General features: G+C 42.6%; 1 protein-coding gene and 2 long non-coding RNA genes across 4 annotated transcripts; 2 read left to right on the top strand and 1 right to left on the bottom strand.

Moving 5' to 3' along the window:
- Nucleotides 1–1,198: 1,198 nt before the first annotated feature.
- On the bottom strand, nucleotides 1,199–2,897 carry LOC108502289. 2 transcript variants are annotated; one of them, XR_001876429.1, is made up of 3 exons: nucleotides 2,635–2,897; nucleotides 2,444–2,519; nucleotides 1,199–1,604 (listed from the first exon to the last, which is right to left on the bottom strand). It is a non-coding gene; the product is annotated as an uncharacterized LOC108502289 (long non-coding RNA). The 2 variants fall into 2 exon arrangements; XR_001876428.1 differs by having other exon boundaries at nucleotides 1,199–1,467.
- A 9,154-nt stretch (nucleotides 2,898–12,051) lies between these two features.
- Nucleotides 12,052–44,364, top strand: ARSJ (arylsulfatase family member J). The gene is made up of 2 exons (XM_017825071.1): nucleotides 12,052–12,410; nucleotides 41,818–44,364. Exons 1-2 carry the CDS (start codon nucleotides 12,052–12,054, stop codon nucleotides 43,217–43,219), a joined length of 1,761 nt encoding a protein of 586 aa, XP_017680560.1. The 3' UTR covers nucleotides 43,220–44,364.
- A 3,597-nt stretch (nucleotides 44,365–47,961) lies between these two features.
- Nucleotides 47,962–53,296, top strand: LOC108502288. The gene is made up of 6 exons (XR_001876427.1): nucleotides 47,962–48,075; nucleotides 48,869–49,046; nucleotides 50,171–50,296; nucleotides 50,919–51,080; nucleotides 51,285–51,378; nucleotides 52,873–53,296. It is a non-coding gene; the product is annotated as an uncharacterized LOC108502288 (long non-coding RNA).
- The last annotated feature ends 18,431 nt before the right edge of the window (nucleotides 53,297–71,727 follow it).

Below are 71,727 nucleotides of genomic sequence, written 5' to 3'. Positions count from 1 at the left end.
CAAAACGAAAAATCATTTAAATGCCAAGGCTTAAAAGGCAAAAAGTGGAAAGAAGATCATAAATATAAAACCAAAATATTGGTTTTCTTAAATCCGTGGTAATGACCTCACTGGGTTCTCCAAAATGCAAAATAATCTGAATCTCTGAGGCTCCCCTGGGTGTTATGAAAGTCAATGGAATAACCTCAGTCTCTGTAAAATCCCACTGGGAAAATCATCCTTGTACCTGATCCTGTTCTAGAGCCAACACTAAACTGGGCTGGAGGGAGGTCCCTCCAAACCAGGCATCCTCACTGCTTTTCCTGTGCATCAGGACAGAACTATTCCCAAGGTGGAATTGGCTGCCACCCAGATAAACAATGGGGGATAAAACATTTGGGGATCTCAGTTTTACGCTGTTGCCAGAGAAAACTGCCAAAGGTCCCTTCCAACCCACTGCCAGGCACTCCATGTCCCTGCTATGCTGCTTTCTGGACTAGAGCCTTTTTGGATTGAATCTTGGTTGTATGAGGCAAATTCCACAGTGCCAGGAGCCTAATTGGTGACTAATGTCTCTTTGCAAGGTATAAAAGTGACTCAAAGAGAACTCGTGGCAAGCAATGCAATATTTGGGGTCCTGTCACTTGCAATTAAAAAGTGACCTCACGGGGAGTTGAATCCATTTTAATGTTTGGAGCTGCCTCAGAATGCATTTCTTTGTGCATCCCTAAGCAGACAGCTCTCTGTGTGAGATATATTGGAATTCTGTCTGGTCTGTGGCAACCAACAGGTGAAGAGAAAGTGCTGTAGTTTGGAAATCATTGGAGTAACACATGCAAACCCTCAGCAACTGTATTTAAAGTGATATAGGAGTCTCCACCGACCGTATATTACTTGTTTCTGTGAGTTAGATCCAACCTCGCACACTTAAATCTTTCTACCCCTGAAATTTTGCCCAGGGGACCCTTTTCCTCACTATTATGCTGTACCTTGGAAAGAGTAGACCAGGATCAAGGCCACAGATCAAAGTCTGATCAGCACAATACCTTCCATTTGAGAGTTAATGCATCCACAGTATTAGTCATAAAGCATGGAAAGGAACCAAGTTTTCTGTTCCATGCCTCCGAGCAGATCCAAGTTACTGGATCTCTGGAATGAGGACCATGGGATATTTGTTTGGTGTACTTGAAATGAGCCATCTAGGAACAGAACCGAGGATTTGATATTTATTGTTAATAGTTGTGAGTGAGAGCTGTGCTCTAACCGAAGGTTAGCCTGGTTTGCTGTGCACCAAAAAACGGAAGTTCATGTCTTCTTCAGTCCAGCTGAACCCAGACGAGAGAGAAACAGGAGCTGGTTGCAAGCAAGGCAGCTCTGGAAGAGACCTCCTAGGTTTTTGGCTCCGGGTTTCTGCCACAGCAGGGAATTGCCTCCTCAAGTCCCATTGCTCCAGTTGCCAAGCCCATCTTTAATCAGCGACAGCCTGTGCTTTAAGCAAACATAGGCCCCTTTGATTTTCAGAGAGCAACTTGTGTGGTTTGCCTCTACACAGACCGGGATTTTTACAGATCAGCTCAAGCATCCAAATGATGACTTTGAGAACTGCTTGTAATCCATGCTTTCTGCTAGTAAAATCAAAATACATTAATTCTGTTCAATTAATCCAGGTTTATAGTTTACCTTGTTTAGCTCAGTCACATGTCACTTGAACTACAGCATTTCTACTTCTTTCATGATTGTTCTAAACCTGATATTTTCCTTTTCTGTAAAACAGGTGTGTCCATTTTTATCATTAATGTTGACTGTCCTAGTTGGATTTTGCCTCTGAATATTTCTATTAGAAAACTCCACAGAGAGAAATACAAACAGAGAGTGAAATACAGCTAAATACATGTAATGCAGCAGCTGGGCTGCTGGCTTTAAAAATTTTATCACCATCTGAAAATTTACTTATGGGCTCAAACCTGACTGTGAGAGACAAATGAAATATGACTTGAGATTATTTGTGGCAAATATGTGGTTGTGTTCTTACTTTCTTTTCTTACAGAATTGAAAATGCAATGCATTAAAGCCTCAGAATTCAGAAGAGATATAGAACCCAAATGTATTAAACAAAAATATTCTCTAAAAATCCCATGAAAATCAGGTGCTTGACCCATGATCTCAAGGCATGGAGCTTTGGCAATGTTATAAATGTCCATAAATACATTTATAATTGTTTACTTTAGAGACAATATTAGAAGGAATTTTCCATGATGGTAGAGAGAGCTTGTATTTTAATATCTCTTTTCCAAAAACCGAAAGATGGATGCAGCTTTACTGGAATCATAGTCATTGCTACATGTCAGAAAAAAGGGCAACCTATTCCTTCTCAGTTCTTGTTCCTTCACACAGTTCTGTTGCACAAAATACAATCTATGTTTTTAATTTATGACAACTGCAGTAGGGGAAGTTTAGACCTTACATGCTGTTACTATGTCCAAAATCTGGAGGGTTTATGGTAGCAGGAGTTCCTACCCATATAGTGTGAGTGAAAGAACCTGTGGGATAAAGAGCATCAAAAATTAACAGAAACAGCTATTGTTTTATCCATCTTATGTATATATGTATAAAAAGTGTGTGTGTATATATATATATATACAAATATTGACCTACCAGCAGCTGCAAATTATTTCAGCTTTAAGAGGAGATTTTGCCAAATACATGCAGTTAAAGTCCATTCCCAGGGGAGAAACATAACTTGGAGATCGACTAACTCAAGCCTGATACTGAAACTTCTGACACCCAGTTGAGGAAATGAGTTTCTCAGGGCTTTTTCCTCTTTTTTTTTTTCCCACTGCTGCATGTGGTGATAGTTTCTGTTTCCACAGCATTTATAAGGCCTATCACTGGGGAACAGAGAGAACTTAAGTAGTAAAATTCCCCTTAAGTCAGGGCAGTTATTTTAATAACTGCAGAATCGTGATGCAACAGTGGCTTGTGTCATTCCAAGGGCTTTATCCGGAGCTCACCGGAGCTCCATGGCTACACATCCGTGATGTTCCATGGATGTCAATGGATCTCACTTCAAGCTTTTTCTGGGCTAATCAGCCATTCCTTGGTCAAAATGTGCCCCTCCTGTTTGTAGGCACTGTGTACTGTTGTGTCTGTAGTTGCACACTGCCAAGCAAGGTGTTTTTTCCTGGATTGGGTCTGGGAAGGTCGCTGGAGTTGTTGGCACACCTACACCTGCTTGCTCAGGGTGTTCTCACGGCATTTCAACTCTCCTGCGCCGACTCGGGTATTTATTTACTGTGAACTCTGAGTTCACAGCGGCCTGTTCTCTCTTGAGCACTTGTAGAAGAAAAGGAAACGTTGGCTCTCTAGGAGCACACCCAGACCTCTAACAACGCGTCCTTTGAATGCTCTGCCCCGGGGTAGGTATTCGCTTCCCTACGTAACGTAACGTGCAACGCCGCAAAACTCATTAGGCAGCATAAAAGTATTACTGTTCAGTGTCTAAAGAGATTTGTCCCTGGTGGGGCTCAGCTTAATGATACTGTCAGTAGTGCAGAGCTGGCAGCGAAGGACCCGCGCGGGTAATTCATCCCGAACGGGAAGGCGAGGAGACAGGAGGTTTTCATTTCGTCGTGGGGAGGGAAATGCGAACCCACCTGGGAGAGCAGCTCGGTTTTATTGCGGGGCTGTGTCTGTCTAAAGTCCTCCTGCAGGAGCTGAGTCTTGTCCGGTGCTGCCTGCTCGGGAAGGGGATGGAGGAGTGAGGAATGATGAGAAACGGCGGGTGCTGAGGTGAGAGAGCAGGATAAAGGAAGAGTGTTGAGGAACCTCAACTTTGTTGTTATGGTAAAGCAAAGCTTTACTTTGCTGATCTGCCCGGGAAAGGATTTGAGTTTCCTTTTTCCCCCCACAGTGTTTGGCTACTGGTGGAGATGTTTCACAAGGTTTGTGTGTAATTGAAAAGACAGCCCGATGCGAGCCGTTGAACATGCCTGACAGGAATTCGGAAGGGGGGAATCGGAGCGGCTTCATCCGCAAGCCCGGGACGGTGCTGGGGCTCTTGATCCGAGCAGCGATGTGTGTGTGATATCACCAGAGCAGAACGCTGCACTGGGCTCTCACAAAATTCTTCAGTCCTTACGTTTTCAGTTTGGGCAAGCAGGGGATGGTGTGTTTTCCCACATCCTGGCAGTCCTCCAGGCCCAGCTGAAATCCTGTCTGATGTGCGGAGCTGCCGACTTTGAGAATGCTCTCAAATCCCCAGGGGAACTGAGAGAAACCCTCTACCTGCAGAATTTCGGCTCGTTGTTTTTGCTTACACTGTAACAGTGCCCTCGGGCTCTAATTTGCATGGCATTCCTCCTGCGGAGTATTTGGGCTGGGACTTACTGCCGTCTGCAGAACCTGGGAGGTTACGGTTTATGCTTTTTAATTACTAATTGAACTTAATCAGCAGTTTTTGATTGTCTTAGTATTCAGAACGTGCTGCTGCCTGCAGCTTTTACAATTCTGTGTGGTTCAGTGTTCCACTGAATTCCATTCTGGCCAGCCTTTGCAGTATAATTTGATAAATGCATTTTTTTTTTTCTTCCTTACCTTTTTGTTCCTTAGCAACACTTATTTTTTGCCAAATTAGTTATCCCTTTCCCCGCTGCTCTGTGACACAAAATATGCACTGAACACTGTGTGTTTGAACACTCTAAGTGATTTTAGTGTATTAAGGGGTTTTTTTAAAGAATGTAGAAGTGGTTAAAATGTCATTGATCTGTGTAGCTGCTCTATTAATTTTGGAAAAATTGATGTTTTCATCCTAGATCCTAGAAAAATGTGCCCGCAGCAAAAAAAGGCACTTCACCCACGTGAAGCAATAGACTTGGCAGGGCAAGAGAAAAGCTTTATAAGGCAGTAACTCTTGTCCATCAAGGAATACCTTTCCAGTGGGCTGTAAATTGGGGGATCACAAGTCTATGTCTGCACAGCAGCTTTAATGAAGTTTATCTGTAGATGAAGAGGTCATTTCTACTGAAGACCTTTCTAAGGGGCAATAGAGCCTAATTCATAAAAATGGGAATAATAAGGTGAGGACACTCATGTTCCTCAAAAACATACATTTGCATGTTCATAATAAATAGCATTTCTTTTGAAATGTACTGTGTTCACACGTGCTCAGATGGTTTACCAAGCTTTCATGAAGTACTGCTTGATTTGAAAATCAAAAAGAGATTGATAGCACATGTCTCCTTTAAAGCCTTGTGGGTTGTTTTTGTTAGGTTGTTTCTTTTCCTCTTGTACCATATTCTATCTCTTAATGTGTGTTTTGGTCACATGTATCAGCAGAGAGTTTAGAAACGGGTGAGGAATACCAGTAGTTGCTTCATGGACTAGACAGGATCAAATCCAGACTAGAAATAAAATACAGAACTTTCAGTGATAGTGGTTAACAACTGGAACAGTGAATCAAGCTCTGTAATCATAACTTTTAAATGAAATCTGTGTTCATTTCTAAAACATTTGCTCAGATGTTCACAAGAGCATTAATTCAGGGAATTTCTGTACTCCCTATGACATGAGCTGCTACGTAGATGATTGTGGTGGGCTCTTCCAGCTTTAAAATCTGTAACTAAATCTAATTCTTACTGTCTTCCCTAAGTGCTGCTGTCACTGCTGCAAAACTCTCACTATGAAACTCACAGTAAAAAAAGCAAATGAAGGTTCTTGCAGCATGGAGTTGGAAAATTAAAATGTAATGCTTCTCTTGTGCTATCAAATAAATAGCATTAATAATATCTGTGCATATGAGCAATCTAGCAAGGGGAAATGTGTCCTGAAAAGAAATGTTTTTAATTTTTCTTTTAATACACTTTTTGACAATTTAATTAGGATATGAAACAATTTCTGGATGAGGAGACACTGAATATACTTTAACTTTTCAGTGTGCTTTTCTTCAGTGTTCTTTCCTTTAAGACTGGGAGAGCATCATGGTTATTCATAAATTCCCAGCTCTTGGGAGGAAGATGTGTGCTGAACTGTCATGCCAAACCAATAAAAAAAAGGGATGCAGAGCAATCCAGCAGGTAGTGGGCTCAAAACAAACTGGAGGTGCTGTTTCTCGCAGTGCATCAGCCAAATTGGCGTAAGATGAAAAACAGGTACAGGCTTAAGAGAAAACCATGTAATTTCCCTTTCAGTTATTGATTGTGACACAATAAACTCAGGAAATCCCCAACCTGCTGGTTGCTGGAAGGGACCCATTTCTCAGACAAGAGGCATTTGTTCCGGCTCCAGGCAGATAAGGAATACTCCGGATCAGGCTTTATTGCTTTTTCCAGGGCGTGCAGGAGGAATGTGGTCGGCGTTGGGCTGATTTGACCGGTTAGTTCTGCTTTTGAGCTTAGGCCTCCTGTTTGGTTTGTGCACAGCTCCGATTCCTGAGCACGGAGATGACATTTATGATCCATTACCTAACGCTTTGCTGCAGCAATGACATTCTAGCAGTTCATAATTCTGAGCTAGAAATGAGCTCAACGAAATGGCCCAGGCAAAGGTGAAGGAGTGAGGTGTCGGGGTAGGTTTGGGTTGATTTGTTTTTTTGTGGAGGGAGAGACTCAGTGTTTGGGGTTTGTTAATGTTGGGGGTTTCTCTTTTTTTTTTTTTTGTTTTTTTTTAATCAATCATGATAAAGTAGAATTAAAACTTATTATCAAAGTAATCTCTGACATTACAATCTGTAAAGTTCTATTGGCATGACCTGAAGCTTGTATTTGGTGTAGCAGTGAGTCATCTAAATGCCATTTCTAGTATTTAACAACTATTTAAAACATCTTGAGCCTTACAAGCACTTCATTAGCATTCTTCCTTCTGCAGTCCATGCACCATTCCCAGTTAAAAGCATTCCTCCCCTTCAAACTCCTTTGGAAAGGGACAGCCTTGTGTCAGCTGTGCACCCGTAACCTTGACATCAAATACTTCACCAGGCCAAAAGAAATACTTAGAGTTATATTTTGCTACACTTACACCCTTTTGACCAATCAGTATTTTCAGCTTTACCCTTGTAAAGTTCCACACTGTTGTATGGAAAAAGGCATGTCCTGTTGTGTGAAAGCCAGACAGTTGGTAAAACGCTTGCAGCAGGCCATGTTACATCCCTCATAACCCAGGAAAGTTTTGTTCTGGACAAAGAGAAAGATTTCTCTTCCATTGTAAAACTTTAGTGATTCTGAAAAGGTAACAAATTTTCTACCTTGTTTTAAACTTTCTGGATTTATGTTGCATTATAAGCTCATGCTCTGCCCCAGTTCTCTTGCTCTCGCCTTAACTGCACTAATATAAAGACAAGTTTTAAACAAGGTGACCTTGTTTGTAAAAACTTTTCACTTAGGAACAAATGAAACTGTTCCTTCTGTACAATTTGTGGCAACGCTGGAGATTGCAGCCGAGAAAGAGATTTAAACAATAGCATGCCTAAACTTCAAAGCTGATGGCTGTGGCAGCCTCAAAATGTGTGCTGTAAACTCTTCAGGTTATTTGGCTCTTCAGAAAGTCAGGAAAGCCAGAAAAACGTGCACATCCCTCACTCATGGACAGCCAGGGAGCGGTGACATATGCTCAGAGACCTGCTCTGGTGGGAGGTGTCCCTGCCCATGGCAGGGAGTTGGAATTGGGTGATCTTTAAGGGCTCTTCCAACCCAAAGCGGTCTGTGACTTTATGACTTCCCCCAGCATCTGCTGCTAAAATGTCCCCTTTCCTTACGGAAGCACAGCCGGTTGCTGTTTCCAGAAGCAGTCGTTGCAGCAGGGCTACTACACACATTTAAAGGCTGGCTTCTGTTTCGTTTGGGACCATAAACCTCGTGTAGCTGGGAAATGGGAGACTCCTCCAGGAAGGCAACCACCAAGCCCTAAAGCTGTGCTGTTTCAGTCATCACAGGGACTGACAGGAGAGGGATATGTAAGGTCACGTCCCAGATTTCCAGAGTGACTTTATCGGCATCAGTTGAGTGACTGCACATTTACATCACTGCGGGAGCTGAGATCAGGATCTGGCCCTTTGCCGATGAAATTCGGGAGGGAGTTGAGGAAAGTCTGTGTTAAATATAGACTAAGCGAACTGCAAAGCTCTGTTTATGTCATCAGAAAGCAGGGAGTAAGCCACGGGTGGAATCTGAGCATTCCCAAGCAGTACATCTGTAAATTAATTACCAGGGTCCACCAAAGGAGGCAAAGGGAATGATGTAAGTCCCATGACTCACCAGGCTTTTATTCGTGTTGTAGGATGCTGTTTCCAGTGATGAGTGGCCTGGCAAGAGTGCAGCATCCACCTGGGAAGCAGAATGCAGGGATGTTCTGCCTTTTCCTTTCCCTGAGGGGAAGGTGTGTTGAGGACAGGGGCATTCAGAAATGAACTGAGGGGGAAAGGAAATGCGGTTACAGTTCTTGGAAATACATGGAATATTGACTCTGTGTGTAGGCCAAAGCCTGCTTTGTTCCTACTTGTCCTTGCAGCTATTAAGCTAAAAATAGGAGCTCCCAAAGCCCTTCTTTAGACAGGCAAGGTTTTCTGGCCTCGGGCATAACTAGGAAGAACACTGAATTGGACATCCCAAACTGCAACCTTCCTGGTTACTGGGAGCTCTGAGTCAAGGATAAGCAGAAATGTAGCCTCTAACTAGGAAGAAATACTTTTGTCCAGCTAGGAAGAATTACCCTTTTAACACTTAGCTGACCTAAGAGTTAGAAGAACAGTTATAATGTGTTAGCACTTTGATCTACTTTTTCCTGCTTACTCTTCCCAAGATCTCATTTACCATTATTATTTGTGGTTCTCTGGAACTGGGAGCGAGATTGCCTCTCAGGATGAGTAGTGGCACAAGGAATGAGAGTTGGCATCTTACACCTTGGCACACTGGAGCCGTGCCCTGTCTCCTCCTACACCACAAGGCTGTCACCTTTGCCAGGCAGCTGCACAAAGGGCCACTCAGGGCAGGGAAAGGAAGAAGAACACATGTTAACATTTGGGGAAAACATTTTTATCTGCACTTGCAAAGTTGCTATCTTGCTGGGGTGTATTTCAAACATGGATGGCTTGGAAAGAGCGAGGTTAGACCCAAAACAACCCAAAAAGGGCACCTTTAACAGTCCCACCTGGACAGCAGGTAACTGCAGAGGAGCCTCCAACTGCAGCCATGCTCTCTGCACACATTTAATTAAATTAATTTGATGGCCTCAATACACGCAGAGGCTGCATAACAAGTACTAAAAATACCTCCTTTCCTAATGGTGTGCTAAATTCAATTTCAACCAGTGTATATTTGAATTAATGTATTCAGTGCACTCGAGTTTAAATACCTGTGGATGTTCTGGGTTTTTTTTTTTTCCCTGAGGGGAAAAAATACTTCCTCCAGCTTTCACAACTCTTCTGTTCCTTTCACTGAGCATCCTGAAGGGGCTGATAAACCTTGGCTGCAGTTCCTCAGCATCCACAAATATTTTCTTAAGTGGATTATTAATAGCACGTTATCTTCCAAGGCCTCTCTCCATGAAGGTCAGCAGAGTATTTTGCTGACATAAGCCTACTTTTGTTTTTTGTTTTTTTTTTTTTCAAAAGTGGAGGGGGGGGTAAAAAGGGAAGCTTTGTCAAACCCCTAAAGGGAGAAGGTCAAGTTTATAGATGTCTGGCAGAGATTGCCCTGGGGTGTTTTCATTTGGAGCTGGGTGGTGACTGACAGGGCTCTGTGTGGCTAACGGGGCACTGGGAAGCTGCAGGCTCTCTTTTCCTCCTGTACCCCAATAGCTGTGCTCTCTTGCATCTGCTTAATAATATATATTTTTTTTCTTACTTTTCAAACTATCTGAATTCCAAACTTCTGTTTTAAATGATTCTGTTGTTCTGCTCACTGACCTTGGTCACCTCCTGGGGAATGATCCCCTCTAGCCAGCCTCCTGCCAAGCTGAATACTTGGGATGTGTTGGAAATATTTTGATTCTCTAAGCAAAATCATATATGACTAGTTAAAGATAACTATATATAGATACCATAATGCATGGACTATATAATAACTATACCACGATAGCTGATATTTTAAAAGCAAATGGAAGAATTAATGAAAAATACACTTAATTACTAGAAAATATATATATATACATGTGATCAGATATTTAGTAAAATGCTCTGATGTTTGACTGGATTCATGGTGCTACTACAGCTTATGTTAAAAGAGCATCATAATTTGTTCTGCTAAAAGCAAAATAGCATCACTAATCTGATTTGCACTTTACCTTTTATAGGTTTAGGTTTCTACATATATTCTTTTGGTCTTGTAAACGTGAGGAAAAGGCAGGAGAAAAAAACTTAACAGAGAATTCTTTAAAAGGGGATGTAATTTCAAGAAATGATAGAATGATTTGGGTTGGAAGAGACTTCTAATTCCAGTGCCCCTGACATCCATAGGTATTTAAACTCAAGTGCACTGAATACATTAATTCAAAGTATATGAAAATTTCAGGGTTTTTTCAGTTTAAGACTTTGGATTTTTTTTTTCTTTTTTTTAAAGAGCTTGAATTTACGTGCTGTGCAGTTCCTCTGATTTCAGGAGATGTTCTTCCTCAGGGATTAAACTCTGTAGGTTTTTCAGTGCAGATGTAATCTTTTTGTGTTACTTTTCAGGGTGGACAAGCCCTTACATTGCACACTAAAATCCACCTTTACTTGCACATTTCCCTGCTGTATCACTGCAAAATTCAGCACAAGGCTTAGTTATTTCTGAATAGCTCTTTTTCAATGGAAATATCGGAGTGGGGACGCTTTTGTGCACCTTGATGTGAGCAGAACCAGTTAGGTTCAACCCAAATTCAAGTTTCCTCTAGGCAGCACGACTTGATTTTAATGCAGGAGGGATCCCAGAGGGATGCAGGCAGTCCCTTGGCAGGGACCAGCTGGAGTTTAGCACAGAGGTGCAGGAACTGGAGGATTCGGTCCAAGCGGCTGTTTAAGAGTTAATGCTTTGTAAAACCCAGTTTGAGTGTAAGTTGTTCCTGTCATGCTGACTCACGCTAGACAAGTCAGACCTGCAGATTTACTTTAGTTCAACCTAATCGTTCGTGAATGTAAGTTTGTGCTTGACTCAGTGTCTTCCAGGACGGGGTGAAGTTGCATTTTGCAACTGCAGCACATTCGTACTTTAACCCAAATTCTTAAAAATTGTTGTATTCTGCAAAGGCGCATTCCTGGCGTTTGCCACAGCCCCGCCAGAATTGGAGAGTTTGGGATTTGGGGCCGTTTTGTGGCTGCAAACAAATCCGGTACGTTCATACCTTCCAGATGTTTGTGGCCATGTCAGAGACACTTAAACCAATCAATATTTGGGGGGGGGGAGAGGGTGTAGGACCACCTCGCTCTGGGGGGCGGCTGGCGGGGCGGGGTAGGGGGGCTCTCCTCTGGGATGCGGGGGGGCGGGCGAGGGAAGAGGAGGAGGTGCGGGGAGAGGGGAGGAGAGGGAAGGGGAGAAAGAAGTTGCGGAGGGGGCGGGCAGGGGCAGGAGCCGGGATTGCGGAGGGGGCGGGCAGGGGTTGTGGGCGCTCCGAGGCCGGGGTGCCCGCGTCCTCCGGCGGGCCCGGGGTGTCCCTGTCCTCCGGCGGGGCCGGGAGCCCCCGGGGGCGGGGGCGAGGGGAGGGAGGAGGAGGAGGAGGAGGGCGGAGGGAGCGGCTCGGGCCGGCGGGGGCGGGCGGGGGGCGGCACGTCCCGACCCGTCCCATCCCATCCCGGTGCCGTCCCGTCCCGGGGCGCCCCGGCTCGCCCCGCCATGGGCACCGGCCCCGGGACGGGCTGGCAGCGGCGCCCCGGCGCGGGGCCGGGGGCGGGCCGAGGGTGCTGTGACCCCCGGCGGGGCCCTGCCCACCCGCCCGGCTCCGGCACCGGCTCCAGCGGCTGAAGTTGCCCAAGTTGGGGTGACTGCGATGTCCCCCGGGCGGCGGGACCCCTGACGGGCGCTGCCCGCCCCCGAGGCCGCCCGGCTTTGTTGGGATTTTGTTGGTTTGTTTCCTTCTCGCTGCTGTTTTCCTCCCGTCCCGCCGCGGTGGATGGCCCGCGGTGGGCGCCGCTGGCCACGCCGCCCCTGCCCGGGCAGGATGGTGGCGGCGGTGCTGGCCGGGCTGTCCCTGCTCAGCCTCCTCACCTGCGGCTACCTGGCCTGGGGCAGCCGCCGCGCCGGCCCCGGCGGGACCCCGCTGGCAGAGGAGCCCGGGGCCGGCGCCCCCCGCTCGCAGCCGCACATCATCTTCATCCTGGCGGACGATCAGGGGTTCAGGGACGTGGGGTACCACGGGTCCGAGATCAGGACGCCCACGCTGGACAAACTGGCTGCCGAAGGGGTCAAACTGGAGAACTACTATGTCCAGCCCATGTGCACGCCATCCAGAAGCCAATTGATCACTGGAAAGTAAGTTTGCTACTACTTCATCATTCACCTCTCCAGCCTAAACGCTCTCCCTGTCGGAAGGAGAATGGGTGACCCTGGGCGGTTCACCTTTGGGATATCCTGTGGGCAGAGAGGAGCCCCTCTGGTTCGCTTAAAAACCTTCAATGAAACGGACTTCTAATACGTTTGAAATAGCCAAATAAAGCTGTCTCAGCGAGGCAGGAGGGTTCAGCACTGCGAGCTGCCCCGCAGAGCGCTGGAGCACGTTCATGGTTACAGCATCACTAACATACGTGCTACTTGTCAAGTTAACGTTGCTATGGCTGGGGAGCGATCAGCTTCGCTTGGCTGGGTGATTTCCGAGGCACTTAGAGGAGGAGTCGTCCCAGGGATCTGCCAGCCTTGCCTTTTCTCCTCTGTGTTCGCTCCAGTTACATCACAGGTCTCCCTCTCTCCAAGGGTTATCCTGAATTTATGAGGTGGTTCCCCAGTGTGTCACGTGTGGAGGAGCGCAGGGAACCCTGACTCCCTCTCAGCATCCTCATAGCTGCAGCATCCCTCTTGTCGCTTTGCAAACCGTTAGAAACTTTTCTCTTAAGCCACTGAAATAGGTGCCCGACCCAAATGGTGAAAGCCCTGGATTGGTATCCGTCAAATGGTGTTTATTGTGGTCTGTTAGCAAAATAATCAACTACCCAACCTCAAGGCCTTCTTACATTAGAAGGTTAATGAGGATTAAGGGGGGGGGTGTATGCATTTGAACTGCAGGAGCAATTTCCAAATAGCTCCAAGTGTGGACCCATTTACTCTGGAACAAAACTGCCTTGTTTCTGTTTAGCTTAACTCCTTTTGACAGGAACAGGGAACTCTTAAAAGAGCAAAACATAATGAGAGGAAAAAAAAGTTTATTTTCTCCTTTCCTAGAGCATAAACAGGAACAAGGCAATGTCAATATTACTGGTAAAAGAAACACATGTTAAATAAAACAAGCAACTGGCCTGCTCTCTTGCATCTCCATATGGTAGAGCTGGAGATAATTCCCAGTCTCGGTCTAGTTCCCAGACTCGCTGGACCAGGGAGATTTGCATGAAGAGCTGACAATGTTATCTAGAGCAAGAATGCAAGAATTCCACACAGGTTTTTGTTTGGGCTGCTTTTTTTTCTTTGCGCAGACCGTGTCTCAGAAGTTATTTCGAGACACCTCCTCAGTCATTCACAGGAGCACAGTTGCCCTGCGGCAACTTAAAGCAGCAGCTTACAAGGGAAACGTGTAAGAGGACAGCGTTTAGCTGTTGTCTTTAAAGGCGTGCAGCCGCTGGGAGCCAGGAGCTCCGCCAGCAGCACGTAGCCAGCCAGCTTTCTGAGGACCGTGGTTTGGGAACCAGCGCTTTACAAAGGGAATGTCATGCTGCACTGGAATGACTCACGCAGCAGCTGGAGCGATGGGATGACCGGGTTCCAGGGGAACCAGGGTGCTGTTCTGGCTCTTGGAGGCTGCAGAGGTTGTCTAAACACGAAAAAGAATGAAAGTCAAGAGTAGCAGTCAGTCAGTTTAACTATTTTGATCCTTCTCTAAATATGGTAAAAGGTAAGCGAGTTCTGAGGAACCCCGTTCTTTCCATCGGCTCGCCAGGCGGAAATGGTTCTGCAAATCTGCCTACTTTGGGTTTGGAACCTTTTATAGGAAAGAAGAAATTTGCTTATGCTTGGCTTTTATTTTCTTAGTCTGCTGTTCTAAAACCCTTAGAGCGTTTTGGGTTTTTTTATGTTGTTCTACTCCAGGGAAAAAGGAGCGGCAGAGAGAAAGAGCTGCCTCGCATGACTGAGAAATCAGGGAGGGATTGGCGAGGGGTTAATAGGCTGGGGAGAGTATTCACAAGGCAGACTCAGAGAATACTGTTTCCATTCTGACTGAAGATAAATGCTTGTGATAACTGCTTTTAGTGCTTTCTCAGTAGAGGTACCTTATTTAAAATGCTAGGACTTGGAAACTCCTAATCCAGGACAAGTGCTGTTAGGTCTCCAGGCAGTTCCTCTGAGGCTTGTGTAGGTAAAGAGACTCTTCCTTTGGTGGTTGTCCTGTGTGTGAATGAGCACAGGGAAGGAGGCTGGGAGTGACATGTTAAAAGGAAGAGGCAGAATTAGCTCCTTTTCCTGTCTGTGCTGGACCACAGTGGGTGAACTTGTCATCCTGATCACTTCTTCTTTCCTCTGTTCGCCTTCTCATCCCTTGTGCTGGTTTGAGCAAGGCAGTGGCCTGTGTGTACTCAGGAGGTTACTGACCTCTGATTCATTGTAGAAAAGGCTCTAGGCATGTTTGGCTTTTTTTCTTTTTTTATTTCTCCCAGAGGGTATGATTGAACATAAATTGTCCTCCAGAGGAATTGTTTTGTGTGATACAGTATTTTTTGTGGTTGTTTTCCCCTTGTAAGTAACAGGTGTGCCTCAAAAACTAAATTTAAGCAGAACACAGCTTAACTCTAAGACTACCTTTGAGCTCATCCATGAAAGAAGTGAAAAAATAAACACATTTCCATTGTTTATGTTACTGTCATTTACATAGAAGAACATAAAAACAATGCCTGAGACTTCAAATCTTCAAGTTCTCCCTGCTAGGAAAAGGGAGGGGATAGATAGCCAAGGATACCCACACAGAGAGCCATCTCCTTTTTAAGTGAAGAATTATTGAAGCATAGTGAGGCAGTTTTAAGAAATTCTGTAGGTTTATGACCAACAGGACAAGTATTCCTGTGAAACAAAGACTATGATGAACATCTGTTGGGGTAGGTACCCCAATTCCAGAGGGCATTATGCAGTGCAGTGGTATTTGCTGGAGCAATACTTAATTTAGCAAAGGAATTTGAGAATTAACCCTGACTGATAAGAAGGAATCCAGATATAATATGCCATAAATGTTTTGGGCATTTTGTAGGCAGCAGACACCTCCTTTCTCCTCTGAGCTCCCGGTTTTCTGCTGACCATCAGACATGTAACCTTAGGACAATTACAGGCACTGGAATCCCTGTGGGCCACAGGAAGGTTCCTCAGGAATAGGGATCACTCTTTGTAGGGACCAATGGACAGCTGGAGTTCCAGGGCACTGAGGAATCTGAACTCCCTTTTATGAGTCATGGAAGCCCTACACGAATCTCAGGAACGAGCTTTGCACAATAGATGGAATGTGGAGATGGAAGGTGTTGAGGACATGTTGAAAGTCTGGGGAAATAAATCCTTTTTTCCCCCAGAATGAAGTGAGATATTTGCTCATCCAAAGCAGACAGATTGTATAATCGGTAAGCATAATCTGAGTTTTAATTTAGTATAAATAATTCCGTGTGTTACTCTGGAGGATCAGAGTTCTTGGTAAGCCTCCTCTTCCCTTGCCTCCTGGGTGCACAGTGGTCCAACCTGCTGTTGCTCTGGGAAGGATCCAGCACAGTGGTGCGTGACTGGGAAGTTACCTGCTGTGCTCCGAGCTGGAATGAAGGGTCTCGGAGCCTTGACGGGATGCTGGGAAATGTATGTAACACTCCATTATACGTATTCCCTCTTCTGCAGTTAGGGAAATATGAGGGCTGCACAATATCAGCCCCAAGTACCTGGAGGTGATCTGATACTTTATCTGCTCTGGAGTAAAGAGTCCTGGCAGTCACTGGTCCCGAGTTTAACTCTGATCAGTGTTTCCATTAAGAACCGGGATGATGAAATAAAACATTCGGATTAAATACACCAGAAATGTGGGAGGGCCTGCCAGCATGAAGGGACCATGGTGATATCAAACATCATCATGGCAAATTAGAGAAACAGCCTGGAAAAAAAAAAAGCAGAATTAAAGCCAGCGGTGATAAACAGAAGATCATCTGCTGAACCTTTACAAGCTGAGGATGGTGAGCACCTCCTTACACAGCGTTTCTTTAGAAAAGTAGCTGGAATTGTAGTGAATCATGCACGGAATATGAGGTCAACATGTCACACAGCTACAAAAAAGGCAAACATCAGATGAGTTTGTGAGAACGGGGGAGCCTGGTAGGTTTGTGAGGCAGCCCTTCTGCTCCACAGCTGGAGCACTTATGCCCAAACTTGGGCATCATTATCCAAGAGCAGCGTTGGAGAGTGTCCAGAGAAGGGTGATCTGATATCTCGGGGAGATAACTGTGGGGTAAAGATCAGAAGAAATGGAGTTGTTTAGTCTAAAGAAGAGAATAATGAGAAGGCACGGGGTAAATCTCCAGTATTTTAAAAGCTGTGTGTGCAGTGTTGTGATGGGTGGCACCAGAAATGAGGGGCTTTCTGGAGTAGGGAAAACTCCACGTTAGATAACAGGGAAAACTTGCAAGCCTAAAGGTTGTGAAACACTGGAAAAGGCGGATTTGGGAAATTGCTGAGTTTCCTCATCAGCAGTCATTAAGAACAGGCAAGACAAATATGTCAGGAATGACATAATGTAGTTGGATCTGTCTTGGGGAAAAGGGTTGGACTGGATGGTGTCTCTTCCAGCTCGGATCCATCTGTGGCTTATTTGAAGTACAGATTAACTACAGAAGGCATTCTGAGGGACGGTGTGCATGAACGAGTATTAAATGCTAGGAGTGATTTCAGCATTCACTCTGAGAAAGCACAGTGTGAAAGTTGTGCTTTAGTTTTCTTCTAGAAATTCCCGTTTTCCATATCCTCTTTTCTCTGGAATTTTTCAAGATTTCCTCCCCCAGGCCTCATAACTCTTGCAGTATGTCACTGTTTATTTCTGCTGACTTCTTTCAGGACTGTGGGTGGGACTGCTGCCAAAGATGTTGAGGTATCTTTTTCCATCTTCATCTTCTGTCTTTCACTTAGGATGACACTGTCCATACATACATCTACGTGCTGCATGCACAGAGAACAAATAATTAGATGCAAGAACTTCCTTTCCTTGTTTTGTTCTGCCTCTGTGCTCTCATCCAACAGAAAATTAGGTCCAGGTAGTGAGCTGCTCTGTGAGAAGTCTGTCCACATCTCTGGAATTATTAATGTGCAAAGGAGCACGTGGAGGAGAGAGTTGGAAAGGAAACTCCTTGCAAACAAATACAAGGTGGTGAAAGTAGCAAAGTGTAGGACAGGTTGTGGTAACTTTTTCTTGCATCACTTTCTGGCAGCATTTAAGAACCTTGTTTGATGGTTTAGATCCATTGCATAGGACAACCATAGTGTGAGCTGACAGCTAAAAGTAACTCTGTTGGGGAATCTGACTTTTGGTTTTCCGTGTCCAAATTATACACAGTGCAGGAAGTTAAATAAATTTAGAAAATCTGTGATTGTAATGAACTCTGAGGAGTTTAAGGTACAGGCTTTTATCCCGTGGTTTGGTTTTGCTGTGGGTTTTAAACTGTAAAAGAGAAATTATATTCCGTGGAAAAGTTAGGCTTAAAATAATTAAGGAATTTAGTTCATTCAGCATTGTTCCTGATAGGTTTGTTTTGTACTTGATGCACCTTGCTGCCTGTAACAATAATTTGAATATTTGGACGAGTGGTAGCTCTGGACTCCTATTCAACTCTCCCTTTTCCCTGTTGCTCTTCCTTCGTGAGGCCCTGTAAGTGAATCAAGATGGGGAAACTGAGATGGGTGTCTGAAAATAAAATCGGAAATAAAAAGATGGGCTTCGCTTTCATTTAGACCAAATTAAATGGAACAGATTAAATTAATGTTTTTCGTTTAAATGCTATACATTTCACAGGAAGATTTTCCAGATTTATGAACTAAAGGTTAGAAGAAGGGAATAATCTGTCTACTTTCTTTTTATGATACCTTTGTGGGTGATAATACCAGACCCAGGGGGTTGTTTTCATAATTTTTGTGTATCTGACTTCTGGGTTTGAGTTTTCTGCACCTTGGGTTTTAAATCAATCCATGAGATTTCTTATTTTCCCTGCATTTGTTGCCTTGTTTTGCCTTGATTCCTAGTCAGATTTTCTATCTTGGAGTGAGTTTGCTCAGTTCTAGAATGTCTGGTTCAGAATGAAGGGGGTAATTTCACCAGCCTTCCTTTATTCCATTAATATAAACAGCACAAGGCAAGGGAACATTGTTCCTGTGTGAGTGATCTGTGTAGGATGTGTTTGCTTTCTCTGTATGAGTAGTCTTTTTATCAAAGCTGCCCAATTTATTGGTTTTCTTACTTAAAACACCTGGCTGGTGAATTCAATGTAAATGGGGAGGCTGGAGTGAAAGATGAAGAGTTCAGAAAGAAACCGAGACAAGCCTAATGGGTAACAAATTTAAAGGATTAATATAAAAGGTGTTTTAACCATTGAGGTTGGACTAAAATGGCTTTGTGGTCTGTGATGAAGTCGAAAAATTTTAAATAGGCAACTTCTTTGTACCTGCTGGCTCATAATAAGAAGGAAATTAAGCATGTTTCACTGTTCTAGCTCAACTGCAGCTGTAATATGTTAATTAGTGGTGTCAGCTATCACCTGCTTATTAATTCAGGCTCTTATCAACGTGTTAGCAAGCTCTAGGTTGGAGGGACAGGATGTTGCCAGAGCTGGAAAACAAATCTGGGATAATTATATACATTTTAATACGCTTCAAATACAGAATTATCTTCCTAAATGCATGTCTGCAGAGACTGTATTAGATAAGCATTAAAGTAGACATTATTAATATTATAGGTATGTTGCAGCCCCACAATGTTTCTTTTCAACACTGGGGCAGAAAATTCCTGTATAGAAACCAAACTGATTCCTTACTTTGCTTGCACTTAAACACCTGATAAATGTGAGGACATTTGTGCCATGGCAGCTTTCTCAATGTCATGTACATGCAACATTCTAACTACATTACTCTGGCTTTTATTTTAGTTTTCTTTTTTACTTTTTTTTTTTTTTAATTGAAATATTAATTCAGCTTTTTGGAGCACGTTTTAATTCCAATACATCCATTTATCAGCATATTAGCTGTTTTCTAGATAAATCTCTCGTGTCCGTTTTCCCATTCTCCCTGCTTTTATCTTCATTTATGCATTTTAAAACATTTCTTCCCCGAAAGAGAATTTTGCACCATTACAAGATAACATTATGTAATTTTTCTTGGCATTTATAGAACACAAGTGGGTACCAAGGTACTGCTGTGGAGGCAAGCTCTGTGACAATAAGCTCTCATGAGAAATGAGTTCCCTTCTGTTTTGAAGAGGGAGAAAATTACAAATATGAAGAAACGCTATAATTTGAGGAAAATGTGAAGCTGGAGGGAGTGGAGAAAATTAGTCTCAAGGTAGGGAGAAGCAGTGTAGTATCTTTAGACTAAATATACTTTAATAGACACACTGGTGCCTCACAAATTGTGCCTCTCTGAATCCAATAAACTTTGTCAAAACAATATTTACCATCACATTTTATCTACTTCGTTTCAGTTGTCATGTATCACAGTTGATAAAGTCATAGAAAACCGGGTTCCAGGGGACCCCTGGAGCTTCCTGAATTCCTGCCAACTTATATTACACAGCAGGGATGTGCTGACTTTATAAACTCTCTCTTATTGTTTGTTTCCTCCTGGAAATGAAAAAGTATTGCCAAGTATTCAAGAAATTGGAATCTTGACTATTAGGGAATTCCCTAACTGTACCAGATCGTGAATTTTAGTAAAGAAACCTGTTTCATGAACTTCTTTATATTTAATATTGAAATTTTCTTTCTTTTTAAGGGCCAAGTGATGTAATTAGTGAGTTTGTTAATGACCACAGCATAATAGCAGCCCCTTCCTTAAGTGTTCCATGGGCCTGTTTTCAGGAGCCTTCAGAGGAAGCTCTTCTAGTTTTCTGGCTGATTTCTCTTAAAGCTGAAAGTTTTGACTTTTGTATGTGCTTTACCACCATCACTCCAAGACAATTCTGATCTGCATTCTGCTTAAGTCTTAAATCTTAACTTATTTTATGGTTCTGATGTGCAACAATAAAATTCCAGGTGGAGGTGGGGGAGGAAGGAACAACTTACTTCGGTGTTGTTTCTCCCCTTGAAGAAGTACTCTAGGCAAAAAATAAAGTGTTTGGAGTGTTGGTGCTTAGCTCATGGCTCTCCATTCTTACCAGCTTCTGTTTCCATGTTTCTGTATCCATTTGAAATTTGGGAGTGCTTCATCTGGCTGTAGAAATGCTTCTGCTTGCTCTGAGCTTTCCTAATGGCACGTGACATTTCTGTCATGCGAAACGCTGGCTCTTTCCCACTGGGAACATGTGGCTCAGTAGTGTATTTAATGTCTTCTCTTCTGACCTCAAGGCTCTGATCCATGTTGATCCCAGGAGCCAAGTGAGTTCCTTCAGCATCCTTCTGGTGCTCTGCCTACTCCTACCGAACGTGACCTGGAAGTGCACTGGAGTTTAACAGCCTGAATTCCAGCTGTTATCTCCCACACTGCATTATCTTCACCAGTAAACTGATTTAATGGCTTTTTTTTTTTTTTTATGTGTGTAGATGTAGCTTTTCTTTTTGAGTCTTTAAAGTGCTTTTGAATCTGAAAAGCTGTAATGTCAAGATTACTCTTGTTACTCAGCTTTGTAACTGAGTCATACCCTCTCACTTCAGGAGCAAAAGCATGTATTTTGCTACCATTATCCGTGGTGACTCAGCTTAGGTAAGGCAAAATTAAGTTGGTGGGCTATTCTGCTTTGTTTTTCTTAATAAACAAGATGCAGCCTGAGACATCTTAAAATTAAAAATCAGAGTGACACATTTCTGTATGAAATTATTTCACGTCCTTTCAGTTTGGGGGGAGGATTTTGGGGCATTTCTGCTGCTCAACAAAGTACTGATCCTCATAATAAATGTGTTTGGGGTCAGAGGCCTGTGATTTAGAAGATGAGACCATTTATTAAATTGGCCCGGTTGCCAGTTCCTTCCACAGTGTCCCATCCTTCTCTGGGAAAACCACTGGAAATTATTATATCCATGGTAATACTGGTTCTCTGTGCAACATTTCCCTCCCATCCTTCATGATGCCTCTTTGACCTCTCTCATACGATCCCCAGAAAATATTCAAGCCTTTCAGGTCGTTCCAGAATTAGTTTTAAACCCTTGGAGCCTCCCAAACCTCTTCCTGGACACCAGCCCACCAGGATGTCCTTTCAGAGTCCTCTCTCTGCTTTCAAGGCCAATCAGTTTGGCTGCCCAGACCTAAATCCATTCTCTTCATTTTCCTTTTTTCCTGCTTCTGGCATCAAGCAGAGGAAGAGCCAAACCAAGTCTTTTCCTTGAGACGGAATTGTCTCGCCCTGTCCTTTAGTTCTCTAATTCTTCAGGTAATTTTTGACTGAGCAGCCTTGATGTATCTTTCAGATGGCATGAGAATTTATGTTCCTGTTAATCAGTTACTGGTGTGCACAAAGCTTTTGTATCCATAAGGAAAGAATATTTATACTTGCCTTATCAGTGTATTTTAAGGCTGGATTAATTAGAGTTGATCACAGTAGTAAATACACTTTGCAGGGTTTCATATGGATAATACTACATTCACAGTTCTAACAATATTTTAAGACAGTTTAAAAACCTGTTGTCAAAGAAGATTTTCTAATAAATACTTGATTTGTACCCTGTAGCTTTCCATCAGTATTTTATTTTAAAACTGGAAGAGAAAAAGTGATACTAACAGGGAGAAGAAGGAACTTTACGAAGTTTGCATTACTCCTAAGAGTGTTTGGAAAAGAAAACAAAGCCAAGGCAGTTGGATAGAGTTCAGGGATTTCTAATTAGATATGACAGGATATGATATGTGACGTGATATGATGTATAGGCAAGATTATTCTCCTTTCAAGTCCACCCTTTATTCAAACCAAACGGTGCTTCACCGATTTACTACCAGCCCTGGAATGTAGTTCTCTGCTACTGCCAGCTTGTCCCAGCAGTGCAGGGAAGTTTGTTACGCTGGGGTTTGCCAGCTGAGATGGGAACAAGGTGTTTTTGGGGAAACAGGTGTTCTCTGTCCGACTGCGGAGTCCCGGGCTCCGCGACGGCCCCTGTGCGAGGCTTTGTGCTGGGGGAACAAATTACCCACTGTGCTGCTCAGGCTGGTGTCTCAGCTGATCCCTGGGCATCCAGTCCTTCCTGTGCACGGCACAGAGGGCCGTGCTGAAGAGAATCCCAGCTGGGCTGACTGGCTGGTACTCTCCACACCGTTCCCTTTACTTTCCTGAATTGCTGTTGGCTGCTTTCTGGCCAGGCGGGAGTGCGGGGAACAAACTGGCACTTGCTGCTTTGTCTCTGCTTTGGATCTAGAAAACAGTGATTTTAGAAATCTTAATAAATTACCTAGTCCCTCCTTCTTCAGGAAATCATTAAAAAGTATTATTAAAATATGCCAGAATAACTTGTTCCTAAAAAACTTTCAACAAAGGTTTGCACGCTTTCCCCAGGCAGTCTTAGCTATGATTTTGGTTGTAGAGCTTTTAAATTGTCTAAATTCCATCTTTCTTGCTGTAGTTTAAGCCTCTGATCTCTTGGCAGTTTTCAAGTGAAGAACTAACTTTGCTACAAAAAGGTGATATATCTCCTGTCCATCTATTATCACATCTCTGCCTTTACCTTCTCCAGCCTGAGTGAGACCAGTTCTTTCCATCTTTCTGCACAGATCTTGGTTTATACAACTCTGATGGCTCTCAGTGTTCTCCTCTGGACTTTTTGTATCTGGGCCTATTTTTTATTGGAAAGTGACACAATGTTCCAGTTAAAGTTTGACCAGTCCCCTTCAATATTGTCTTCTAAATCCCAAAGTTCCTAAAATATTTTCACGGTTGAGTAATTGGAAGGCAGTACATCATCTCCTTTACTGGCAGGAATTTACCTCAGCAGAAAATGTGGCCGAAGCGTCTGTTTATCAAAGAGTGTGTTTGAGGCTTTTCCGCTGCCGATGGGTAGGAAATGTCACAAGAACAACAGGTCTTGTGCTATTTTTACCGGCTCAGCTGTGATCTGGAAATGAAACCGAGATGATCATCCTTCTGGGTCTGTTCCTGTGAGAACACCCACGTTCTGGTGCAGCGTCAACCGAAGCGCGCTCGAACCGCACCGAACCGTAATAGGATAACGGCCAAGGTGGAGCCATGTCCCCTCTCTGGATGTTTGGATATGAAGCAAATGCATTTCCTTTTTCTCTAACAGACCTGAAAGACCTTTGTCAGCTGTTTAATTTCCACGCTTTAAACAGGATGCCATTTGTTTGACTCAAGCATTTGTACAGGTCCCAGTAAGATGCTGCTTTTTCCCCCAGCATTGAGTTGCTGCTGACTCATCCTCAGGCTGGACTATCAGTAAGCTCCAGACCTTTTTTTCTGTGAGAAAATAAGTTTTTGCCGTTGATTATTCCTCCCCAAAAGCACTACTCTGGTTATTGTAAGTGAATGGCCTCATGTTTATTAGTTCAGGTTATTGCTCTAACTCAATTTCCTTTTGGATTTCAGCTCTCCAAAAGACAGTGCAGCAGCTCAACGAGTGCAAATTCAGTCTGACCAAGTAATGGAATTGAACCTGTATAAATTTCACCTGAAAAATACATTCATAACCCCTATGAAAACAATCACGAAAAATGTAATTAACCCAATTGCTTTTACTAATTCCTCACAGATGTATTTTAAGAACGAAAAAGCCTGTAGCTTAAATATATTTATTCCGAACTCATCATCTTACAACTTGAATTTGCCAAGTATATTTTCAGGATTAGTTGAAGAAATTATATAGGCATATCATGGAATGGTTTTAGTTGGAAGGGAGCTTGAAGCCCATGCAGTCCCACCTCTTACCATGGGCAGGGACATCTTCCACTATCCCAGGTTGCTCCAAGCCCTGCCCAGCCTGACCCTGGACACTTCCAGGGATGGGGCAGCCACAGCTCCTCTGGGCAACCTGTGCCAGGGCCTCCCCACCCTCACAGTAAATTATGTCTTTTTTGTGATGTCTTTTTCAGCTTTGGGCTTTTGGAGTCTCGGTTTGGTTTTGGGTTTGAGGTGTTTCTGCCCTCCCTTCTCTGTGTTTCTGGTCCATCAAACAAAATAATGATCCTGGGTTTTGGCATTCCAACGTCAAATGGCCCGTGCCGTTGTCAATGCATCCTGCGTAGCTGGAGTGTTAGTGGATGTCATCTGCAGGTATTAAATAAAGATAAAAATGGGTCAATTGTTCCATCTTCATTTGTTTGGATATTCCTGTGGAGAAATGAGGCGAGAAATGACCCAAATGAGCAGGCAGGACCTCCTCTGTAGCCGTGGTGTTGTGCTGGAGCTGGCAAGGCAAGGCTGGAACAAGCTGGGAATCCAGGGTGATCCGATTTGAATCTTGTTTGTGGCATTCTGATAGAGAGAAAGGAAGGGTTTGTCTTTTACAGGTTGTAATTTCTCTGTAGGTGGGGCTGAGCCTTGTTTTCACAGACATTCAAGATGAAGTTGTGTGGGTGTGTTTCATCACAATAATTGGTCTGTATTGCAGCTTCTGTGGTCAAAAATACAAGTACACTTGTACTCTTTAAAATTCTCATTCCTCCATTTCTCTGCTGAGGAAAGACCAATTTCATGATTTAATGGGAATTGACATATGAAGGTGTTTTCTTAAAAGACCATTTGAAGCTTTTGGGTCTTTTGAAGTTTAACAGCCAGGACAATTCCCACAAAATTACTGCTGGGGCCTCATTAGGTTTTAAAGATCAGAGATGACCAATCAGGCATGCTCCAGGTGTTTCCTCTGCTGTAGCTAATACTGAGTTTTATTAGAAATATGACCTTTATTTGCTTTTGAATCGTGTCCAGCAAAATGGAATTGTCACTTGTTATCAGTGAATTGGATTTTGGTTTTGGGAACAAACCATGCATGGTCTTAGTTGTGCTTAAGAGTTTCTTGTCTTCCTCTTCAAAGAGCAGGGATTATGATGAAGAGGGTAGGAAAAAAAATCCCTTGCTAGAGTGAAACATCAAGGTTATATAAAAAAAATTGCCTGTTTTTTCTTATAAACTGACATTACTGGAGAGGTCAAGCTCTGTCGCTCAGGCATTCCTCTATGGAAGATAAATCTGCTGTCTCACTTGAACTCTCAGTCTTCTGGCAAACAGTGTGCATGGCCAGAGTATTTGGCTTAAAAAAAAACCAAAACAAAACACAACAAAAGTGTACAAAACCTCCCACCCTTGTCTAGCCTAATTCCCTTGACTTGCACGGGGGAAATTTTGAATTCGGCAAATGGAACAAGTGTGGTCCTAGCCCACTCTGTTTGGGAGCAGCTGATAAATTGTGTCAAAACAGTCCTGAGTACTTGGAATTAAATCCTGCCCGTTTTTGAAGGAAAACACTTGCAAATATTACCACGCTGCAGAAGTGTCTGAAACAGTTGGTGCTGGTACAACACCGGCCAGGCAGGAATGGAATTAAAATGTTTCCCCTCCACCGTCTGCTCGAGGCTTATCAGCTGCTGATGCCACACAGAAACTCGGTCTGCCTGCAGTACCTCGATCCAAACTGAAAAGATTTCCCTGCATAAAGAGTTTTCAAAGAAATCTTTCAGCAGTTTGGGCTTTAACGACCATGCTTTAGTTGCAGTCAGCCCCAAAACCTCAAATGCACCAAACTCCGCTGGCCTTTGTAATTAATAACAGGAGATCAATGGCGTTGGCACGAGTGGAAATGCTCCGGGTCTGCAGCGGTCCAGACTTGGTGTAGTGACTTTGCATTGGAAAGTATTCAACTTCTGAGCCTTAAATGAACTAGACACAGAGCATAAATTTAACTTCACGTCCTTTAAAAGTATAGTTGAGTATTTTATGCAAATGGCCTGAGCACTGCAGGCCTCGTATCATAAATCTCAGTAATTTGTTTTAGGAAACCTTAGCAGAGGAAAGAGATGACTTGGAAATGAACTGTAGAAAAGTTTACTGTAAATGTAACTCAGCATAAACAAAGACTTATTTCAGTGGTTCTTGCAGTTCAAAAATGCAGTTTTGGAAATTTATTTTATGGGGGGGGGTTATTTTGTTCTTTTATGGTTTTTTTATTACTTTTTTTTTTTGCTTTTTGCCAAAGACAGCCAAGGGCTGTCAACCCGCTGTGTCAACCTATATAACTGATGTGGGAACAAAAGCATGCTCCATGTTTTCCTCTGCCTTCCCATTCTGTCCAGCAAGGGATGCTCAGTCAGCATCAGGAACTAGGAATGCAACACTCCCATGGTGTCCCTGCCCACGGCAGGGGGTTGGAACTGTGTGATCTTTAAGGTCCCTTTTAACCCAAACCATTCTGTATTCCCATGATTCTGGTTTTTTGTTTTTTGGTTTTTTTTTAATTAGTGTATTTTTACACTGATATGTCTTTGTTTTCTTGTCTAGATGAACCTAAATTTAGGAGCCAGTGAAGCCCCTATTTACAATTTAATTTAATTTTATTTAATACGCTTACACTTTTTTCCCATGGTTAATGAAAAAGATATGACTTATTAAAACAGAAATAACTTGTTAAACATAACATGTAATTCCCTTAAAGCTATAATTTGATAAAGTGTGGATTTTCTTAAATGAGTAGCTTAGTTAAATAAGTCTCAATAAACCTAGACAGTCCACTTAGGTAAGTAGAGATTGCCAGGCTGGAAAACATGACAGGGAGAGAACAGATTGCTTCCCTTTGCTGAAATTTAATCTATTTATGGCACACAAGTATTAGTCTTTGAAGAAACAAGTGTTCCCACAGTGTGTGTTTGCTGATACCACTCGTTCTGAGTCTGCACCTCATCAATTCGGGATTTAAAAAGTGAGGAAAGAAAAAAAACATGTCCTAATTTGTGTAGGTGGATGATAACACCAAAGCCAGGGGAGCAAGAGCCCAGAGCAAAACTCCTCCTGGCAGGGAGAACGTGATTCTATAATTGTTTGAGGCAACTCAGTAGAGAAATTCCACTTTTCCTGAACCTGTGTTTTGCTGCTTGAGCTGCCAGTTTGCTTCAGGATGGAAAACTGCAGTGTGCAGGCATGGTGGTTATTTACATTTTTGCTTGATTTCTCTTCAAGAAGGTAAACTGCCTGCAGTTTTAATGCTTTTTAAGCAAGCAGTTGAAGGGCACAACTGAGGAGGATTTTGAAGGAGAAGTGGAATTCTGTAAGCACACTCCTGAGGGAGTGAGTGGGAGAAATCCTTCTGTCTGGTGAGAGCATGGTAGAGTCTCTGTGCATTTGGAGGGGTTATGCAAAGGCAAACTGTGCTTTGTGTGATTCCATTTGTTCAGCAAGCTAATTTAAACCCATCTTTTCCATCTGTAGGCTAATCAAGAGCTCCATAGTAGTCAGGCACTTAAATATTGTCAGATTGTGGTTTTGTTTCATTTTCCTGTCTCAGTAACACACCTTGGAAATTGCAGATTCAAGGAGAGAATGAGAATTTTCTTCTTTTTTTTTTTTTCCATCCCAAGAGAAGACAGCAAAAAACCAGTATTTTTTTCAGCTAAGAAAAGCAAAAGAAAAACAGGTGGATGAGCGAAGTACAGAGCTTTTTATTTTGTTGGCTCCAGTATTCTGTTTCTTACCAGCAGAATATCTGCAGCTGTATTAGGGGTTGTGTAAAACCCTGATATGGCTAATAATAGGGAGGGATGGTCTTGGAGCAACCTGGTCTAGTGGAAGGTTCTCTGCCCATGGCAGGGAGTTGGAACTGGATGAGCTTTAAGGTCCCTTCCAACCCAACCCACTCTATGGCTTCAGAAAGGAACCCCAGTGACCCAGAGAGGCTTTTATTCCAGCACATAAAATCCTGAAATGTAGCTGATGCAAAGGATATTTATGTGCTCCGAAGGAATAGAGATGAGAGATTTTTCCGGAGCGAATGAAATAAAAAGGAGGTTTGTTCATGCTCTAAATCATAGTGAAGCTAATGTCTTAATTGTGAGTCCAACTGGGAAAGAGTTGGAACAGCTCTTTCAGATCCTGTGCAGGGAATGCAGGTAATTTCAGCAGAAAAGTAGGTATTTCCTTGTCAAACCAATCCTTTCAGCTTAGATCCTAGAATTCCAGTTGGCTGTATTTTCAGGCTTAAGGTTTCTTCCTTCATCCCACAGGAATGAGAATGAAGACAGATGGGAAGAAGTGAAGGGGGAAAAAAAAAAGAAAAACCAACAAAGACACTTTTCCTGAACTGGAAAAGTTTGGAGGATTCTAGGAAGCATCATTAGTGCAGAGCTATTTAGTTATGTTGGACTGGGATACTTCCATGGGCTGGGTTAAAGGGCTTACATTAGATACTTATTTTTCCATAATACTAGAAAATCTTAGGCACTTTGTGAAGCACCAAATGTTAGCCTGGGATTGCCTTGGAACAGCCTGGGTATCACTGGCAGCTCTAATTCCAGATATGCAATGAGATCCATACCTATACACAGCCCTAGTTTTATTTTCCTGTGAAAATCAGGGATTTTCATTAATCCTCACTGAAAGAAGAGTTACTCTTATTCCTTTTTTTAATTTTGTTTAGGTGTGGCTAACAAAAAGTATATAAAGAATGAATTCAAAGCTGTTTGAACTTTATGCTTTTCATATATCAGAATACAAATGTCTCCAGGCAACCTCGATATTAAGTAGAAATTTATTGACTTGTAGCACTGGCAACAAACAGAATCACTGTTGTGGCTTTTTGTTGGGGTTTATCTGGCAGGCCAGGAGGATGCATTTCTCACAGCACAGGAGATACAGTTTCAGAGAGGCAAATGGGAATCAGTCAGTGGGTCAGAGGAACGCAGTTCAAAGGCCCATAGTTCATAAAATATTTATGTGCTGTTATAAAAATAAAGTGGAAAGGGAGCTTATGTAACATACCAAAAAAAAAAAATGAAGAGCCAGCAGAAAACTTCCTCTCGCGTCCCACAGCTAAACCGAACTTCTATATTTCCAGAGAAAGTGTGTCCAGCCGTGGCTTTTCCACAGCTCTCCCGGGGCGTCTGCCATTGCCACATCCAGCGGTTCAGTTCTTTGCCATTCCATTGTTCCTGCCCGGATGCATCACGTCCGAGCTATGCTCGCTGGGACCAAGTGCAGAAAACTAGTTTGCCACAAGATTTTTATTTCCTTCTTGGCTGTAATAATGCAATCTTGCAAGGGGAAAAAGGGAGAGGAGGGAAGTAACATCAGCAAACTTACTGGATGGTTTAAGTTTGAATGACGTTCCAAACAAAACCATCACCACCCCCAAAAGCAGAAAAAAATCAGAACTTGCAAGCATTGGAAATCTGGGAGGAAATTATGTTGTCCTTTATGGTGTCCTTTATGCTCTTGTCATGTCTAAATTGGATGGGTTTCAAATTTATTTGGATTTTTAGATAAGTATCTATTTGTTTTTAAAATACTGCTCTTACATAACAATACCTACTGCTGGCTCTGTGTCTAAAATATTATGTACTGAAAGTTCTAAAGGAAAACGTACAAAAAATAATGAGAGGCTTCTTTTAAGGCTTTGGGTGATGTTAATAACTGGATCAAGCCCTAATGAGATCATGAAGTTCCCCTCTGATTCTAACGTGGGTTTTGTGGATTTTTCATCTTTCCCTTCCTATATCTCCTTTATTCTGAATACAGGGCATCAGTTGCCATTCTTACCAGGAGGGATGGCTGCAGTTTCTCTAGGTGACCATCAGTACTGCTTCTCTCTTGGTTAAATAGATTACTTGAGAAAGATGGGAGAAACTTCATTTTCCTGAGTCAGAGCCAAAATGCATTTTTAGCCCAAGACTCTCGGCTCCCAAGCAATGCGAGCTGAGGCTTTATGGATCTTTCTCTGCTCTCCCATTCTATTGCTGACTCCCTGGTCAGCTCCCCTGTGTTTGGGTTTTGAACACGTGTACATAAACCTGGCTTTGAGAAGCACATGCTTGACTTTAACACAAATAAAAGCAAAGAAGTTAGCCCTGCAGTTTATCGAGCACTGCTCGTGAAAAGCTGGGCATGCAGTGGACTGTTGAGGAATTTTACAGCCATGCAGCCAGATTACCAGAATTCCAAGTATATTAGGTGCTGAGTATTGAACAGGCCAGCTGGGACAGTTAGTGGAGAACTGGTTCAGTTGCAGGGGCACATTCACAGAACGAGTTGAAAATGTGTTTTATAGTGTGCACCCACTCCTGTGAGAAACCTGTAGGGAAGTGATGCCGGGTAAGGCCGGTGCTCTGACAGTGTTTGTAAAGTTGGCCATGACTTAAAACTGCACACAGGGACGCTGATTTGTCAGACTGAAAGGGAAGAGCTGTGCAAACAAGTTATACAGTGCTGCTGCTAATAGGAAACTAGAGAGGAGGGGTTTGTTACTGAGTTAGCTGACAGGCTCCCTGGTGGGTTCACAGCTTCCTCTGGGCTCCTTCCCTCCTGTGTGACCCGTTAGGGCTATGCCGAGGAGCCAGATTTGTGCAGGGAGCGGCAAAGTCTCGTGCAGACGGAGCCGAGCAGATGTGGTGCTGATATTCAGTGGTTCCATCACGTGTTCCCGTCCCCCCAAACACAGGCAGCTCTGTGGTGTTGTCACCACTCGTCAGCTCTGGGCTGTGGTGCAGTCCCAGCCCAGGCACTGCTTCACAACATCAGCAAACTGCTGTGCTGCTGATTTTCTCCTCCTTTAACCCTCCCGGCTCCTAAAGAGGAAAGAAATATTTATTCTTCTCGTTCATGGCAGATGCGAAGCATGCCTGATTCCTATCTCTTCTCCTTCCCTCTTTTCCCTTTACAATCCCCACAATTCCCAAACTTCCCTTCCCACACACAGATGACACTGAAAACAACAAGACTCTAAGTGATGATGCTTCTTTGTTTGGCGTAACAGCATTTTCCTCATTTTGATGTTATTGCCACAATTATTAACCACTGAAATGCATAATTTCACAACCTTGCCGGGACATAAGTGGTTTGGGAGCCAGAAAGTAATTGCCACTGATTGAGTAACATTTCACAGAGATAATTGCCCTTCAGAAGAATAGATGGGTTATGATCCCGCTGTTGTCTTTTCCAAATAATGCTTGACTCCCACCAGAAACCCTGAGGGTGGAGAGCAAATGTGTAGGAGCTGCTCTTCTGTGATGATGATAATTTTGGTTTGGCACCTGTGAGAAAACAGAGTATGCCCTTTTCATCTTGAAGCATCAGGGTTTGGTTTTTTTTTTTTTCAGAGGAAGTTTCATATTGCAGTTTGGGATTCAGTGGCCTTTTGTTAGTTGCTGTGACTTGTATTGATTTCATGGAGATTTAGGGACGTGTTTTTGGGAATCCTTATTTGTGTCTTTAGCTGAAAAAAATATAGACTGGCTTCTATAATTCTTGTGGAAATGCACTTAAGCATCAGTTCAAGAACAGGCAGTTGTTTAAATCCATCCCATTCCAGAAAGCTCTTCTGTCTCCAAGCAATTTAAGCAGGTGTGGATGGTCTGTCTCTACAAAGGGATGTTCTCAGGGAATCTTGTTTCATCTATTTAATGAAACAAACGCTTTGCTAAATGCTAAATATGTTTCCCTTTCTCCTGAACAACTAATGTTTCTTAAAGAATCACTACTTCTACCTTTTATTTTTAATTTTTAGTGAGTGATCTGCATTTTTAAGGGGGTGTCTGTCCTTAAATCACTTATGACAGGGTATGTGATACTAATATCGCTCTAGTAAATAAATGTTTTCAGACAGGGGGTAGAAAGCCCCACAGAGGGCAGGGCAGGCATTTAATGCTGATGGCATCTGTATGTAGGTCCCATAAATGTACTAGGAATTAATTGTTGGATATATTGGATGCACACTGCCAAAACTTTGCGTGCATCCCGTTTACACCTCACTTACTCTTACCCAGCTCGCTCCATTACGTGAGTCATTTCCGTGGTATTTTGCCTGGGATCAAAATCACCTGCTAACATCTTAAATAAGACCCAGCTTCATTAATATATTAACATTTTATAGCAAATATTTTACATGTGCTTTGTCAGCTTTTAGACATAATTGCTAGACGTGCGAGAGACGTGGTTTCTAGATTTTTGTTGGACCAACAAGGATAATGCACCCGTTTCCATTCCTCTCCTTTGTTATGCTCCATTTTATTTCCAGGGATATTGCACTGTGGCCTCAGTTCCTGTTAGGCTTTTGGGCACTCCTGCAGTGCAAACAGCAGAGCAAGATGTGAGTGAGGAGCAATATAAATGAGAAATTACTGGTCGTTAGGAGGGATTAGGGAGTGCAGCAGCAACATCCAAGAGAGCACTACTTGTTTTGCTAAGCCGGATTTAGGAGGGAAATAAAGAAGCATTTCTCCAAATCACTTTATTATTCATCCCAGGGTGGCCTGGGAACAGCTGTGCTCTTAACCTCTGTCCTGTGGTAGCTCCAGTTGGTGCCTTCTGTGGGGTAGGAGGCTGAGGGCAAGGGAGAAGTGTAGCAGGATGGTGCCCGTGCCGCGGCATCTCACAGCCACCAAATGTGACACGGAGGCTTTTCCAGTTTCATCACACTCCTCCTCCACAGAGCAGCCTTACATTTCTCCCAGCCTTTGCCTAATTTGAGCAGGGTGCAAAGATAGCAGCTCCAACCCATTTGGTGCAGGGGCAGAAACCTCTCCAGGAGGTTCCACAGAGCTTCATGAAGTGCCGTTAGCGACATGACAAGAGGGAGCGGCCTCAAGTTGCACCAGGGGAGGTTTAGGTTGGGTATTAGGGAAAATTTCTTCACCAAAAGGGCTGTCAAGCTCTGAAACACCTGAAGCTCAAGTCACCACTCCTGAGGGATCTAAAAGACTTGTAGATGTGACACCCGTGTGGAATTGGCATCATTAGGTCAATGGCAGGACTCGATCTTAAAGGTCTTTTCCAGCCATGGGTTGCAGAGAGCTGAAGGTGTTTTGTTCCTTTTGAGTTCCAACATATGGAGCTTTTGAGAAAGAAACAAACTGACAACCTCAGCATTTAAGAATACGCAGGGAACGGGTTTTATTTGTCTTCATACTTTTATTGCTTTACGGAAAATCCCTAAAGCAAGAGGAACATCGTGCTTTGAATACAGACATTTTACTTTCCTTTTTAATGCCTTACTATACAGGATGTGATATCTCTGACGTGGTAGTTAAAAATTGTCACAGAACTGACTGACAGCCCTGAAACACTGCTCCCCACTCCTTTTCCCTGTGCTACAACAGCACACCTACATCCAGTCACATAGTAGCAGTGAAAGCAGTTCATTGCCATGTGGGATCTCCCCTGTGAATAAACAAAGATGTTCCATTTCCCCATGTTGTCAATCAGGAACCTGTTGTCTGGGGCCCGAGTTAATACAATACTTCATTACCTTAATCTGTTATTTCTTTGGGAGCTGCACACAGTGCTTTTGTCTGATCAAAAATGGACTTGCGTGTTCTGGTCAGTTCTGAAAGAGGGATTTGGATGCAGTATTTCTCAGGTGAATCGGGAAGTAGAAAAGAAAATCCAGTAGCCAGCAATATGTGACAGAATTAGCACCTAACTGCTGGTAATCATTGTAAATAAGTAGGGGCCTGTAAGCACTGTGTTGGAACAAATCCAGTTACAAACTGGTTTTAGCGTCAAGGTGAAGCTCCTCTGCATCCTGCCCACACTTTTTATCAGGACTAAAAAGCCCCCTTTGAGCTGTGTTGTGCAGCAGATACAGTGCCATCCCTGCTCAAAGGGGTGAGCAACACGAAAGGCTAAGAAACTAATATCAAAGGGTCAGAGGGACGAAAGAATTAGAAGTCAGTTGGGATGCTCAGGCTAAAAACTCTGCTGAACGGGGGAGACGGTGTCTCTTGGCTCCCAGCCCTCCCTCGCTTTCCAGTCAAGGTTATTCCTGTTGCTGATGATTCAGTGCCACTGCTGGTGCCAGTAAATGTCAGCCCAGAAAACCAGAGATGTTGTTGAAAAGTCAAAATGCATTTTTTTCATCAGCCTGGATAAAGCTGTCCTTCATGTTATCTGGGCTGCAGATTTTCTTGGCAAAGCTCTATCCCAGTGCTCCAGTGGGTATCCTGCTCTCTTGGACTGCTGTGTGATACACAGGGGTTGAAGGAAGAGATAATCATTTCCTGTTGATGCACATGTTTTACAATAATGTTATATGATAAGCTGCAGTAAGTAGAACAAATGGAATAGCAAAGCTGAGATGAACAGAAATAATAATCCAAGCATATTTCTTAATTAATCAGCATTCCCAATGAACCTCCACGCTAGAAAAGGAGTTTCATGCATTAATTCATAGAATTAATTAATAGAATTGATTTTGACACTGAGCAAAAATTTATCCAGAAGAGTATTCAATTGAAACTGATGGAATTATCCTTTTATTTAAATAGCTACATATTGATTAAGGGGGCCAGAATCTGTTCTGTAATAGATGCTGGGAGACAGCTGAGCTTGAGACATCTCACAGAGCAGGATAATAGGAATATTATAAATGCTAAAGAGGGATTATGGCCGTTGCCACTTGATTATCATACTCTTGCAATAATAACGTATCTCTAATTTTAAATTGGTGCCTTTAAGGCTAATCTAAGATTTCAAAAGAGACTTAATGGCCTATGATACACTTCAGCTCAATAAGCCATGGAACCATGACATTCTCCAATGTCACCCTCAGAAATGGTGAGTTTATGTAGTCGTTCAATGGTCAATAAGAAGTTACAGCTGCCACAAAGTTTGGATGTTGTGTGAAGGTGTCTAAAACACCTGAGGTGTCTCTGAAGCACGGCATAATCCTCTCTTTTTCAATGTCATAATGTTCTTTAATTATAAAGCAATTAACTCTCTCAAATGATGCCACATAAACCCACAATGTGGTAGTTGTTAACCTGTCTTTTACATCTTACCATTTTGTCCTCAGTCATCCTTGTTGTCAATTCAAGGTCATTTTGCAGCGTTTAGGTTGATACAGGCTCTCCAAGTGCTGGATGTATGAATAATACATAAGGGCAGCACTAATTCAGAAATGGTACTAAATGGCCAAAGTGAGTACTTTAATTAAAGGATAAGATAAGACAATAACTGTTTGGCTGCTACCTCAAGGACTATGTCATTTTTATGAGAGACGTCTTCCAATGAAGGGCAGTCATATAATGGATATCTTTCACCTCCCTTGGGTGCAGCCACTGAATAAATTCTTCCTAGGGAAAGGAGAAATAATTTTCCTAAAAACTGTCACAGAATTAGGAGTTTCAGCTGAAAAATATTCCACACATGTGCATGACAGTTTTTTGGTTTTTTTTTGGTCATGTAAAAATGCCTGTGTCATTACCAGTTAATGTATTCTTTTAGGCAGAATGAGGCAGGTTGAGGTTTGCCCTGCCTGCCCTTTACAAACCAGGCTGCGCCATGCCAGCCTGGCTGTCCCAGCAGCTTTTCCTCAACTTCAGGGATAGTGCATTTCTCTCCCTTGTACCGTGGTGATTAGGTGTGATATCCCACGGGATCTGTCATTGCAGAGAGCCCAGAATTCGGTGGCGAGGTCTGGATTTGCGGTTGGCACGTGAAGCGTTTCATCACGTTGTTTCCTTTGCGTGTCCCTCACGTGTAGACATGAAACCACAATCCTGATTATGCAATCACACATTTACCCCCCTGTTTCTAAACAAGTAACACCCAGTGATAAAGCTGGAAGCTGTGCTCTCTTGCCACAGCTGCAGAGAACTGGGAGCAGAGAAAACAATAGCTGCACATCCACATGTGCCTTCCAGCTGCTGCCGGCTCCCACATTCTCCTTATCCTTTCAGTCCTCCCATTCCAGCAGATAAATTGCCTCGGTGACAGGAAAGGTTGGTAGCGTATAAGCTGCCAGTTTAATAATGTTTTGTAGAAAATCAGAGTTAGAGTATCAAAATACTAATTGCAGCTTAATTTGCAGGGTTATTCAAAGTTGAAACTTCTGCTTGAGTTTCGTTATATGATTTTTCTCTTTCCTGGCACTGAACACCCCTTGGAACCAGGGAGAGTAACCTCGGGGACACACAGACGAAGTTTCTGCTCTTCTTCCCTCCCAGCTTGGTCCCATGGTCACATATTTTTCCTTTAGATTTCACAACTCTGGACACAACAGTTTCTTTCCCGCTATTCACCAAGCTCTGCCTCGCTCCTGGGGTACCAGTGGTGTCCACAGGAGCTGGGAAGGTAAAAGAGAGGAGACCTGGTGTATATCCTTGAGATGCAAAACTGGTTGGAATAGAGCCAGGAAGGACAACATTTTCTCTCTCAGTTTACCGGTTTCCAAGCATTTCCAGGTGCCAGATGATAAAAATCCCTTTGGCAGAGTAAGCGATATCGGGGTGTAAGGACCTTATTTGAATGACCAAATGTCAGGGCTGGTGAGAGATCAGAATTTCCAAATGATTTTGAGGTTGAGTTAATGCATTGAAATCCAAGTGGCATCTGGTTAAACAAGGATAGCTCCAGCTCCTCCAGGTCCTTGGGAAAAGGTCGTTGGAACAAAACTGGTGATGTTATTAGTCCACAAGTAAATTGCTACTTTATTTTTCTTGTCCTGAATTTGATGGAAGAGCCTTAACTGATTTAAAAATACCAAAAAAACCCACCACCACTACCCAAACCCCTGAAGGTAGGGCAAGATGCAGAACGTTCCAAATGACATGTTTGCAATAGCACTGCCAGAGTGATAAAACAGTGAATAACCTGAGTTAGAGTTTTTCTGTAAATACTCGGTTTAGAAGTGGATATTTTTCCACTCTGATTTATAAGCCCATAAAAATTCAAGGAATACAGCTGAGGATGAAATGAATGTGTGTGTATGTCTGAGTGAACACCTCGGGTTTGATTTATGTGAGACGACACAGTGAAAGTCTGTGAAGGTTTGGAGTTTACATTTATTCTTTAATATCGCGTTTGCTTCTCTGATCCATCTACTCTCATAACCTGCCTTCTCCCCAAAATCTTAGCATTACAAGCCAGAGGATAAATATAGTTAAATGATAGATTAAATATAGAAAATTATATTTCTCTGGCATACATTTAACATTGAGCAGCTTTGTTCTAGTTTTAGTTTTAAAATCCTTAGCATATTCCGTGTAAAGCATTTAGTTTTTATGGCAGATATTTCTAATGCAGAATCATTTTCCTGTGATCCTGTCATGTTGATCCATGTCCAAAATGTCCATGATCAAGAGCTTTGCATCCCTCTGTCCTGCTCTTCACCAGCCTGGTTGGAAGGCTGAAAGCAGAAGAGCTCCTCAACAGCTTCTGCTTCCATCACAAGCACCTTGCAGAGCTCAAAACAGCCTTGAGGTGGACAAGAGTGAGCCCTTTTTTTATTTAAAATATTCTTTTCTGAATCCTGGGCTAGAGTTTATTATTTTAAACACTGAGATTTTTTTTTTTAACATATCCTGAGCTATGCAAGCATAAGAAAAATACGTTTTCCATATGCCCTAGCTAGAGCAGTCCTAGCAAAAGCTATTGAAATTAGAAACTTCCAACTGAGCTTCTTTGTTAGTCTTCAGTGAGCCTTAGAAGAATCTCAGTTTGAAGACAATTAATGCAGTATTTGAACACTGTGAAAGCTTGAAATCAGTAGTGTTGTACAGGCACATTACACAATTAGAAACATCCCAACTTCTTCCTCGGTGCAGAACCCACCCTGAAGTTAAGGGGGAAAACACTCCTTAGAAAACTCCTGTTGGAAAGGGGTATCGTGAGCTCACACTCAGGATGGAGGATTTATTTGCTTATTTATTTATTTTAAGAAACTTCTGAAACATTTCTCTTGGCATCCAAGGGACAGAGGACCTATGAAGTCATCAGGATGCTCCCTCTTGGGAGGCTGTTGCTTTCAAGTTTCCACTACAAACAAATAAACAGGGCGGTGTGTCCATCAGCAGCTGCCCTGGCAGGGGTTTTACTGCAAACATCTGAGCAACCACACCAGCAAAATGAAAATAGGAGTGGAAACCACTGAGACACGGTGAGGAGAAATTAATTTTCAACGTGCATCGTATCAGCTGAACAATTTGCATAGGTTTTACTTCGTTCCTCGTTCAGCAGATTTCAGATTTCAAGGCGTCTAATGGAGACTTGGTGGGGGGGGAAAAGGAGAGCATGGCACGTGCATATAAAATATTCCCAGGTCTTGAACCCCTGCTCTTTATAAAGACTATTATCACTTTATTACCTGTATGCAAATAGTGTCCACAAAGGATGAAGTCTAAAAACTGATGAAATTAGGTTCTGTGGCCCGTCAGCATTTACTTACATTTGACTGGTTGCTAGTGTTGAAATTGTAATAATGAATTCCAGGCTAGTCATAGCCCTAACTTGCTTTTTGCATTTGGCATTAAATTCAACCGATTTATTTTAAAGAATTAGCTAAACTTGTGGTAGAAAGTGATGAAATCTCTAGGATGTATCTCTCAGACATTTTATGGCAGTTGTGAGGTTGTGACTTTATCTTCCAGGGAACTTCCCCAAAATCAGCATCTGCCTCTTATTCCCTTTATGTTTTGCCTTGTTCAGTTTTATCCCTCTTGCAGAGCCTAAATACAGTTTCAAAATAGTTGTGTTGAGACACTTTTCCTGTTGCTATTAATGCCATTTGGTTCCATATCATCACTGTCTTTTGCTCAGATTTCTTTGCTTTCCCATGAGTGCTCTGCAAGTCCTTTGAAAATGAAATACTTTCACTGAAAAAGTAATATTGGCACATAATGGATCAATTAGGAAGGCATGTGGCAAAGAAAGTGAACAAATCTTAGCCATGTTTGTAGTAGTGAAAAACATTCTGATAATCAGGTTGATGTTTCTTTGAAGCGTTTCTATGCTTGAAATATTTTGACTTCAAATTGATTCTTTTGCAGCTCCCTTTTTGCATGTGTGAGTATAAAAAATTGCATGTCTATTTGTCTGTGTGCCTATAGGTACATTCAGAAGCATAGCTGTGCCAAAAATAGCACACAGGCACACACACATATGGGAAACACACCGAGGTCTCATGCAAGAAGGCAGCAGCAGAGAATATATGTGCATATATATTTATATTTCTATATTATATGTGCATTGTTGCCAGCAGATTGAAGAATTGAGGGCACCACTAAAACAAGATGCAGTGCTGAATGCCTGTGTGACCGAGGCTAACTCTTGATATTTTTTGGTTCAGTATTTCCCAGATTAACAGGGTAGGAATTTCATGCTTGGATCTCTAATTGAAAAGCCCTCGCTGGGGAATCCGTGTGGTGTTTTAGGAATTCTTTATGGGAATTAACTTTGTGTGACTATCATGCTTTCTGTGTAGGCGTTGTCAAGAGACAAATTGGTTTGCAATGTGTCACAAATGCTGTTGCTTGTTCCCCCCAGGCTCAGCTGCTGTGTAGAGGAGAAGTGTCACTACAACATCCCCTTAGAGAAAATCCTGACTTCCAGCAAAATTAGCTTATCAGGGGAGAAACTGCTCAACTGGAATTAGGGGCTGATCTCGAGATCGGGGAGGATGTCAGTGTTAAGAAAACAGAAGCTCCTTACTAAAAGAGCAGGGTGGGGGCAAGGACTTTTCCAGCTGGATCAAAAAATGGGAATTTACTGAAAGGATTTAACAAGGTGGATGAAAGAGAAGGGGAAGGAAATGAAATGCCTTGTGGACAAAGTTCCCTGAGGACTCTCAAACATGGAATGAACTGAACTGCGTGGTTTCCTGATGGTAGTTTACCTGTTTTTAAGAGAAGAATATTACAGCTGAATCATGGGAAGGACGTGGGTATTTGTGTGTGCGTGATATTTCTTTTTAAAAAGCAAAGTGTAGGTGCCAGAAACCCATAATGTTGACAGTGTGCTTTAACTGCACTGCAGTATCTCCTGTGTCGGCACCAGCTGTGAGTTTGGGGACAATTGGGTGGCCGGGCTCCAGGTCCCCAAACTGGTCCCAGAGACAATGCTCTGAAAAGGGGCCAGGGAGGCAAAGCAAAGCAGCAGCTCTGCAGCACGTTTAGTCCAGTGCAACACCCAAAGCTTCTGCAACGAATTAGTTAGGCCAGAGCTTCTGGTTCCACGGAAATTAGTTCAAGAATTAAGTGGGAGTTACACAATTCCTACAGATTGCCAGCCACTAAAGACAGCTATGGCGCCTTCTAAGATCTTGGCCAGGAAGCCATCATATAAAAGCAGGATTTAAGTTATTTATGGACAGGCAGAGCCTAATGTTTTTAATTTTCTAGATAGCTCAGGAGGCCAATCAGATTGGCAACTCCAGCAGAACGTGTCAGGAAGTCCCAGCTCCTGCTACCAGAACTGAATTAAAAGTGGTTTTGGGGAAGATTCGCAGTATTGGTGGACCTAGCTGTTCTATTTGTGCCTGAGAATTTAATCTATTTTCACACTCAAGGAGAAGTTGCCTTTGGTTTATAATCTGCTGTTACATTCTATTTTTTAGTGTTGAACTGATAGAAACCTATTTTTCCTTGATTTTTGATACTTACTGCTGTCTGTGCTGGGTTTATTTTCTAATCATATGGAGGCCATATGTATTCTTTACACATAGGCTGTGCTGCACTGCAGAATTTATTATCCCATCCTTTAAATATACTGCTCTTACATGCTCAAAGTCCAGCATTTTTATATGCTGTAGATGCGTTTACCACTGGCGAGTTACGAGGCATTGTAAAAACTGTATTTATCCACATAATTTTCTATAATCATTGCTAAATGGAGACATGTGAAAGCTTTCTGTGGAGGAAAAACAGAGTACCTGTAAATACCCGTGCTCCTGTATTTGTAGGTATTTTGACTATCTCAGTTCACGGAAGGTAATGTTTCACCCAGCAGTGAGGCAAGGACAGAAGATGACTGCTGAAGAAGAGATGCAGTGCTTGAATTGTCACTTCCTTTTGAGTGATCACTCAGAAGCCTCTTTCCTTGAGTTTTGGCCAGGGTGTTACTCAGGAAATAAATGCTAAGTCATAGCCCATGGGCGTAGTGCATGATGGATGAGCAGAGGTCAGGCCCTTGGGCTCAATACTGCACATGCCGTGACAGCTGGTCCTGAGGTGGGGCTGTAGCGCTTCATCTACTTCCCAGGGCTGGGATCGACATAAGGGATGCCATGGAGGTCCGGGAGTTTGACTGGTGGCTTTAAGACAGTTGTGCCCAAATAATAGTTCAGAGGCAGCGTGTCGCCTCTGAGGTCTTTTGACATTGCCCAGAGCTACCAGGAAATAAAGGCATTAAAAATGAGGCTGGCAGGGAGAGTCACATTTCTCATTTGGTGGTGTTGCCCACTGGCCAAAGGAGGTGGGGTGAAGCAAACCATATGGCATTGTCCCATTTCAGCAGATTTGATAGTATGACTGAGCTGGTTTTTGATGTACACGCTCTGAAATATTCCCAGAGAAGGTTGCTGCATGCATAGGAATATCTTGTTACGGTTGTGCACATGGGTGTCCACACACCTGAGCATTTCCTGCACCGCCCCACCTGATGCCTGTCTCTTCCTGCCTCCAGGTACCAGATCCACACGGGCCTCCAGCACTCCATCATCCGGCCGACCCAACCCAACTGCTTACCTCTGGATAACGTCACGCTACCTCAGAAGCTGAAGGAGGTTGGGTACTCAACGCACATGGTGGGCAAGTGGCACCTGGGCTTTTACCGCCGGGAGTGCATGCCCACGCAGAGGGGCTTCGACTCCTTCTTTGGCTCCCTCCTGGGCAGCGGCGACTATTACACGCACTTCAAATGCGACAGCCCAGGCATTTGTGGCTACGACCTCTACGAGAACGACAACGCCGCGTGGGACCACGACACCGGCATCTACTCAACGCAGATGTACACGCAGAAAGTGCAGCAGATCTTGGCCTCTCACAACCCCGGGAAGCCCATCTTCCTCTACATCGCTTACCAGGCTGTCCATTCGCCCCTTCAGGCGCCGGGCAGGTATTTTGAACATTACCGGTCGATAAATAACATCAACAGGCGGAGGTACGCGGCGATGCTGGCCTGTCTGGATGAAGCCATCAACAACGTGACCCTTGCTCTAAAGAAGTATGGTTACTATGAGAATAGCATTATCATATATTCCTCGGATAATGGTGGGCAGCCTATGGCCGGAGGAAGCAACTGGCCTCTCCGAGGGAGCAAAGGGACCTATTGGGAAGGGGGTATCCGCGCCGTTGGGTTTGTCCATAGCCCCCTTCTGAAAAACAAAGGGTCTGTGTGTAAGGAGCTGGTGCACATCACGGACTGGTTCCCCACCTTGATCACGCTGGCGGAAGGGCAGATCGATGAAGACATCCAGCTGGACGGGTATGACATCTGGGAAACCATCAGCGAAGGCAGGCGCTCTCCGCGGGTGGACATCCTGCACAACATCGACCCCATTTACACCAAAGCCAAAAATGGCTCCTGGGCCGCTGGCTACGGGATCTGGAACACCGCCATCCAATCCGCCATCAGAGTGAACCACTGGAAACTACTGACGGGAAACCCGGGATACAGCGACTGGGTGCCTCCGCAGGCCTTCAGCAACGCGGGCCCCAACCGCTGGCACAACGAGCGCGTCTCCTGGTCCGCTGGCAAAACGGTGTGGCTCTTCAACATCACCGCCGACCCCTACGAGCGGGTGGACCTCTCTGCCAGGTACCCAGACGTGGTGAAGCAGCTCTTGCGGAGGCTCTCGCAGTTCAATAAGACCGCGGTTCCCGTCCGCTACCCACCGAAGGATCCCCGGAGTAACCCCAAGCTGAACGGAGGAGTCTGGGGGCCGTGGTTTAAGGAGGACGAAAAGAAAAAGAAGTCGGATAAAAGCAAAGGTGCAAATAAGCAGAAGAAGAACAAGAGCAAGAAGAAAGCAAACAGGAAAAAGGGGCAGTCATTCCCTTGCCGGTCACGTCTTCCTGGTGGTTAGACTCTGAGCACCCTCTTTGGCTGAGTCTGAGTCGGCTTGGACCAACAGACTTGAACTTCTGACGGAATAGACTAGAAATGCTAGTTCTGCACTATGGATGAAAGTTGTCGTCTTTGAATTTTTTATTCTGATTTCACCAGCACAAGGTATCTCAACACTCTGAGTGTCCACATGACAGACTTCGTCCTCCACAGGATGAATGGTCCTCACCCACCACCACCACATTCCAGAAAACAACAGCGATAACACCTCATTTCAGGAAACTCAGCTTTGATGGACTAAATGGTGCTTCCTTGCCTTAACTAGTAGGAATCTTTGGAGAGGATGGAGATGTTAATGGCAGATGTCCTCAAAATGAGAGGTGATTGAAAAAGAGAAAGGAAAAACAAAACCTGAGAACCTCTGTGGGTCAGTAAGTGTTAGTCAGCAACCTATGACATTTTTTGATACAACACAGCAAAAATATGAAGCCATCAGGGTAACTTCTTAGAGGTGCTGGGAAGGGGGGCATGATAGGAGGAAAGCTGCTTTGAATTAGATTTTGTCTGTCTTAAATAAATCTGAAACATTTTTAACATTTCCTAGATGTGCTAAGCTCCCCCCATTTGCAGTAAAACACATGACCAGCTAGCACACACCACATATAATTTATTATAGGCATAGACAAAAACACATTGCCAAAGTGAATGTAACTATTTAAACACTTTAACATAACTATACAACAATATGTAAAAGACATAATTTATTTTACAGCACAATCCTTATTTCTCTCCTGTTAAAACCTCCTGGCTGATGCAAAGTACCCCTTTGGGTGCCAGGGTTCTACAGGGGTTTTTAACTTTGCTTTTTTACTTTGATTTCCACCCTGTCATTCAGAGTTTTATTTAACAGATCCATATCCTCAGAGTACTGTAAACCAAGGAAATACTGTATACACTGCTAGGATGAGGAAGGAGATAAATTCAGGTGCGTCATTGCATTGTGTATTTGCCTCCAGTGGTTTTTGAATGTAACAAAGGGTTTATTTAATTTAGGAGTCATGTGAATGCTGTTCAGTTGCTGTACAGAAGCTAGGCCATCTTGCTCTTCGGGGGGAAAATTCTACTTTAAACCTTTTATTTATGTACCTATTAAAATAGTTTATTTTTATGGCATTCATAAAAGTAGTCTGCCTCTTTTTTGCATCCAAGATGGCAATTCTGGCCTAATTTATTTTAAACAAATTCAAGTGAGATTTTTTTTATTACCATTATTTTTGGTGCAGGAATGTTTTATGACATTTTGCTTCTGAAACAGAATTTCTTCCTTCAGTATGTTTATCATTTGAGACATGCTTCAAACTTTGCCCTTTTCCAAGGTGTCTGCACGGATGATGGATGCACGGACTGGCTGCACATTCTTGGTGATCTGGGGTAATTGATACAATACATACACACATATGAGTTTCAAGATGAATTATGTTAAGTAAAATTGATGGTTCATTTGTTGCATAGCTATAACATATTTTGGTAGAATTTCAAATAAGCTGCTTTTCAACGATGCCTCACTTGACTCAGAAATCACATTTATATTGATGGATTACTGTTGAAACATTCCTAAAATCAGTGCATGCAGAAATCTGAATGATGTCCAACACCTCCTGACCTTTTTAAAAGGGAACTAACTGCAGGTATGTTCTGCCAAACCCCAGCAAATTGCATATTTTCAGCTATAAAGCAGCATAAAACTGTCATTAACAAAAACACAGAAACAAGTCAGTCAGATTTTGGAGTTACTTCTGTGTTGAATATACCGGGGAGAACACAGAAATTAACTTCTTGAATAGTTACATATAAATAATGATTATAAAGGGATGATGTCTATCTGCCTAAGTGTTTAATACTGTCACTTATTTTTCATACTGTGTGGCCCTTCAGAAGACAAATTAATTTCTTAGAAATCTGTCTAGCTTTACTTCAGATCCAGACTATTCAATGAGTAATCAGGAACTCAGATGTTCTCTAATTTCTCACTTTTTTTTCTTTTTTAATGTGCCAGTCATGTCCTTAAAAGAAATGAGAATATTATACTAGAAAACGTGATGTATAAAATTCATGCCTGTGAGAAAAGGCACTTCATTTTCCAAGGTCATTTTAAAAAGACCAGAATTAGGTGTGTAAACTAAGCTATATATAGAGGTGGACTAAGATATTTTAATTTACTTTGGCATAATAGCAACAAGGCAGCGTGATAAAGTGTTACCCTCATAGAATCAATTATTGCCCTTTCCCATGAAAGTTTTATGGTGGCTTTGGCTTTTATTGGACCAAAGCAACCAGAGAGCATTATTCTCTGACAGTATTTTATTCTATAATTATTTATATCTGTTCTCTCTCAGGCAAAATGGGAGTCCTTGAAAGTAAGCGGTGCAAGGCAGAACAGTGGATCAGTTCTCTGTATGTTTAATAAATGTGCCACAAGAGTAAGTGTTTGTAGAGTACATAAGAGGAGTACATTCCCCTTGAATTTGTTACTTTGATGCAGTATAGGGCAAAAGCTGGGTTTAGAGGGGGTTAGAAAATACCCACGATTTGGAAGTTTTCCTGAATGTTTTGCTGAAAAGCTCCTGATGTAAAAGATGCCGTGTCTGCTCTTGTTTTTTTCACTGCAGCAATACAGAGGTCTCCAGTTTTTGGTGATGCTGTGCAGCTCTCGAGCCTGGCTTTTTGTTTGACAGAGCTGTAAGTAGCTCCTACGCTCTCACGGCAGGATTCCACGGGTTATTTATGTCTGCAGATGTGTTACGTGCCCAACCTGAGGGAAGGTTCGATAGGTAAACATTGAAAAAGAGAGCTCAAAAAAGACTGGAGGCGGGAGCAAAGCGAGGAGGATTTACTGATGATTTTTAAGTTGTGTCAAGCCTTCTCCACATGCCCTCTGGGCGTGGTCAGATATTAACTCTGATCCTGTCTTAGTGACAGCCACACCTTCGGGAGGACCAGCCTGAGCAGGAAGACAATATTTCTTCCTTGTTTTTTCTTAGTTTTATTTTAAAGCTCTTCTGAATTAATTTTCTAATGGTAAGATAGTTTTGTCATCACCAGCTACTTTTAAAATTTTTTTGTCAATAACTTAATTATTATTGTTACTATTATTGTTATTATTATTGTCATGCGGTTGTTATTATTTAGTTTGACATAAAGTTGGAGGCAAAGCACTCTCCTGATTAAAGATCAGCAGAATGCAGTGCCAGGAGTGGTGAGTAAATCAGAACTGGCAGATTTTGTGTGGACCATGCTGTGAGATATGAGGGAATGTCCATGTAGTTGTGAAGCTCGGTCATGGAATACGAGTTACCCTAACTGATGGAATTATTAGTCTGAGACATCCCAAAGGTTCCTCTACTTGCTGGGGACATGAGGCTTTTTGGAAAGAGAGCTAGGCCATTAAATCCAGCAACTTTCTGTTTCCTGCTGGAAGTGACGGGCACTGATTGGATTTCAAGCCAATGGCAGGGGACTCACATTTCTATCCATGCAGGATTCTACATAATGGATTATCCATGATACTGTTAAGACAACATTGAAACTTGGGGTTTTTTGTGATCACACTGCACAGAATAAGCTGCTTTTTCCTTCTCTCTGTTTCATGTGCTGCACGTTCAGCAACGACCACTGACACTCTTACCCAGCCCCCCGCTCTGCGGTGCCCCGGGGGTTTAGGGGAAGGTTGGTTGATTCACACTGGGTGGGAGAAACCACAAAATTCTCGGGGGGTTCAACACCAAACTTTTATTTGCAAACTTCAGAACGTTACGGTAGAATAAGGTACTTGGCAAATTTTAAAACAACGTCCAGACAAAGTATTCACAAACTTCACAACTTTACACTTCACAAACTTTAACTTAGCAAACTTTAACTTGTCTGGATACAACAAGGCGCGCACTTAAGGCATTGACTGGAATTTTTACTCTGGCTTACAATATATTTATATATCTGCCATTTTGGGGCAGGCCATGGATCAAGCTGCCATTTAGGGTCATTCGTGGGATCACTCTGCCATTTTTTGACAGATCATGGGCTGAGTCCACCATTTTGTGACAGCCCGTGGGTTCATCTGCCATTTTGCGAGAGGCCATGGGTTCCTCCGCCATTTTGTGATAGGCTGTGGGGGCAGTCTGCCATTTTGCAGCAGGCCATGGGCTCACTCTGGCATTTTAGGGCAGACCTCCGGTCACTGCCATTTTGTGACAGGCTATGGGCTCACTCCACCATTTTGTGACAGGCCACAGGTCAGTCTGCCATTTTGTGACAGGCCACAGGCTCACTCTGCCATTTTGGGGCAGGTCATGGATCAGTCCACCATTTTGTGACAGGCCATGGGCTCACTCTGCCATTTTGGGCCAGGCCATGGGCTCATTCTGCCATTTTGGGCCAGGCCATGGGCTCAGTCCACCATTTTGTGACAGGTCATGGGTCAGTACACCATTTTGTGACAGGTTATGGGCTCACTACACCATTTTGCGCCAGGCTATGGGCTCAGTCCACCATTTCATGACAGGTCATGGGTCTGTACACCATTTCGTGACAGGCTATGGGCTCACTACGCCATTTTGGGGCAGGCCATGGGTCGGTCTGCCATTTTGGGGCAGGCCATGGGTCGGTCTGCCATTTTGGGGCAGGCCATGGGTCGGTCTGCCATNCTGCCATTTTGCGAGAGGCCATGGGTTCCTCCGCCATTTTGTGATAGGCTGTGGGGGCAGTCTGCCATTTTGCAGCAGGCCATGGGCTCACTCTGCCATTTTAGGACAGACCTCGGGTCACTGCCATTTTGTGACAGGCTATGGGCTCACTCCACCATTTTGTGACAGGCCACAGGTCAGTCCACCATTTTGGGGCAGGCCATGGGCTCACTCCACCATTTTGTGACAGGCCATGGGCTCACTCTGCCATTTTGTGACAGGCCACGGGCTCACTCCACCATTTTGTGACAGGCCGTGGGCTCACTCCGCCATTTTGGGCCAGGCCATGGGCTCAGTCCACCATTTTTTGACAGGTCATGGGTCCGTACACCATTTTGTGACAGGCTATGGGCTCACTACACCATTTTGGGGCAGGCCATGGGTTGGTCTACCATTTTGTGACAGGCCATGGGCTCCCTCTGCCATTTTGGGGCAGGCTATAGGGTTGGCTGCTGCTGTTCCAGTGTGGACCAGAGGCTGACTAAGGCTCAAGGGGATGGGGGTGGAGGAGTGGCAGTCCTATCTATGCAGATCTCTCCCTGTTCCCCCTCACACTTCCCACCTGGTTGTTTCGAGCCACTCAACCATTCCTCTGGTCTCCTACACACATTGACCTCTTATAAAGAACAGCATTCACGGAATAAACTAGGAAAGGACTTGCTGGTGACATTTCTTTTAATTGAAGGAGCTTCAGATTTGGGTGATGACAAAGAATGAGGGTGGTTTCCACAATGCAATTAGACAAAAGAAATATGTCTGAATTCTCTTTAAACTATGGGGAGATACTGAATTCCTCACAGTGGAATTCTTTGGTGCAAACGGGGGTGCTGGATCTACCAGCTTCTGCTCTAAAGGTGGTTCAAGAAATCTCTGAAGAAAGAAAGGAAGAAAACAGCTTTTAGTATGTTTTAAAGGATTTTTTTTTTCAGATAAGGAGACGTATGAGCAAAGGACTGTATCTTCACCAACTATTAATGTACATTATACAGAAGTCCTGAAAAAAATACTTGTTGATTTTCAGTGTGTTCCATTCCTAGACTAACAACAGGTTTGTTTTGTCATCTGGCTTTAAACCCAGTGAATATTCATCAGTCATGTTCAAGTAAAGTGAGTAAAATCTAGTTTGCTTCGTACCACAGACACTATAAAATACATTCTCAGTGTTAGGCCCACTTGTCCAAACAATTTTAGCTCAGAGAAAGACACTGGAACATGCAATGTGCCTGTTGACTACTCACTTAATGAACTGTGCTCTCAGGGCATCAGTAACTCTTCTGTGGCTGCTCTCATTCTTTTATTTTCTCCTTTCCTAGAACAGGCAAAGAATGTGTATTCCCAAGGGGAAAAGAGAGCATGAGATATAATTTAGCAATTAAATTACACAAGCTGCACTTCAGCACCCCATTCCTGTTCAGAGGAGTACTCAGTAATATACTTGATTTCCTTTCTGTGGAACATAAGTCAAGGTCTTGATGAAGTGGAGGATTTGTGTCAAAGTTAGGCCAGTGCGAAAATACAAAGATGTTCTCTTTCCCTGAGTTATGCTTGTTTTCACCTCTGCCAAGCAAGTTGATAACAATAAATATAAATATAGATAACAGCAGGAAAGATATAATTAAGTGCCTGAATTTGAATTAATGTTGCAATCAAGGTATAATCCATGATATGGTTAAAAGTTATTTCATAAATTCCATTTGTTTCAGCTATAATCAGGGCAGTGTTGCTGAAGTTTAACTTGTGACTGAAGTAACAGAATTGATTAATGGCTGTTATTATGAATTTCCATAGCAAGGGGAGAACAGGGTCCTGAAATGTCATACTAACATTGCCCAAAAGATACTTTTTTTTAATTCCTTATAAACATCTGAGTCTCAGTAAAAGTCAAGTATTTAATCACCTGAAATTAGTGCAGGCTGTGATGTCTGTTGTTGTTCTCTAGATTTGCTTAAAAAGATCACTTTTCAGCATTATGTGGCAAGGGCATGTTTATTCCTCCTTTAAATGTGGTTTTGCTTCCACTCGTTAAGCCTCCGCAGCTCAGAACTGCAGCAGGAGGAAGAGGGACTTGATGAGTGGGAATGGGTCTTTATTATTGGTATATAGAGGGCATTTTGGAAAAGGACATCACTAGGATCAGAGAATCCAGCACATCTGGAGAGGTTTGCCAAAGTCTAATGCATTAGACTAATTAATTCCTTTCAGAAAACCAAGATGTATTTGTATTTTTTAAGATGGCTGGAGAAGGAGAGGAAATGTGGCCCTGTGAGAAGATGAAGAGTACCAAGCTGTGACTGCCGACATACTTTGAATGAAGAAATTGCAAGTTGCTTAAAAGGAACATTTTGGGAAAGTGAACTGTATGTCATTAAAGAAGTATTTCATCTATCATCATCTGATTTTCTTCTTACAAAACCCAACCTTCAAAGCTCTGAATATTGGCAAAACTTGAAGGTCAAGGGCGTAACTAGTAATTTCTTACCTCTGGGCAACACTTTTAAAAGTCTTTCTCTGTGACAGCCTACCTTATTGATAGTAATTGGTTCCAGTTTTATTTGGGTTTTCTTTAGCAGATTCCATTGCATTTTGTCACTCTGGATGGAGGGAATACAGTTAGTGCTGATAAAGAGCATATCGGAGCTTTTGGGTCAGTGCAGTTTATCTTTAGCAAATCATTTGGGCTCTCGAGCGATCCCTAAGCAATCTCTTAGCCAGAGCCTTTTCTAATACACTTAAATAATTGATCTCCTATTACTATGTGGCTATGGAGTGGAGGATTTGAAAGAAATCCACAAAGAAGGATTTGCAAAAGTACAGAGAGAGCACAGAGCCCTGGCCTTCGGCCCTGATGACTTCAGCAACTCACAACCTTTTGTCTTTAGACGTGATTTCTTTGAGATTTTCACTGCCACTAGATATTTTATTTTTCTTTTCTCTTTGCAAGTAAAAAGGCTACATGATTAATTCTGCTTTCAACATCAGATGTGAAAGCCTGCTTAGGAACCCCCTGCGTGAAATGGCAGCAGAGAAGAACAAGAAGTGCCTGGTTTGTGTCAGGAGGAACAGGCTGTGCTGTTTCCAGTGCTCTCCTCAGCCTCCCACAGCCACAGAGTCCTTAACAGCAGTCATTAAACTTCCTAACGTGTGAGTATGCCAAGAGCCCATGTTTATCCCAGCTAATGAGCAGGCTGAGATGAAGTGGTGCCCTTTGTGGTTCCTGTCCTTCTCTCCCATCGCTCTCTTACTCCCACGCACTGACTGAACTGATGGGATGCTTGTACTGAAATCAGTGGAAGATTCTCAGCAGGCTGACATCTTACTGACATCTTTTTCCTTCCGTGCCAGCAGAGACCAGCATGAGGCCTTGTACTGGGAGATAGTCCTCGAAGTCCAACTAAAATCTTTTTCCTCTTAGTCATGGTCGTTCCTCAGAGCCACACAGGTAACATTTCCTACAGCATAATCCTAAATTCAGCTGAATTCATAAGAAGATAATAACAGTTTACGTTGCCCTGTTTACGCAGTAGCCTTGTGACATACACAGTGTCTTGCTAAAGACACAGGATTCAGGTTGCCATTTCCTATCTTTGTCTTTAATTCCCACTTCATTACTCAGACCCAGTAAATTCTATTTAACTAGGAGGTAACTGTTTCTTGAACTAACATGAAGAAAAACATGAAAAAAAGTTGTGATTTACATCAGTAAAACGTTAAGAATCTATTACTTCCCATTGAAAATCTCTTGCAGTTGTTAATATCTGAGTTAATACTGAGTTAATATGCCTTCTTTCTAATTAGATTTTTTGTCTGACTACAGATTCCAGCCTTATGTTATTTTTATCCCCAAGACAAAGAGTCCTTTGGCACCTGGTGTTTTCCTCTTATGATTGTACATCTGTATCCCAACATTTCAGTTTTTTTAGAAGCTGAACATATTGGCTTCATGGAATCTAATCATTGTATGGCACTTTCTCTGGTTCCCAAATACAAGTTGAGGCTTTTTTTGCCCACCTTCTCCAGGTTTTCGGTAGACTGTGAAAAATGCGGACATCAAAAGTGAATAAAATATTCCAATATTGGTGTCACTCAAACCATATAGAGGAATATTCCCTTCTGAGGAGAAAGGAGCACTCCTCAGACTCTGCCCTGTGGGCTGCACTGAGCCTAGAGCATCCCCTGCTGCTCCGGGCTTGGGATGGCACTCCCAGGCAGGGAACTGCCTGTGCAGTTTGTGTTTATTTTTGTTGGTCCATGTCAGGCAATCTTTTACTCCTTAGGTGTTGTTTATTCTTAAAAAAAACTCGAAAAACCTCAAGTTTGAAACTGTCCCAGAAAAAGTTTTTGATGTTTTCTCGCAGCATTTCTATTCTTTGTCTCAACTCCTACAGTCATTTTCTAAAAGTCCCAGCGCTAAACATGAGATGAAAATCTAGACAAGAGAAAGGACACAGAATAAACTCTCTTACTATATTTTATATCCCAAAATATACTAATACCAGCCATGCCTATAATGTCCAATTCAAGGAAAACACGGATGTCCTTCTCTATGGAGTAAATTTTCAAGTCACTTTTTCTTATTTCCCAATCCCAGAGAGTAGGCTCTGTTTAATTCCCACTTATTTAAATCAGAGATATTGCATTTATTCGGATATAGCCCTCAGGGTCTCTTGCATAACTGAAGTGTTTTAGTGGTTGCATTTCCCAACAGAACATGTTGAAGATCTTGTAGGTGAGTAATCGGTGCCATAAAATAGCTGCTCCCTTTCCATGGCTGGGGACAAATCCTCATTCTGAGTGCAATGTGCTGGTCTATCACTGGTGAATGAGGAAATTCACTCCATCTGTCTTCTGATTCCAGAATTATTCAGTCTGTAATTACCTCCTGATATGATTTCTCCCAAGATCATTTATTTCATGCCTTTTTTTTTTCACCAAGTACCTTCAGAAAATATGAACAGAAGCAGAGTTGCTCTGCAAGGGAGGCAGTACTGCTGGAAGCATTAACAGCTTTAATGAGGAAAGCAGGGCAGGTTTGAGGGTTCGTAGTTGCTGCTCTGCACAGGTCCAGGTGAGATGTACGCTGGCTTAAATGGGCATTTGGAGAATTACTAAGGTAGGTGTGACAGCAGTGAACCAAAATTGTTCATTATGGGGAGGGTAGGTGGAAGGAAAACCAGTTTAGATGTGATGTTACCAACACTTTTCCTTTATTCCCAGAAAAAAAAGACCTGTCAGTGACTCTCTTCCGCATTGTCTCCTGAGATAGAAGACTTCCCAAGGTATGAAGGTGTGTTTCCAGTGCTGTCACTGAGATTTGTCCATACAATACTGCAACTGGTTCCTTAGTTCACCTTGAAGAAACAAAGAAAAACAACCTCTTTGTTGTCTATCCAATGCCCTCCACTTACCCACCACAACATCTCAGCGATATCTTCAATATCTACCCCCCATTATCACCACATTAGGTTCCTCCCAATTCACCCAGCCCTCAGTCTTTCATTCTCCCCTGGAGTTTTATAAGTCTTGTTCGTTTTTCTCCTCACTTGCAGTTGTAATTTCTTCTCACTGAAAGCAGCAGTGCTGGTTTTTAAGTGGTGTGGATATTCCCTGATCCATAATGCACGATAAACAGGTTACCCCGTGCAACTGGATGGAAGATTAAATCCATGCTTTTGTTAGCAAGTTGAAGCACAGGCTTTAGCTAAATTATCCCTTTGCCTGACCATCTGTTTCCAGCGGAAATGAATCTTTGGCTTTAATTATAAATCTCTTATGAATATTATTTTTCTTTTCTAACCCAATCTGCCCTTTTGGAGATGAGTTGAACTCTCCCTGTGCTGTCTGAAGCGTGGATGGGATCACCAGCATGGCTGATACAGTGATTCATTTTTTTAATTAGCCTTCCTGTGAACAATTTCAAATCTATTTATGCACTTGCTGCAAGTTGAAGCAAAAATCTGTGTTAGCAAACTGTGTTTATAAATTTGCTACAGATACCATGTTATGAAGCAGTCTAAGTACAAACATGTTAAACCATATGGAAAATCCACCCCAATCTTGCTAAATTGTTCCAATGTTTAATTACCCAGATCATTAGAAATGTGCACCCTCTTTCAAATTGTTTTTTTCAATTCCAATTTCCCGGTCTAGCCCTCTGATCATCTTATAATTCTTTATGTTCCCCATGAAGGTGTGTGTAGATTGAAACCAAACACAAAAACCTCCTACTCCAGGTGCTGTTCTCCAACAAAGAATTACTCATCCCAGTAAGGATTTGTCATTAAGATGCCTTGTAGTTTATTAATTTTTTCCAAAGAAAGGGTGAGGTCATTCTTTTTATTTTAAATTAAAGGGGGGGGCGGTGGGGAGGAGGGCACAGAGAGCTCTGGGTTGGGGTATCAGGGGAATTCTCAGTATTCTGGAGCTCTTCTCTTTTACATAGTAAGGACTGGGAAGGGAGTACTTGTATCTTCTGTGGTACTGGGCAGCAACTCCTTTTTGTGACCAAGAAAGAAAAGAAAAACACACCGAGTTACGCTTCCTGGAACCTTTTCCAGCTCCTCTGGAGAACTTGGCCCTTGCTAGTCAGCAAGAAGACCTTGAGCAAGAGAAGAATCTCCTCCTGCCAAGCTTTCTTCCCCAGCAGAGGCCAACTTGTAGTAACGCGGTGTGGAGATGAGTCAGTGCAAAATGGACTTGGTAAACACTTTTACCCTCCTTCTCCAGAGACAGCTGCACTTATTGCTTCATCCAAGAACCACTGAGGGGGGGAGGGATTGAACACTCCTCACTGGAATCCTGGGGTATGTGCTGGTCTTCTCCTCGTAACTTTTACCCCTGCGAGTTTCAGTTCCCATCCCTCCTCCTCAGCTCTTCATCGGCTCCTCATCGATTTAGCTCCTTCTCTTCAAAGGATTTCCAGTTTAGAACTGTGCCAGACTGCCTTTTGATCTTCTTGAAGGTGTTTTCTCTCCGGAATGACCAGAGTAACTTTGATCAAAATACAGTTTATTGCAATGTTTTCATAACCCATGGCTTCGTTTGAGTCACCATCGCTGGAGGGATTTAAAAGACATGTAGATGTGGCACTTGGTGGCCTTGGCAGTGCCAGGGAAACGGTTGGAAACAGGGAAACGGATGATCTTAGAGGGCTTTTCCACCCTGAATGATTCTATAATTCTACAAAACTCTCTAAATCCCAAATCCTGCCATCGTAGCACTTGCTGCCACTGTTAAATCAGCCCGTGGGTTTTCTTCCTGTATGATTTCCCTCCACCAAGGGCTTGTACAGAAAGTGTATCTACACCAAATGTTTCATACAGCTTTCAAAGGAGTCCTGAGAAGGTTTAGCTGTTACTTTATGGAATGAGAGAGGGAATATTTTCACGCTCAGCCCTTCTCCCCCCATTTCTGTACTAAGTTCAGTGAGTGAAAATTATTCACTGTGATTTATTCTCATTGCCTCCCAAGCTGCGTTCTTCCCTGAAAAGTACAATATATCTTTTCATGTTCTCCGTGAATGCTGTGGCTGTTTCTCATGTTTAGCAGCAGCTCCTGTGAAGAACAGGCACCTGAGGAGCATGAGAGAAAAGCTGGGATTGTATCTGGAACGAGCTCTCTGCAGCTCTGGGAGAATAACAACCAGCTCTTGGAGTAAGGGACAATGCTCTGAGGATTGTTCAGCTGGACCTAAAAGTTTTTGGGCTGTGAAATGTAGAATTAGAGAAAATGTGGGATTAGAGAAGCATGGAAGATAGCTACAGAGTTCCCTGCAAATGAAGACTCTGGCTTTATATACTTGGCCTCTGGGAAAAAATACAGGCAGAATTGGCTTGTAAAGCAGAAAACGTGTTGGTTCTTCATCCAGTTTTGAAACAAAAAACCCCCAGACAACAAAAGCATTCATTTGGGTTTTCACACCAGCAGATGACTGTCTAAAACATGTATTCTCAATCACTGTCTATGTGTGTATTTAGTACAAAACCATGTTTATGCAACCAAAGATAAGCCAAGAGACTTGTGTTATCATGTGATGTTAGCAAACTTACTCTCACAGGAAGACAAATAGTTTATTAAGCATCCTGACCCTGGAATTTGAGCACCTCTACTTTTCCATCCATAAATCCTAAATCGACGGCTTCTAGGTGTTGATGGCTCGCCTGAGGCCCTCTCTACATACCATCCTTAGGAAAGGAAGCTTGGGATATCTGTTTCAGGTTCCAGCTGCTGTGCTTGGGGATGTGAGAAGCGTGCTCAGGCTCATTAAATCTGCAGGACTTGGAAGCTGTGCCCGTGGTGACACCACAGACAACATTCCAGTGAGACCCAAGCGCTGGAACTCTTTGGCATCGAGCACAGCCCATGTGAGAGCTCAGGAGCAGTTCCAGAGCTGACTCCAACGCGTCTCCTTGTTTTTCAGCTGCTGACATAGAGGTGGTTTTTTAAAAAAAGTCCAAAATGAAACAGATGTCCTTGGGGAAGCTGGAGATGGAAATATTTCTCGTGTGAGCCATCGCACACACACGGACTGGAGGCTGCTTTGGGAGGTTTCTGCAGAGACCAGCGAACTTTCCCGCAGGTCGTGGGGAGCAGAGCTTTTTCCTGCCTGGAATTTGGTGGAATTCCACTTCAAGCACTCACAACACAGTGCTTGAGGTGGAATTCTTAAGCACCCAGAGGATAAAATCCTACAGGAATATATTTCCCCAGGCTAAGAGAGGACAGTACTTTTTGAAAACATGGATAAGCCAGCTATGCTGCTGTGCCATTTCAGTTGTTTCCAACTACAGGCAGAGATCCAGAGACATCCTGGATCCGAAAGATCCACTCTGGATTCCAAAAGAAGGAATCTTTCCCTTTAAGCCTGCTCATTTCTTCAGTTTAACACAGCCAACCTGAAATACTCTGTTTCTTTTAAACTCTGGTTGCTTTTGAATTGCTTTCATCTAGAGTGTGAAATTCCAAGTCCCTGTGAAAAAGCTGCCTTAGGAATATTCTTGGCGATGCTGCAAGCAGAAAGTACAGGAAACCTCCCAAGAGAGGTTGTTCCAGCAACACTGCCATCCACGTTTCACAGCTGCAGGGACATCCAGAGCAAATCCAAACACCAGCTTTTCCCTTCAACAGAGCCTTTGCTGAGGTACAACTGCCCGGGATCCATCCCTGGAAGTGTGCAAGGCCAGGCTGGACGGGGCTTGGAGCAACCTGGGACACTGGATTATCCTTCCAGAGAAATAAAGGAGGGTGTGCTGGCATAATTCCTCTTCAGTTTGGTTTTAATATCAGTTTTCCTTCAAGTTTGCAGCACAACTAACATTTTTTAAGTCCGTCCTTTCAGAATTATTTTGCTTTTAGGCAGTAGAGGTGTTATTTATTTATTGGTATTACTGAATTTTCTCATTGATAGATATTTTTTCCTAATCCTGGCAACTGTAATAACCATGTAACCCTGACCTTAATATTTAACCCACTGAGGCTGATTTAGGTAAAACTATCAGAGAGGTCTTGTACAGGTTAAAAAAATACCTGTATAGCAGTGTGACTGTGGATGTGTGTGCACAGTGAGCTGTGTCAGCAAATAATTTATCAGTAATTCTTATGCAGAAGTCTGACTTACTATTTTCTAACACATAATATTGGAATTATTTGGATTTCACGAGGCAAATTTAAGGAGTGAGTAAAGCTTCTGTGAAAATGCAGAGATTTGGCTCAATAAATTAGAATGCTTTACTGCTAGCCAGAAAACTGCAGTAAAAAAATGCACCAGGCCGGTGGATTTATTGTAAGTGAAGTGTAATCTCTAAGTAAGAATGAGTGTTGATGGGGAGTGATGAGATGCAAAGTCTGACTGGCACAGGGGTCAGGAATTAAAAGTTGGCCTCAGCATTAAGAATAAATCACATATAGAAATATAATTTCGGCACAGTTCTGTTCCAGCTTTTGAGGATACAACACCAACTCCCAAAAGGCATCCTGGAGCCTGTTGTTATTTTGGGATGCCTCAGCCCCAGCTGGATTCAGATAGAAGTTAACCAACAGCATTTAATTACAGCTACGTCAAAGGCTTGTGTCAAACAGTGTAGGTAAGTCAAAAAGGAGTAAAAGTCAACTAATAGGCTTCTGAGACAACTTTCCCAAATATATTAAACCTAAGGAAATATCTAAATGCATTCTTGAGGTATTTCACGAATAACAGAGATCCTTTTCTTGCAACAAATGACTTTAAACCAGAAAATAATAATCATGTAGAAGGGCAAAGCGTTAACAAATACTTGATTACACTAAATACTCCCCTTTAAAAATTTTCCTGATTGTCCTGACCTTTTCTTTTCCTCACTTAGCTGATCTGCATGTTATGAGTTACTAGTTGAATTGGGTGTAAAAACAATTAAAAAACAACTCCCAAGTCTTTCAGGATGACTAAAGTAAAACCAGATGACAGTTAGAAGATAGCTCTGCACTGGTATTCATTATCCTGGAAATAATATATAGCAAGCTATAGGAGAAAACACTGAAAAGGAGTACACATTTTTTCAAGTTGTTATATTATCTTGCTTGTGAAGTGTCAGTGAAGTATGAAAATCAGTTAAATGATTAGACAGAGATTTAATTTACTAAATACATTCAAGATAGAAGAGACTTGATAACCTTTTCTGCTCCCAGAGTGGATATAGCATCACAAAGAAGGAACATATGCTTTCATCTTTTGCTAAGGTATTACTTTTTTTTCCTTTTCCCCTTGTTTTTCTTTTGGGATGTAAAATAAATAGTCCATACAGAAAATAGAAAGTTATTGTGTAAGGACTGAAGACCTTAAATCATATAAGTGGAAGGAGTAAAGAGAATTCAGGTTCCAAGTGGAAGCAGCACCTTAGTGCAGCTAAAGCCCCCCAGCCTGGCAGGATTTGGCATTATGGAGTGCAATAGCCAAGGGAAGGAGTTGGAAGAGGCTAAAGTTGCCCAGGATTTGCACCCACAATGTGTGGTAAGTGTATTCTTATATCATTTTCATGTATTGCATATAGTCAAGTGTTTTTTCCTGGGAAGCTGTGGGAGTTGTAAGCTGGGAGTGGTGATGTGTTCCTCATCCTTAGGAAGTGAAATGCTTGGAGAAAGTTGGCCTGTCCAGTCTAAACACAGGGAAATGTCCAGGCAGGTGAGATGCAGAGGCACTCAGCAGGTTGTAAACTCTGATTCTGCTTTACTAAACCGTGACAAGACTTCTGTTTAATATCTGCACGTGCTCAAAGTGCAGCTTTCCATCTTTGAAAGATTCCACTCCACTTCCCTCCAGCAATCCCTCAGCACTCCCTGGCAGCAGGCTCTTCCTGCTGGCTTAGAAAACCATTTTACCTCCTACAAACACGAACACCTTTGGGATAAACAGAGCCACCAATAAGTTCTGCAGTGGGTACAACCTGGTCACACAGATGCTGAAAACACTTACCTACAAAAACTTGCAAAATCTCCACTGTTGCTCAGAAAGTATCAGCACAGACTGGTGAAACTACAGGTTTTTTTAATAACTTGGCTGGAATGGCTGTAATGACTCTCAGCATGCAATAATATTTTCCCCTTGGAGTTTGGAGAGTAAGAGTTAAGAGAGCTCAAATCCTGTATTATTCTGGGCAGCTGCAAAGGAAAGTATTTTGTATTTGGTCGAGAGGAATTGCTGGAGTGTGTGTTTTAAATTGAAAGTGCTCACTAAACTGAAGTGGTCTAAATTGGAACTGTGGTAGTTTTTCACGAGCTTTAGTAGTTCCTTTGGTTTGATCAAGGAGAGGGGAAATTAGGACTAACAAAGAAAAGTGTAACACACACACACAGTTTACTGTCTTTGTACTCTTGTAGGAAAGTGGTTATTGTACATTTTATCCATAAAAAGCGAGTCAAGCCCTTGTTTAATTCCTGTGGTGATCCGAATATTGCGACTGCAACTATTTCTATCAAATTTCAGTGGAACAGATTTTGAGTTTATGTGAACTGTCAGGGGGTTCTTAGGCTTTCTGGGATTCATTGTATTGGTGACTGAGTGGTAGAAGCCTAAAGATAAAGGGAATTTTCACATGTGGCAATAGAGACAATGTTGAAAAATACTTACAGTCAAGAATAAAAAGATATTATATAATATCAAGAATGTAAGAAACTTGCTGACTTTATAGAAAGGGAGGGAGAATGAATATACAAGTGGTGGCTTAAATGCTCTTTTATTGCTTTGATTTCTCAGTTTCAGCAGCTGGTATGGCTGTTAGAATCCTTCTATTATTTTCATTGAAAGAAAAGGAAGAGGAGGATATCTGGGGAAAAATAATAAAAGAAAAAAACAAATTGAAGCTGTAGGGAAAGTAATTTTTCTTTCTAAGTACAGCAATTCAAATGGCTCATAAATGGGGTCAAATAAAGATAAATGCAAAGAACCCCACCAAATGCAATGTGTGCTTGTTGTTCTGTGATTTTATGGTTTAATCTCACTGTCTTTTCCTGGGAAGTGCCCCATATGCCGTGGTTATTCCTAGTGACAGCTGTCATTTGGTGGTGGTTCCTCCAGAATGGCTTCAGGCAGTCACATAACCAAGCCTGCTCTCCTGCTATTCCCAGCTCTTCCTTGTTCCCTTGTGCCTTTTCCTTTAGGTCAGAACTTCCCTCTGTGCCCAGCAGATCCCTGTGTCAGATAGGGAAGGGCCACAGCCCCGTTATCTTCATCTACCCACCCTGCCTCCAGCAGAGGGAAAAAGATAATGCTTAATGTTTTTTTCATGGCCCATCATAAATCTGTCACTTTGAAAAATATGGAGAAGGAGCTAAATTAATTACTGTCTTATTGATTCCCCTTGGCCTGATTCATTAGAGGATCCCATCCCTGCATAAACCTCCCCCCCGAAATACTGCTCTGGGTAAAACCTGGCAGAGAAATTGCATCGCCTCCACCAAAGGACTCATTCATATTTCATTGTTTTAAGTGGTTTCCTCTGTAAATATTTCATAGATGATGTATATAGATGAATATCGAAGCAGAAAACTTAAAGAAGCCTTGACTGCAAACTCTCGGGGTTCCTGATAAACTTTTTTAGTCAGAAAAGGACTAACAGCTCACTCCTAGCACAGGCTGATTGGGTTTTTATAACATCTGTCCCAATACTTGCCATTAACAAACTGCATTAATTAGCAAAAGCTTGCACACAAGACCTGCACACAGGTCTTATTATTCACATCAACATCTGTTGTTTGAATCAAAACTGAACTTGTGTTTCAGGATGTAGAACAGAGGAGGTGTCCATTAATTTTTTTCCACGCTTCTAATACTTGACAGCAAAACCCTTGAGTGGCTATTTATTTGTTTATTATAATGACTGTTCCTTTACACTTCAGCTGGTTCAAACAGACCCATGTACCCCAAGCTTTTTATTTCCAGAGAGGATGGAGATGGCTACAACATAAGTAAAGCCATAGTAGCTCATGGAGTAGTGACCCAGGAAGTCTGGTGTGGTAATTGATAGCAAACCTAAACATTAGACTTGTAATCGTGCAGGGGCCATCAAAATTAATTGTACTTGAGCACAAACTGTTGAAAAGCTAAATCTCTTCAGGGAAGGATTTGTGGAAGTGCAGTATTCCTCAGGGAACCATGCAAATCTGCATTGCAATAGCCTGTTTCCTGAGGTTTCCTCAGGGATCCCGGGGAATTTATAGGAAGGCTGTATTTTTTTTGTAGTCACACCGCCTTTACCAGCTGCACCAAATTCTTCCTTGGATGACTACATTCCACAAAAGCAATTACAGAAAGTGCTGGGGTTCTTATTTTCATTTCTTTTAGTTGTGCTACAGAGACAATTTCTCTCTAAGAAGGAGCACATGCCATGGTGGAGAGGAGCCTGCACATTTATCGTTTACACTGAGGGTATTTGGAAAATGCTATTATGTTTTCAGGACGTTTGGAAAACCCTGTGTTGGGTGGGACTGGATACCCAAGGCCACGCAGACCAGAGATTTAATTCCTACTCTTTATCTCTTCTAGTGTTGCTGCCTGGGAATTCACTCTCCATCAATACAGAATAAAAAAAAAAAAAAGCTCTTTTCTTTTAAAGCAACAGCACATAAAGAAAGCAAAACCTGACCTCATTTGTTGGTAGCAGCGCCGAGATGAACTGCGGCTCTGACCTATTTCTCCAGAGTTACAATTATCTGCTGTAATGGTACCATTTTACTTCTTAAATCCTTGGATTATTGTAATTTGAGATTTACAGAAGTTATTCTCTCTCTGGTTACAGGTCTTGATCCTTCAGGGGCACGGCAGTGTGGAGGGAGAATGAATGTACGTGAGGGAGCAAAGACAAAGCATGGGATCAAGCCATAAGGAATTGGTAATTTTTTGGCTAATATTTTTATAAATATGTATAATTTAATAAGTTATCCATGTCATCTGTGTAGTTTTGCTTATTTTCATGTATATATAGAACATATATTTATTTATATATTTTTTAGTATATATAAAAAGCCCATACTTCTATATCCATATGTGTCCCTACATGGAGTGATCTAAACCAAGGTCACGTGGTGAGGGATCTGGGTTTTGTTCAGTTGTCTGGCAGAGACATGCTCAGCCTCTCTGTGCACCACGGGAATGATAAATATAAAAGACCTGAAGAAATCAAGTTCTTAGATATTCAGAACCAAACCCCTTGGCGACAGAAGTTGACAGAGCTGCCTTTAAATCAATTTAATACTTGCTTAAATCAGTGGAAGGGAAGTGAATTACGCTGCGTGAGGATCTGGTGTTTGTAATCTGATTTCATTTTTTATTTATTAGCAGTATCCAACCTCACAGAACAAACTTTTTTTTTCCCCCCTGAGTTTTATGTTGGCCTGCACCACCAAAATGAACAGAAGATATGTTCCTATGTTTTCCTCAAGTAAAATTTCAGTCTTCAGAACATATCATTCATTCAGTGGGTTCAGTGGCTGTGGTTGCACTTGATGATGATCCTGGAGGTCTTTTCCAGCTTTAGTGGTTCCATGATTCTGTGATTTTTGTTGTAGAAGTGTTCACAGCAACACCATGCTGGTAACAAACACTGAGTCCTGCCAACCCAGACAGGCAGAAATCGTGAGCTCTGGGTTCGCACCAAGCACAGCATCAGCTCTAAAACGTGAGTTTTCAGGGGAGAAAAAAAACAACAAACCAAACCAACAGCACTGACTCATATCTTTTTATTTACCCTCTGCTTTCTAGCACATATTAAGCTTTGCCCCAGCCCATAAACACTGACAAAACACTTAACACCACGAATCTGCCTCAGTTCTATGCCAAATGCTATATACTTCATTCCCCACTGTCACCAAGACTGGTGCCCAGACCATTCAGGCCATGCATTTCACATCAGCTGGACTCATTTTCTTCAATCCTATTTCTGCATGCCTTCAGTTTAATGGGAAATCATTCCCTTTTTGGTCACAGATCTACTCTGTAATAAACTGGTTGTTCAGGGCTGCCTTCCATCCCTGTCAGGGAGATGCCATGAGCACCACCCACGGAATACACGGGTTTTAAAGAGCAAAAGCTGAGGAGGCTGAGGTCAAGCAAGGACAAGTAAACTCCGACTGGAATTGCTCTTAGTGAGGGGCCTCGTTTGGTTTTGGACTCCTGTGCGAAGTCATTAAGTTTTGCTGTGGGGGGAACGGGGCTGGATGAGGCTTTGAGGAAAACATTTATGGCTCCATCCCCAGAGGGCAGACACGCAGGCTCAGCATCTGCCAGCCTCGGATAGGGATGCAGTGGGAGCACTGGGGCTTGGAGCAGCATTAGGAGCAGCTTTGGCCGAGGCAAATGACAAATTTGCTGCTCTTACTTCAGTTACTTAAACAAATTTTAAATCTTTTCCATCAAGGGAGCAAAGGAGGCACTTCGATTCCAGTAGCGGGAGGTTTTGGAACAGAAGCAGACAGAAGATATTGCCGTGGTTGGGCTAAAAGTGAGACAGAACATCTTCCTTACTCCTGAGGGATGTACATTGGGAACGGGCAAAAGGTGGGTGCATCCAAATCACCAGAAGGTTTTGCTATAAAATGAGAACATACAGCATAAAATCTCCAGCACTAACTAAATATAAGAGTAAACCAAACATTTTCCTCGTTCTCCCAACAAAACAACTCAGCAAATGCATCGGCAAAGGCAGGTGAATAATCGAGTCAGTCTTGGTTCTCAGCTCTCCAGGGAATTTCAGGTACTCTTGGAATCTTGTGGCTCATGGCATGGCAATAACGTGAAGTTCTTAGATTGGGCTTTTTTTAGGGTTTTCTTCTTCTTTTTGTCTATGTACAAATTTTTTTTGTGATAGCAAGATGCATACGTCAAGATGTCATCCAGTGTGTAATCAGCTATATACTGGTTATGGTTTTATTATCATAATCAGTTACTTTGCCTCCCTGTAAAATATATAATTAGGTTCAAGGTCAAGAAAATTTATAAATGTCCAATATTTAACAATTACTTAATATGCATTCAATTAAAATTGAGTCTCAACAGAGATCTTGGTTAAAGACTGAAAACTGTGAAGCGGTTTAGAAGGATTTCACAATGGGTGAGAATCACCAGCCATGCAATAATCTAATATAGCCAGACTAAACTGTTGTGTCCTTCTAGATAGTTGCAATATAAGTAATAATTGCCTCTTACACGATGGAATGTTTAATATTAATTAATGTTTCTAGATTTTACATCAGGTTCTGGGCTATGAAGTGTGTCCCATAGGCATTTTTCCAGCTGTTTATCTCCACTTTGCTACTGTTGCTACTGTAGCAACAGTAACTCCTTGCTAAGAAAAACACAAACACATTTGTTACAATGTAGCTTAATTGTGGCTTTTTTTTTGTTTGGGGTTTTTTTGTTATTAAAACCTAGAGTAACTGACTAATTGTGTTGTTACATCACTACATCTAAAAAAAAAAAACAAAAACAGATGAACTTTATAAAGTACTAACTAGTTTGTCAATTTTGAATCAGATTTCAAAGTACGACATTTTGACCAAAATAGGGAAAAAAATTGCAATTAACTATAGAACTGGTCAGATTTTAAATGCTGATTAAAACCAAATATGTTTAAAATCTGTGTCCAGCTCTCCCCTCTCCTCACTTTCCCCCTGCTAGCTCAAATGGTAGTCTGGGAAGAAGTGGAGGTAAAATTTCTCCTCACCATCTGTTGTCTGACGTTTGAAAAGAAGTCCTTGTTTGACCAGTAACGAGAGAATTAGCAACGTTTGGGCCATAAATCATTGCCCTCAAATTTACAAAGCTGGTATGTTTTTACAGGCAAAACTGATAATGCCCTATGTGGAAACAGCCACATCTCCCAATAAACAGAGCCTCATCCCAGCATTAAAATGCCAAACAGATGGAGGAGCCTTTCCTGGGAATATGCATAGGGAAAAAAATGGCTGAGAAGTATGGGGTAAGAAAACTCTGCCAAGCTCAACAGGGCCACAGAAAGCGTTAATGACTCAAGGATTATCTTTTCCAAAACTAGCTGAAGGACACAGCTAGGAAGAAAGATGTTCTCCTGGCACAAACACCCATCAGGAAATAGCATATACCAACATGGGATTATCCCCCAAAAGATGAAATAGGAAAGGATTTCCTATCCTGATTACATGAACCTTCTGAGGACCAACGTTAGACAAAATATCCCAGAGCTGACTTGACAACTTCACAGGATAAGGGAAAAAATAAAAAGCAGACCCAGATGTTCCGTGTTCCAGACGACTTCATATTAATGAATCATCTGCATTATATAAGCAAAGGACAGGGGAAAAGGACCATGTGGAGGTCACCCAAGGGCTGCTGTTGTACTGGGCACTGAGAAAACATGGAATATGGGATGCCCCCAGCCTCCCAAGAGTTCAAGCTCTGAGTAGAAGTTGGGTGGGGAACCACTACCTTGTGTTGATCCAACGCTGGCTATAGGGAATTGTGGTGCTGTGATACAGGAGATGATGATGGGTGGATGGATGGGCAAATGAAGAGATATATACTCCTTTCATTTTTTTTTTGGCAGAAATAGAGAAGGTAGATCTCGCTGACTGCAGCAGATTGGGCTTTCAACAAATGTAAACAGCACTTGGGTAAGAAAGCTGTGAATAATTTTGGTGCCTGTGTCTGCATTCCGTGTCGTTTGCCCACAGGAGATGATTAAACGCCTCAACACTGGCATGTCTGGAGGTTACATGTGGAAGCCTGCAAAGGTCCCCTCCAAATTCCCACTTCCCACAAGCCTAAGGCACATAGGGGTGCATCTTGGTGTTCTTGCCTGCTCTGCTGTGGGGGTACAAACACACCTTCTGGGATTGTCAGATGAGCAGATCACTGGTTGTCAGCACCTTATAGAGAGACTTCCCCAGGGAAGGAACGTTTGCCTTACACAGACCACAGGAATTGCTGTGTGTGTGTGGGAGTGAACCATGGCCATGAGAAGTGACTGTGCCTTTCTGTTACTGAACAGGAGATACACTCTGTACCCCACTGGAGTGAAAATGGAAGGTGTTTCTCCTCCAGGCATCCAAAGGGAACATTCTGCCTTAGCTGTGGCTCTCCTCTTTCCACCCTTCCTATGGATTTTTATTTGCTTGCTCATGGGGGGACAGCAATAGTTAAGAAAAGCCTAATTGAGGCAAGATTAATGCAGTTCCTCTGAGAGTAAGGGAGAGATTTATTCTCTCCCTCCCTTCCACAGATGTCTTGTTTGGGACTCAACCTTGCCTCACATATGTACCTTTATTCATTTACTTCCTTCTGGTCCTCTGGGAGAAGCCTCTCTCCTGGAATTTATTGCCTTGGCCACCTTGTTTCTGTCCCCATTAATAGTAAGACATATTGAATGCCCATATATTTGTCTTATTCTCAGATGTGAGAGAAAGGGATTTATCTATGCCGAAAAATATGTACATTTGGCTTGGGACAGCCAGGAGTTACCGTAAAGAAAACCTTGAAACTGGAGCCCCTGAGCTGGCAAGAAATGGAAAGCTTTGAAAGAGTGGGACCCAGCAGAGCTGCTGAAATAAAGCATCAGGTTCCAAAGGAATGGGCAGCCTTGGGATCCTTCTGGGTGAATTTCTTTCTCTCTCACCTTGGGCTGACAACAGACATTAGCAAGTGATGGAGGAAGGAAATACTTATTTTAAATACCTGGTTGGTGAAAGGCTGTGAGAGGAGATGAGGAGAACATAGAAGCCCAAGTTAATTTGTGTGTGATTGACTCAGGCAAGGAGCTTGGGCCAAGCCCTGCGTGGGCTGTGTTCCTGCTGACCTTGTCTTTGAGACTGGCAGATCAGAGGGTTCCTTCACAGCTCCTTCTGCAAAGGACAGCTTTGAAGGTCACCTCACAGCATCACTGCGATATTTTACCCAGAAAAGGAGTGTCTTTACCCATTGCCAGGCTCAAAAACCTGCCATTGGCATTAGTAAGCTCAAAACAGGCCCTGGGCCTTTTTCCCAGACAGCTGCATTTACCAAAATTTTCTATACTTCTCTATCCTCAAAATGTCATTTTCAATTTTGCTTTTCAGCTGCTGTCCTTTGCTCTCTGCTGTACAACCTGCCCTTGGCATCTCACGACTTCACATCTGGAAAAGTGCTTCTGGGGAGGTGGGAGTGATGCTCCTGGTCCTGCTTCCCAAGCTGGTCCGAAACTGCCACGCCCAGCACAGGAAGCAAAGGTACTTTTTAAAAACTCTCAGTATTTCAGCTCTCCTTCCGTATTCATATTTTCATGCCCTTTGTTTCTCTTTCTTTAAGTGCAAGTTTTCATTTGTATTCGCTGCTCTCACCTTTTCCTCCTGTTCCATGGCTCAGCCCATGCCTGGGAATGAAGGGAATGCTGTTGAACAGAGCAAGGAAATGAAAACAGCAATATTTATCTTGCTTTATTGTGACTTTCATTTCCTTCACAGCCAGGCTGCTTTTCCAGCCTGCAGTTTTCTTTTTTTTAGCCCAAGCTTGTGGTTTTGGGGGCATCTACTCCAAGTATTTTTATTAAGTCCTCAATTGTCACTTTCTTCAGTTTAATTCTGTTTTCTCTCACACCTCGTGTTGCTTAAAATTGATTTTGGCTTGTGAAAAACCATCTCTTAAACACCAACTAAAATATACTGTTATTCAGGGTTGGAAATGGCTTCTTGAGTTTGGGGACTGTTCTGTAATTTGCAGAAATCCTGAGGCTGTTGCAGCAGAGGAGGCCTGAGCCTGCCATCAAACTACAGGTAGGTACTTACTCCTGCTCTTAGTGCTCAAGGATGTTCTTGTTGAAGAAACTCATGGTGGATTCCTCTTGGTGCATCAGTTTGTAGAGCTCTGTTCCAGACACTGAGTGTCCAGTTTGTTGTCATCATGGTTACCTGCATTTTTTATATTTACTGATATTACTTCTCTTCTACCTACTTGATTCTGACTCCAAGCAGTGATTTAACAGTTAATTTATTAAGAAAAAACCCAAACAAACCAACCCCCAAAACTCCACCAGAAGCAAGTGCTGGTAGCTAAAATGGATTCATGCTACCTTATAAAAAATTCTAATTGTTTTTATTTATCCCCTGCAATAGATTTAAATTACGTCTTCCCTTTTCCTTAGCAGCTCCTTGTTTTTTTTCCTGTCATCTTGACTGCTCAATGATTTTGCTCTCCCTGTCCTGTTTCAGCTTTTCCCTTCTGTGCTGGTTTAAGGGTCTCCTGAACAGTGTGCCCTTGGCTCAACACCAGGTGAGAACTATCCAAGATAGTTTTTAAAGCTTTTTACACATCCAGTGGGGCACTCATGGCTTTTCTCTTTCCCTGTGGGGCAGGGAGGAAAATGGGATGGTAATTTAGGAGTCATTTCTGAACCAATGATATTCCTTTTAAATAAGAAAACTCTGCTGCTGCAAGGAATTAACGATTGTTTTCAGCTCATGAATAGTCAGTAGTATTTGAAAATTATTTCCACTGATCCATCTCCAAATGAAAAAGGGCCATTTCTTCTCTCAATCGGAGATCAATGCAGGGAATTTATCCTAATCTTCCTAAACCATCCAGCCTCCCAGACTAATAGTCACAATCAGGCAGCTGGCAGGTCACAAACACCAGCCCTGGGGGGGGGGGTTGGGACTGTGAGTAAGCAATTTTACAGCAATTTTACTGCAAGACAGGTCACCAAGAGACATTTTAACCTCGGCAATTATTTTTCTCAATGTCAATGACATCATGAAAGGAGCCAGAAACTTATTTCTTTGGACAATTATAAGCAGAGATTGCTCTTGACCTTGATATTTATGGGGTCCCAACCATCCTGCAGCAAGAGGTTATATGAGTCTCCAGAGCAAACCTGCCAAAAGTTCGGAAAAGTTCCAAAATAGCAATAATCCATGATTTCATTGTGCATGGCTAATTGTTTTTCCTGAAAGGAAAGCTCATGTTTGGCAGGTTCCTTTGTTAACAACGAGATAGCAAAGGTTGTAAATCCCTGCACAGCAATTACTGCACAATCAGACTTGGTAACTCATATATATCTCCCCTGGAAATACAGTAATGCGCTGCTAAAGTCAGGAAAAAATGGGATTTGGGGCCATGCTATTTCATTCTGAATTGTACAGAGAAACTTGAGTCTGTTTTCAAGAAATGATTAGTTAGGAAATGCATCAGTATGATATATATGCTATATGTACACAGTGCAGTGGTCTACTAGTTCACTGATGGAAAAACACTATGTAGATTGTGGCTTTTTAAACAAAATGGGGACAGAAACACAGCTGTTCCCCACAGAAACAATTTATTTCTATCACTCTTTATAAATGAAAGGAGAACACAGGTAAGAGGAAAAATGTTGATGAATCAAGAATCTGGTGTACTCTACTCATGCCTGAGTCCAAACTTTCTCTTCTCTCATGGAGAGGGAGGGAGTCTCCTCTCTTGGACCAAATCCCTGTTGAATTTTGGCTGTCTCTAGTTGAGTGTGTGAGCATCACTTGGAAACAGCTACTTGGAGATAGGCTTGGCTTTGCCTTATTCAGATGATGGTTACATGGGATTTGTGGTGCCAGAATTTATCAGAGTAGATATAAATATATTGTTGTATTTTAAGCAGAAATAGAGAAGGGCTGGTGAGATATCCCCCTCCACCCCAAACAATAATTCTAGAGAGATGTGGACATGTAATTATAAATAATATGTAGAGTTTGCCTTTGCCATATTTGAGAAAGAGAAAATCCAATCTGAACAGCTGCCAGGGGATGGAACAGCGTGCTCTGAACAGCTCTGAACAGCCATTCAAGGGTGACAGGGAAAAGGAAAACCTGTCTTCCGAGCAGAGACTGAAACCAAAGACTGAGAGAGGATGCAACTGCTCTCTGAACACAGAAATGGCATTAACAGCATTTGGGGACAGGCATAATGGAAATTAAAGGGCAGCACTGGAGCAGAACAAATGGCTCCATGCTGAAAATGGAGATGCGTGGGCTGGCTATTAAGGGACGTTTTCTAACTGATAATGTTGTATTGGCTTGGAGCAGAATTTTAATCTGATTAGCAGAGGAAGATGAGAGGTGAATCCCGCCCGTATATATGGCCCAGAAGCATCCTTCTGGTCCTATATGTTCAATTCCTTCATGCCTGGAGCAAAGACAAGGCCCACAGGCAGGCTGACCTGCAGAGGAGTCAGGGAAGAAAAACTGGAAAGAATACCAAGGAGCTTCTAAATTCCTTGCCGAGGTTTCCTGTTGCCTCAAATGTTGTAATCCCCTTTGCAATTTCACAGATTCAACCCACTCTGTTCTTATGGGTCTGATTGAAAAGAAGTGAACCAGCAAATACTCAGTTAGGCAAGCGTATTTCTAAATGAATTAAAGGTGGGACAATGAGCAAAGACATTTTCTGTGATCCAGGATATCTCCTACAGGAGCCCTTTCATTCCCTACTGCTGTCTTTCTAAATGACCTCTTCAGTTTTAATGATCACTGGGTAGTTTCAAGTCAGCAGTTAATCCCAGGCAGGACTGGGCTTGGACTCCCCTAAAACACCACCTTTCTCAGTGATGAACTCCTTACCTGCTGGCAGCATTTAAATCCCCTGCTCACAGTTATTGCAGCCAGAGAGATCAATACATCACCGTGCCCATCAGTATGAAAACTGGGAGGTAACTTCTACCTTGAATCTCCCTGGTTCCCTGTTATTCCGTTCACTTAACCTAAATTTTCAACTTGATGAAGATTTCAGCTGACAGGCATTATTTATAACGCCCATAACTTCAACTGTGGCATTTGCTTATAACTAATTTATATAAAAGCATATGCTTTCCTTTTATAGAGACACGGGAGATAATTCCATTACCAGTGGTTCAGTTATTAAACACATTCATCCACCTTAAAAAAAAAAAAAGTCTGAAAGGCAAAGCAAATGTGCTGGGAAAAATATTAGGGGCTGATGTTCAACCCCACCTGTTAAGAAGGACACACTGTGGGAAAGTGTCTTGACCAAAGGCTTCTCCCTCTTGTTATTATCATGTGTCTTTTTGACACTGAAAACTTGTAATTTTTCTATGAGCTTTCCAAAATGGGCATAATTGGTAAAGCCAGTGCATTACTGGTACCTGATGGTCTGAATCTTTCTTTTTTGCTTTGAAAAGAAATAAGTAAACCTTGATAATCACTGCAGGGAGGGCAGAGAGCTACACAGAACTACTTTGCTTTAATCACCTAGAAAATACCTTTTCCTCATTCAAGGTCATATAGATCCTATTTTTCAGCTGAGATTGGAAGGTGATGAAAAGAAACGATA

Source organism: Lepidothrix coronata, unplaced genomic scaffold (genome assembly GCF_001604755.1).
Source record: "Lepidothrix coronata isolate B3197 unplaced genomic scaffold, Lepidothrix_coronata-1.0 Scaffold116, whole genome shotgun sequence".
Classification (NCBI taxonomy): Eukaryota; Metazoa; Chordata; class Aves; order Passeriformes; family Pipridae; genus Lepidothrix; species Lepidothrix coronata.
The sequence above is the reverse complement of the archived record's forward strand: the minus strand, read 5'-3'. Positions and strand labels throughout refer to the sequence as shown.

Coding starts and splice junctions, on each gene's coding strand:
- ARSJ (XM_017825071.1), top strand. CDS start 12,052: ATGGCCCGCGGTGGGCGCCGCTGGCCACGCCGCCCCTGCCCGGGCAGG. Junction 12,411..41,817: donor AGCCAATTGATCACTGGAAA/GTAAGTTTGCTA, acceptor TCCTGCCTCCAG/GTACCAGATCCACACGGGCC.